Source organism: Medicago truncatula, chromosome 1 (genome assembly GCF_003473485.1).
Source record: "Medicago truncatula cultivar Jemalong A17 chromosome 1, MtrunA17r5.0-ANR, whole genome shotgun sequence".
Classification (NCBI taxonomy): Eukaryota; Viridiplantae; Streptophyta; class Magnoliopsida; order Fabales; family Fabaceae; genus Medicago; species Medicago truncatula.
This window is the reverse complement of record NC_053042.1, coordinates 2121436-2193524: the sequence shown is the minus strand read 5'-3', so window position 1 is coordinate 2193524 and position 72089 is coordinate 2121436. Positions and strand designations below refer to the sequence as shown.

At 31.7% G+C, this 72089-nt stretch overlaps 5 protein-coding genes across 7 annotated transcripts in view; 4 read left to right on the top strand and 1 right to left on the bottom strand.

Annotated features, from left to right (window-relative positions):
- LOC11429631 (pleiotropic drug resistance protein 1) overlaps positions 1-5281 on the top strand; it is an 8580-nt gene extending 3299 nt beyond the window's left edge. The window contains exons 10-24 of the mRNA XM_003588650.4: positions 43-324; positions 547-863; positions 951-1111; positions 1280-1383; positions 1499-1655; positions 1751-1855; positions 1952-2079; positions 2182-2514; positions 2664-2954; positions 3037-3120; positions 3210-3343; positions 3485-3712; positions 3815-3986; positions 4395-4649; positions 4771-5281. Of these exons, the coding sequence (XP_003588698.1) occupies positions 43-324; positions 547-863; positions 951-1111; positions 1280-1383; positions 1499-1655; positions 1751-1855; positions 1952-2079; positions 2182-2514; positions 2664-2954; positions 3037-3120; positions 3210-3343; positions 3485-3712; positions 3815-3986; positions 4395-4649; positions 4771-5028 (3009 nt within the window). The 3' untranslated portion in view covers positions 5029-5281. The remainder of the gene's footprint in view (positions 1-42; positions 325-546; positions 864-950; positions 1112-1279; positions 1384-1498; positions 1656-1750; positions 1856-1951; positions 2080-2181; positions 2515-2663; positions 2955-3036; positions 3121-3209; positions 3344-3484; positions 3713-3814; positions 3987-4394; positions 4650-4770) is intronic.
- A 9579-nt stretch (positions 5282-14860) lies between these two features.
- LOC11429630 (probable indole-3-pyruvate monooxygenase YUCCA4) lies at positions 14861-17721 on the top strand. The gene is made up of 4 exons (XM_003588649.3): positions 14861-15775; positions 16276-16524; positions 16611-16733; positions 17255-17721. Exons 1-4 carry the CDS (start codon positions 15146-15148, stop codon positions 17471-17473), a joined length of 1221 nt encoding a protein of 406 aa, XP_003588697.1. The 5' UTR covers positions 14861-15145; the 3' UTR covers positions 17474-17721.
- Positions 17722-40795: 23074 nt separating this feature from the next.
- On the top strand, positions 40796-51370 carry LOC11432839 (transcriptional corepressor LEUNIG). 3 transcript variants are annotated; one of them, XM_039831994.1, is made up of 18 exons: positions 40796-41033; positions 41463-41560; positions 41671-41780; positions 42597-42995; positions 43092-43171; positions 43781-43859; positions 43942-44017; positions 44232-44281; positions 44994-45305; positions 45445-45633; positions 45814-46056; positions 46143-46284; positions 48360-48469; positions 48651-48800; positions 49269-49424; positions 49549-49665; positions 50461-50667; positions 50958-51370. In XM_039831994.1, the coding sequence occupies exons 1-18, from the start codon at positions 41002-41004 to the stop codon at positions 51099-51101; spliced, it is 2694 nt and encodes an 897-aa protein (XP_039687928.1). In that variant the 5' UTR covers positions 40796-41001; the 3' UTR covers positions 51102-51370. The 3 variants fall into 3 exon arrangements, with proteins under 3 accessions (XP_039687928.1, XP_003588695.1, XP_013465784.1); XM_003588647.4 differs by having other exon boundaries at positions 45430-45633; positions 46170-46284; XM_013610330.3 differs by having other exon boundaries at positions 45430-45633.
- Positions 51371-54866: 3496 nt separating this feature from the next.
- Positions 54867-56203, top strand: LOC11424489 (probable 2-oxoglutarate-dependent dioxygenase AOP1). Its single transcript, XM_003588646.3, has 3 exons — positions 54867-55329; positions 55518-55848; positions 55929-56203. Exons 1-3 carry the CDS (start codon positions 54941-54943, stop codon positions 56181-56183), a joined length of 975 nt encoding a protein of 324 aa, XP_003588694.2. The 5' UTR covers positions 54867-54940; the 3' UTR covers positions 56184-56203.
- Positions 56204-64637: 8434 nt separating this feature from the next.
- On the bottom strand, positions 64638-67725 carry LOC11432838 (gibberellin 3-beta-dioxygenase 1). Its single transcript, XM_003588645.4, has 2 exons — positions 67129-67725; positions 64638-65421 (listed from the first exon to the last, which is right to left on the bottom strand). The coding sequence occupies exons 1-2, from the start codon at positions 67635-67637 to the stop codon at positions 64851-64853; spliced, it is 1080 nt and encodes a 359-aa protein (XP_003588693.1). The 5' UTR covers positions 67638-67725; the 3' UTR covers positions 64638-64850.
- Between the last annotated feature and the right edge of the window lie 4364 nt (positions 67726-72089).

The following is a 72089-nucleotide window of genomic DNA, read 5'->3' as shown; positions in this document are numbered from 1 at the left end:
AAATTTATAGTTTTTTTTTTTCTTCCTAATGTAATGCAATAGGTGACATCAAGAAAAGATCAATGGCAATATTGGGCTCGTGAAGATGAACCTTATAACTTTGTCACTGTCAAGGATTTTGCTCGAGCCTTCGAATTATTTCACATAGGCAAACAACTTGGAGAAGAGCTGGCCGATCCATTTGACAAGTCTAAATTTCATTCAAATGTCTTGATCACAAAGAAATATGGGATTAACAAGAAGGAGCTGCTAAGGGCTTGTGCTAGCAGAGAGTTATTGCTTATGAAGAGAAATTCTTTTGTCTACATATTCAAAGCCACACAAGTGAGTCTAAATTTCTGATTTTAAAACAATATTCTATGTCCAAAAATCTTATCGAGTAAAGGACTCCTCGTGCAGTTATTCATAAAAATGTTAAATAAAGTGTTTCATGTGTGGGCACCACCAAAAAAAATAAAAAAATAAGTGTTTCATGTGTCACTTTCTTCTTTTTTTTTTATCTTTACTTTTTGTGACATTAAGCAAGTTGTCTTTCATGCTTCTCAGCTTACTTATTTAGCTACCTTGACGACGACGTTATTTCTGCGAACCAAGATGTATCATTCTACCATTGAGGATGCACAAACATACATGGGAGCACTATTTTTCACTGTCACAGTAGCAATGTTCAATGGAATATCAGAGCTGAATATGACTATCATGAAACTTCCTATCTTTTACAAGCAAAGAGATCTTCTTTTCTATCCTTCATGGGCTTATTCTCTTCCACCATGGATCCTCAAAATACCAATAACTATCATAGAAGTTGCCATTTGGGAATGCATCTCTTACTACGCCATTGGCTTTGATCCAAATATTGGAAGGTACTGTGAAATTAAATCATATGAAATTTTCTTAGCTATGCTATTATTAAATAATTTTTTGAGCCTAATGATGAATCTGATTGGCAGGTTTTTTAAACAGTCCTTGGTAGTCCTATGCATTAATCAGATGGCGTCTGCACTATTTCGGTTTATGGCAGCATTAGGAAGGGATATTGTAGTGGCAAACACATTTGGAACATTTTCACTACTTGCAGTTACTGTTTTGGGAGGATTTGTTATTTCAAGAGGTAAGAAATTATAGTGTAACTCTAAACTTGGCTAATGTAATAAACTTATGATAAAGTTGTTTTTTTGTATTTGAGGATGTGTACTAGATAGGTAAAAATGGTAATGTAACTTCAAAATTTCATAATATATTGAATCTTTCTTATGATAACATTGTTATTTTGCATTAGAGGATGTGCATAAATGGTTTCTGTGGGGTTATTGGTCGTCGCCATTGATGTATGGACAAAATGCTATAGCTGTGAATGAATTTCTTGGACATGGTTGGAGAAAGGTAACCAACCCCTTTTGTTTTTAATGTTTTTATAGTTAAGAAATCTTATGATAGGAAATTCAATGATCTTTGGTATGAGATTTTTGTATAAGATAAATTTCCTTGAATGTTGCAGGTTGCTCCTAATTCCAATGAAACATTGGGAGTATCGATACTGAAATCTCGCGGATTTTTCCCTCAAGCTTATTGGTATTGGATTGGAGTTGGAGCTTTGATTGGTTATGTTTTTCTATTTAATTTTCTCTTCGCGTTGGCTTTGCACTTTCTCAGTCGTAAGTACTTCTCCGTCTCTCATTTCGAGCAATGAAATTTACTTGAACTTATTTCCCTAAGACATAATTGTGTATCATTTATGTTGTCTTTGCAGCATTCAGAAAAGATCAAGCAGGCTTATCCCAAGAGAAATTGCAAGAGAGAAATGCTTCAACAGATGAAGAGTTTATTCAATCGCAACAACAAGAGAACTCTTCTAGTGAGTCTTTTATCTCCAATATATAGTTAATGTACTTGTAGCTTAAATTTTTGTATTTAAGCGATAACATATTTAATGATTTTGATGAAAAATCAGATACAAAGATGGACGAAGAAGTTAGCGAAAACAAAGCTAGCAGTAGTGGAAGAAAAGGCATGGTTCTTCCTTTTCAACCTCTATCCCTAACTTTTGATGATATCACATATTCTGTTGACATGCCACAGGTAACTTACTTTTATTTTTAAGATCACAGTGGGGAAAAATGGAATGGAGCATCAGAATTAAAATCGTCCTAACATTTTAAGTCTGTTATGTTGATTATATAGGGAATGAAAAATCAAGGAGTTACTGAGGATCGTCTCGAACTTTTGAAGGGTGTTAGTGGTGCTTTTAGACCTGGAGTACTAACAGCTTTGATGGGTGTAAGTGGTGCTGGAAAGACTACTTTAATGGATGTTTTAGCTGGAATAAAAACTAGTGGATACATTGAAGGAAACATCAAAGTATCCGGCTATCAAAAGAATCAAAAATCATTCGCTCGCATATCGGGATATTGTGAACAATTCGATATTCACTCACCCAATGTTACGGTCTATGAATCTTTGCTATATTCTGCATGGCTTCGTTTATCGCCTGAAGTTGATCATGCAACTAGAAAGGTATAATTGTTTTCTTTTGAAATTAGAGGCATGAAACACTAAGCCTTAAAATAGGATTTAAACATCGCAAGATTGCTCAGAATACATAGAAACTAGTTAGTATCAGTAATCAATAATCATTAACTTGAACTCAATTTTATGAGATGCAGATGTTTATTGAGGAAGTTATGGAGCTTGTAGAGCTTAACTCATTAAGAGAAGCACTTGTTGGATTGCCAGGCGAAAATGGACTTTCAACCGAACAGCGCAAGAGACTTACTATTGCAGTTGAACTTGTAGCGAATCCATCGATAATATTCATGGATGAACCAACCTCTGGCCTGGATGCTCGAGCAGCTGCGATTGTAATGCGAACAGTAAGGAACACTGTGGACACAGGACGTACCGTGGTGTGCACGATCCATCAGCCGAGTATTGACATATTTGATTCCTTTGATGAGGTAATAATTCTCAATCACCATTTTATTTTAAGTACTTAATATTGAAGAATTAAGCTAAGTGCTTCAATATCAAATTTTTCAGCTGCTACTTCTGAAATTGGGAGGTGAGCAGATATATGCTGGTCCAATAGGCAACCAATGTTCCGATCTGATCCAGTACTTCGAGGTGAGAAAATGTAAATGAGATTGTGCATATTAATTACTAGCTTCTGAAGCATTACAATATAATATTCACCTAGTGAATTAATACTATAGGCTATTCAAGGAGTTCCTACGATCAAAGATGGGTATAATCCTGCAACATGGATGTTGGAAATTACATCAGCCGGAAAAGAGGCAAATCTTAAGGTCAATTTCACTGATGTGTACAAAAACTCAGAACTACACCGGTTAGACTCCTTGTAAAAATACGTTTTTGTATCTTTATTCTTTTGTACCGCAGTTTACGTTCTAATAATTCCTCACTGAAATTTATTATTTTGATGGAGTACCGCCGAAAGATCTTAATACTAATTCTTTCCCTTTTTCAGGAGAAATAAACAATTGATCCAAGAGCTTAGTGTTCCTTCTCAAAGTTCAAAAGATCTACACTTTGATGCTCAATATTCACAGACATTTTTAGCACAATGTACATATTGTTTGTGGAAACAACATTTATCATATTGGAGGAATACATCATATACAGCTGTTAGACTTTTATTTACTATAATGACGGGTATATTGTTTGGCCTGATATTCTGGGGCGTTGGCGCGAAAAGGTATATTGAAATGGAATCGTTACATTGTTCTTACAATAACTAAAACATTAAAAATAAAATTCAAAACAAATCCTTACCATGCTATATCATTAATAATCACAGTAAAAAGGAGCAAGATTTATTCAATGCAATGGGGTCAATGTATGCTGCTGTTACCTTCATAGGGGTTGTAAATGGTGCCTCGGTACAACCAATAGTAGCAATTGAGAGAACAGTCTTCTACAGAGAAAGAGCTGCAGGAATGTATTCAGCTATGCCATATGCTCTTGCACAGGTATTAATTACTCCATTATTCATTTTCATGGTTATTATCACTACCCAAGATGAATTGGATTACATTTAAAAAACGCGCACAAGAAAACAATGATTGGTCACAAAATTCGGCCAACTGTGTCTGCGTCTCAGACATCAGAGTGAATGTTGTAATTTTTCTACTATGCAATGCTTAGGGTTATAGAGACCAATCTAGTGAATGTTGTATTTAAATAATCCGGCCCGCTACGTTTGAGAGTCTAATCACTTATCAGCAAATATGAGTCATACACAACATGAGACTAGGAGTAATACACAAAAATAAGAGATATGAGACTAGTTCGATAAAAGAATCATTCAATGGAAAGAATTGTCAAGTACTAATGCAATTGAAATGTAGAACTCAACAATTGTTTATTATGAATTGCAGGTTATCATAGAACTTCCCCACATCTTGGTTCAGGCTGTTGTATATGGGATCATAGTATATGCCATGATGGGATTTGAGTGGACAGCATCAAAAGTTTTGTGGAATCTCTTCTTCACTTATTTTAGTTTCTTATACTATACATACTATGGTATGATGACAATGGCCATAACTCCAAATCCACATGTTGCTGGCATATTATCTACCTCATTCTATGCAATATGGTGCCTTTTCTCAGGCTTCATTATTCCCTTATCTGTGAGTTACAGCTAACAACCTTTCTTAACATCTATTATATGATAAGTGCTTATTTTATAAGCGCTTAATTAAACTGTTTATCTAAACATGGTCTAACTTTAAAAATTGATAACAATGGCAGAGAATACCAATATGGTGGAAATGGTACTATTGGATTTGTCCTGTTGCATGGACCTTGAATGGATTGGTGACTTCCCAATATGGACACAACATGGACACACTTGATAATGGTCAAAGTGTTGAAGAATTTGTTAGGAATTACTTTGGTTTTGAATATGACTTCCTAGGAGTGGTTGCAATTGTTGTGGTTAGTTTCTCAGTGTTGTTTGCACTTATCTTCACCTTTGGTATCAAAGCATTCAACTTCCAAAAAAGATGAAATCACTCCAATGCTTCTCTTCAAAAGCTTTGATCACAATATTCTTTAGGAAACATGGTTCTCATATTCTCAATGTAAGGATAAATCTAAAGCCATACATGAATGAAGAAGAACCTCATGTAACTATATTAGGCATAATTTTCAGTAAAGGAACAATTAAGCTATTTACTAGGTATTCTGATTTGATTCACTGAAAGTTTAGATTTGTATTAAAGTGTTCATTAGAGCTTATAAGAAAAGGTTATGATATATATCTACAATTCTTTGATATATACAGATTTTATATAAGTTTTTGTTTAGTTAATCACTTACTGAAGTCCCACTTAAATTATCAACCAAGCTTAACATCCAAACAGTTTAATCAAATGCAAAAATTATCCACTACTTGATTAATTAACAGTTTACTCAAATGCCTCCTAAGTTATAAATCAAGCTGTTTGCTCAAGTATGCAGAGTAGTTTTAAGTTTTGTTGTCGTGGTATACATGTGTTAAATGAATTTGGATCTTACTCTTAAAAACTAACTCATACACTTTGACAATGTGAGACTCAAATATAACTTCAGTATCCACTTTCACACGATGTGACTAGGTCCAATTCTTACATGCCCTGCAAAATCCAGCTCTGATACCATGAAATGGATTTAGATCCCACTCTTAAAAACTAGCTCATAAAATGAATTTGGCCACATATGCATTGCTTAATTGAAAGACCATGACAATTGGAGACTCCAATAAATTTTCAATAATATACCTTCTATGAAGCATGTTGAACGTATTGTTAGTGACACTAATAAATAGCCATTACTAAAGCCTCATCAATGATGACCCACCATTGGTCCCCAAGAAAATGAAAGCACAATTGGAGTCAGAAAAGGGAGCAATAACAATGATTGATAGAAACACATGCATAATGATACCAGGTAATGACTTTACAAAATAAAACATATATGCATAAGGGTAACAAGAATCTTTGTGAAATATTGCTAGGGCCTAGCTAAAATCTCCTAAGTGGGGGGAACATGTTATATTCTTGAGAATGAAATAAGCAAGTACTCCAATATTGAAGATTATAGTTAAGCAAGTGGTCTATGATGTATGGTAAGAGTTTGATCTCATAATTGATCATAATTAGTGATACTTTAATAAATAACGATTTCTCAATTTTTTGAAAAATATATATTGGAGTTATGCCCTACCAAAGTGAAAGCTGCCATGACATGCTTCAAATAGCACGTACAAGGAAATTAAAAATAAGTCAATTATGGAAGAAGAAGGGAAATTCAGCAATATTAATGATGACCAACGTGGAGAACTTTTGAAACAAAATCAGAATTCTTGGTATATTCCCTTCTCCATTGATCCTTTTTGCAATATGGCAACATATTGCATTAAAATATCTATAATTCATGGGTCATATATCCTCTGCCTCATATATACGGTCATTTATTACTCTCTAAAAAATAATAATTACTTGAATCTTAGGTAACTTTTTTGATTTGGAGTTGTCTCCTCAGCATTTTTAAGGTCACGTCAAGCATGTAACAATTTTTTTTTTACCGGAGTTAAATGAAAAAAAAAATACTATATAAAAAAGGTTTTGTTAACTTGTTTCCATAGGAGTTTTTTTTTTTTTTTTAAGGAAATTGTGTCCATAGGAGTTAAAAAATGAATTAAGAAATATAAATTTTGTATCAAAAAAATAAATATCTAAATTTTCAAAACATTGAATGCACAATTTTCAAAAAATACTTTTATTTTTATCTTCTAACATTTCCCTTGAATAAACTATTAGAAAGACAAGTTTTAAAGGACCAGTCCGAAAAACTGGGCAAAATTAGCTTAAAAGAACTTTACACATAAATATTTTGGCAAATTAATACTAATGGGTCGTGACTAACTTAATTGGACGGGTAATGGCCGAAATTAAGTGATTAATTCCAGTGATTAATAACTCCACCAAAGAACAAATATTTTAAGAAAATCCGAGTTCAAATTCTGGATGAAACAATTATGGTTGATTACTAGATGTCTTTTCACCTAAAAACTAGAGGGTTAACAAAAAAAAAAAAAAAAAATTAAGTTGTGTCCCGAGATTGTTAATACGAAGAGTGCAGATATATAAATTAAGCTCGTGCCCCCAAACTATGTTAGTTCAATTCATGCATGCATGCATATGTTTTATTCTCCTTAATAAGAGATCACACTCTTGCGCATGCAGTCCCAGCCTCTTTGGTCGAAACAAAAAAAGAATATTTCTATACACAACTTGTTACTGCTACTATTTATATTTTCTCTTATATGAGCAGCAGGGTTAATATTATTGTTGGGATGAGAAGAGAGTGGGGGACCTTATAAATAACGAGGACTTGTTAGCATCAGCGTGCCAGAATGTATAAATTTAAAAGTACCTGTAGCTAATAATTAACAAAGTTGGTGAGTAGTTGACTCATTTTTAAGTTTGTAGATTCAACTTTCGTTGTTTGGTGATGATTTCTTTAATAGATGATATGTAAGTATTATATGTTAGCGCTCGATAAGCCTTGAGATCGACTTTGATCCTGGTGAATCATGGACACCTAATTAAACTTTATTCTATAGAAAACATCTCTATATTAATATATGTTCACTCCAACAAGACATATTCCACGGGCATAGTAGTATAAAAACTAATATCTTGAAAGAGATTGTTATAGATGAATAATTGGACACAACTAATGAACTTAGTTTGAAATCGAATTAGTGATGGATCCAGAAATTCTGACTTGCGGGGGCAAGATTTTATGTGATAGGTTAAATAAAGTTGGTATCAATTGACTATTTGTGACCAATTATGCATCTTGCGTAAAGAAGAGAATGAAACTTATTCTCACCTTTTCTTCAAGTGTGAATATTTTGAAGCTATTTGGACAGGTATATTGCAACGGAGTACTGTTAGCATTAATACTAGCAACTGACAGTCAGTGATGCAATGTATCCTAAGACAATACAATAGGAACAGTGGTATGCATCACTTAAGCAGAATGGTTGTGACTATGACTCAGTATTTGATTTGAAAAGAGAGAAATAGCAGAAGATTTCAGAACGTGCATCAATCAGTGCAGAAGCTCCTTCGCCAGATCAAGACGATTGTCTACATTAGAGGGCTACAATTTAAGAATCTAAAGAACCTAGTGTTGAGTTTGTAAGGTTGTAGGCATTTCTTGATTTTTTTTGTTTTTGTTTTTTGACATAGCATGTTTAGAGTTTCTTTGTTTTTTGTTTCTTGATTCTATGAAGTTTGTAATATATGTTACGGTTAATGAAATATATCTCTATTTTCAAAAAAAAAATATAATTCTACATTTTAATATTAATTATTTATTTATTTTTCAATTTTGTCCTTCACTAAACTTTAATTTAAATTATATTAAACTCAACTTTGCTTTTATCAAATTTAATAGGTAAACATTGATTTATTCGCAAGGTCGTGGATTCAATTAGGACATCTATATGGGTGAGGTGTAACTATACCTCACTAAAACATATATTCCATGGAAGATCTTGTGGGGATCCCCCTACATATAATTCTCTATGATAGATTTTTTACACAAAGTGAATCTAAATACCTGTTTCTCTAGAGATCCCCGTATCCAGCAATATCAAATATGCATTGAAAGCTAGTCACATAAACGGATTTTATTCATAGCTTAGTTTTTGACCACATTGAATGTATGTAGCTTAGTTATGCATGTTCTTTGGTTGTCTCTTCTTCTCTGGAAATCTACAACTACAAGCATAGCTGAAAAATAGGCTTATTATTGTTGTGAAATCGTCAACTCTACATTTATATATCCTTTCTGATCAATAATATCTTATCGCATTTTCCTGGCATTGACTATATGTGCATACTTTAGGCCTTAGCCTGTTATTTTTTTCTTCCATCTTTTTCGTTTTTCAATTGAGAGCATGTAAACCAAATTTAAGGTTTATGGGTTTTATTTTGTTCTTATATATATATTTTAGGACATTTGTTATTATATACTAAATACTATACAGTCCTAGTTTTAATTTTTAAATATAAGATAACTCATTTTAGTAAGTTTAGTGTCATTGGTTCGTGACTTTAGAGTTTTTTTTTTTTAAGGTCTCCAGTTTCATCCCCTAATGTCAATTCTAGTAGGTTAAGTCCATACAGTCATGCATAACTCTGACTTTAAATGCTCCCCGATTGTAGATTGTGTAATTAGACCCCTTGAATTGGACAGTTCTTAGATCAGATACTTAGTTTTCAAAACAAAATTATATGAGAAATTCATAGACCAAAATACATTTGTTTTTGTTGGCTAAACTTGTAGTTTGGAAAAATCGGCATAGAGAAAATAACAAAACGTAGCCACAACACAGGAATATAACATGAAAACTTTAATGCGAGAGAAAAATCGTGAATGTTGTATAATGATATGTAAAAATTGATTCAACAGAGAGTCTACCTCAACCACCTCATGGAACCCATTACACCATACTCTCCAAAACAAATGTCTAACAACATCTTGCAGTACTCTCTAAAACAAGAGTACAAGAAAAAGAAAAAATGCATATGCTTAAGTTGTTGCCACCAACATTCATAGTTCAAAAGAACGATCATACACTATTATAAAGGGTATAATCATTTGAAGCTAATCCACTCCAAGAATTTTCACATTGTCAACATCGACAATCATAGTTCAAAAGAACTATCATACTCCACCATAAAAGTATACTTCACATGAATCTAAACTACTCTAAGAATTTCCAACATGTCAAAATTCATGTTGGAAACCTTATGGTGCAACTTCCATGTTTGGCAGGAAGCTCTTCAACCACCGACACATTTCATAGCACACACTACATCAATGGTAATCGATGTGCATGTGTTCTATATCAACATCTTATGAAATCCTTATTTGTATTAACACATTCTTGACTTAAAAATTCTACAATTCAAAATTTATATTTTCATATATTTTCTCTATCTCAAACTTCACAGCAGAAATTGTGATTGCAGCACTTTCACAGTACATTTTTTTCTGATGTGAAAGATTAGAGAATGCTGCAATCATTGAGCATACCTAGAGTTCATATCATTAGACCATACCAAAACCTCTGGTACAAGTTGCTGGCAAAATATGACAAAGAGAAAATATAGGAAAACAATCACAACACCCAAAATACTAATGATCTGTCTGGTGAGGATGAATGAAAGACAATGGTGACGGAATGTGCTCTAGTCGGTAGCGATGAATCTTCACGGTAGAACGAAAGGTGTATGCAGGCAACTTAGCACTCCAACGCTCAAGTCAGTAATTGAAAAAAGAATGTGTAGAAAGTGTTGTGGAAAGTGAACCATACCTTGAGGGTGAAGCTAAGTCACCCTTATAAAGACGCGCGTGAGAATAACCACTTTCGGGTTTTGTGGTGTGTGATTAGGAAACGGTTAGAGGACACGTGTATGGTGATTATCGCGCGGAGGCGTACTTAAGTGTAACACGGTGCACTGATATTGGCGTTAAGCCTTAGGGCGGTGGACGTTTAGTCCACGTGTCAGAATGAGTTAAAAGGACACGAAAGATATATATATATATATATATATATATATATATATATCACTTCTTATTTGTTTACTTTAACACAATTCACAATAATTAATTTTTTTTTTTATTAACAAACTATAATTGAATGTAGTAGAATCACAATCAACCGTATAAATGTTTATGGAATGGGCTTTAGAGGTCAAACATTCATAATCCAATAGTTAACATCAACCAACAAAAGATTCTTTTTTTTTACCCCGCATGATTCTTAAAAACCTCACACTGTGTGTATCTGAATTTACTTATTCAAACAAGAAAAGGGTGAAGGTTATAGTAGGTCTCAAAATCAATAGATACTACATCCCCTCTCTTTGATCTGATCTGAGTTGCCAATTGTGGTATAAATATGCATGCAGTAACATAAGGCCAATTGTATTAGCCTCTCTATTGACCCCAGGTATCTGGGCTTCATTGTTAAATTAAAATACTCGATTATTAGTCAATGGTATCCTACTATATACAGTATTGTTCTTCATATTTCACATCAAGCAACAAGTACAATGATGAACACAATGATTCATGCTAATTGAAAAATAATTGTACAAAAACAGGACTATTAATGTCACACAAATAAAGTACCTATTCTCCAAGCTGTTTACCAACATGAGTACATTAGTACTTAAGGTATCTCCAATATCATCATCATCATCATCTGCATTTTGCACAGCAACATAAAACAGCTTCCACTTAGACCCCACGCACCATTTCCTGACACACTCACTCACTCACTCTACTACACTCACATATTGTGCCTATTTCGAACTTCCAAAATCTCCCTTCCCACTTCCAACTTTTATAAACAGTCTTACAAACTCATATTACATATTTTAATCCATTTTCCACACACACACATAATAGTATTTTGTACTTTGTCACATACAATTTAAAATAAATAAAAAATATTGGGATGAGAGAAGAAAAAAAATTGGACAAGCAAAAATAAACTATATATTAACAACAAAGAAGAACTCAAGCACAAGATGTGTCCAAAGAAGACGGCTCAAGTTACAACCAAGTCCAAACAATCGAAGACAAAAATAGACTGGTCAATGCAAAAACAAACATGCGGGCACATCAACCAACTATGAACCCCAACTACATAAAATAATATAGCATTAGCTGCCTTCATCCACCAATACGAGAGAAATTATTATTAATCATTTTAATTTATCATAACTCTCATATTTTTAAATGGGTTTGATAAACTGGATTTTCATAGGAGGTAAATGAAACTTAACTGAAAATTGTTTTATGTGAGGATTTCAATTAAGAGGTTTCACGAATAATTCATCGTACTTGAATCATTTGAATTCAATTACTTGATTGATTGAAGAGAAATTATTATTAATTAAAATAGTAAAATAGTTCATCTTACAACTATTTATGAAAGATTGTTAATTAATTTTTTTTTTAAAGAAAGGAGATCCTTGATTAAATAAATAGTCAAACTCTTTAGTACTTTAATCAATATCTCCAAAATCACTACTATTATTTATAATATGTTAAAAACGGTTCCCTATAAAAATAATGTATTGAAAATTGTGAATTTATAAAAGTATCCTTAAACCAAAAAAATTATAAAAATATAATTATCAATGTCTTCAATATTAAACTATTATTTATAACTTTCTCTACTAATCCCTCCGTCCCGTAATAAATGATCCTAACTTACTTTGATCATATTTTTCTACTAATATACAAAGATAAATAATATCATATAAGATGTCGTTAGATTCGTTTCGATGAGTATTTTCAAAATATCAAATTTTCATAATTTTTTTCAATATATTATTCAAGATATTTAAACTCAAAATTACACATTGGTATGCGTAATTGGGTCAACTGTGTTACTTATTAAAGGACGGAGGGAGTATTACCTTAGTTAGTATACCCTGAAAATAATACTTATTTTTTTTTTAAGACCCTGAAAATAATACTCTTTGCTTTAAAATTACAGTAGGTTGATACTTGTAAATTGGAAAAAATGGGCCACAGAGTACAGAGAATAGTCAGAACACTGACAAAGCGTGACATAGTTAAAGAAAAACAATTTTTTTTCTATGTATGAGTGACTCCAACTGGATACGGATCCTCTGCTGCTGGGCAGCACTGCAACTCATTACTCATTCCAACAAAAATAAAATTTAAAAACACCACCACCATGCATAAATGAATTCTCATTTATTCATGTTCATAATGCCTATTGCTCCCTCCATCTAGATAAACTCTTCTATAAATACAACTATCGATGATAAATATTTTGATATACTCATATTAAATGGAAAATTTTAAAATAAAAATAATTTAATCACATGAATCAACATCATTTACTTTTATTCTTTTTGAATTTTTATATTTGATGTGAGTGTGTTTAAATATGAGTTTTTCTACTTGCACTCTAGTTAATCATGGTTGCACCTCAAAATGATAAGATTACCCTTTCATAAAATTTGATTTTCAAAAAACCTATTCCTTCTTTTTTGGTTACACCCCAAAACCCTTCTTCCAAAACTATAATTCTCCAATTGATCGATTGTGTTCTGCGAAGATTTTCAAAACCATACTTTCTCACGTTCATTCATGATTTCAAAGAAAATTCGAAGCAAATCAAGTTAGCAAGTGTTGTTCTTCAATCGATTGTGTTTTTCTTGTTATGGGTTCTCAGTTCTGATTTTGTGTTTTCCTTGTTCTGCGATTCACAGTTCTGCGATTTTGTAAACTCAGTTTAAGTAGGTTCATGTAAACTCAGTTTAAGTAGGTTCATGTAACATGAACCTACTTAAACTGAGTTTACATGAACCTACTTAAACTGAGTTTAAGTTAACCTTGCCAATGTAAATTAAAACCGTAATCGTACAGTACATCAGTGCAGTTGAAGGAAAAAAATTGAAACTAATAAATAGAAGAAGAAATTCACTTACTTATATCCAATTGAGTATGGATGAAAAATATTTTGATTCATTCTTTAATTTTCATGGAGATTGATATTGAACATCAAATTGTTTGATCGATCGCTTTGTGGGGTGAAAGAGGGTGAAACTCACTGACAATGAATAAAATTAGGGTTTTAAGAAAATTTATATAAAAGGACAATTTTGGTATTATAATTTTTTTTTAAGAAAATTTGGGTGTAACCAGAAAAACATGTGTAAATAGAAAAACTCTTTAAATATTTATCATTTATGATTGTGTTTATAGAAGAGTCTCTCCTCAAAACAATCAACTCTTTAACATTTTTTTTTTCTCTTAAAATAATTAACATATTAGAATATTTATGCAACATTTATTATTTTTTTCATTATTATATCTTTATTTATTGAATTTTATCCAACTTAAATACTCCAATAACAACAATTAATAAAAGTATTTTAATCCCTAAGAAAAGCATTTTAAAAAATTTATATTAATTTTACAATTAAAATAAACACAATTAATCATTTTTTTTAAAATCGTACATGAATTTTAAGTCACTATTATTTTGAAAAGGAGAGCGTACACCTATGAAGCTCAGATACATAGTACGGGTGTGAGTACGATACGATACTGGTACGCAGATACGCAAATTTTTTTATATTTAGGATACAATACGACTAAGATACGTTAACAAAATATTTATGCTAAATTTATATGCATGTAAAATACTTGAAAAAATAAGCATTAATTACTCTTCAATACTACTAAATAATCATAAAAGTCACAATTTACAAAAAAAAAAAAAATAATACATGTGATCAAAACAAAAAATCTAAAGTTTTCGTAGAAATCATATTCTATTTTCATTCATATGTTAGGATATCAACAAATGCATTAATAAAAGAATTCAAAACAAAGTTTATTTAATGTTGATTGATTGAATATCTCCTATTTCGTTACTTTCGTCAATCAAAAACATAATTTTTAATTGGTTAATCGTAAAACAATTGTGGTGATTCATATATTAAATTGAATTATATATACTTCCATTGAATTTTCACAACACATACTCACTTTTTTTCAGGATATGTCTCTCCGAAGTATTTTATAAGTATCTGATAAAATATATCGGTTAAATTAAAATAATTAATTCTGATAGATCGTAGGTACGTATTCGAAGTATATGTATAATATCAACATCCGATACGGGTACATCTCATTTTAGATTATTGGGGCTTCATACGAGTACGCACAATAGTACACATATACACATCATATAGACATCATCATAAATACACAATAACACATCTCTATAAATGTTCACCATTTCTTCTCACTCACCCCCTCTTCTGTTTAAGAAACAGCCTTGAGAGAAACAGAATCAAATCCTTTCCTTAACCTTCACGCCTTCATTTAAAAAGGTTCAACCTTTTAACCAATCTCTGAACTCTTTCTTTGACCCTTTTTTCACTTCACATTAAACTCCTTCCTAACTCTTTAAATTCCCACTTTATCATCATTCACACACATAACACAAAAAAGTGAAAAAACTAGTACACTACACTAAACTCTACTAGTTCTCAAGTTCTCTTACATGGATCCTTTCAAAGAAAAAGTAAAGTGTGTATGGATTCATGGACCTATCATAGTAGGTGCTGGTCCTTCAGGTATAGCAGTAGCTGCTTGTTTATCAGAGCAAGGAGTACCAAGTCTCATTCTTGAGAGAAGTGATTGCATAGCTTCACTATGGCAAAATAGAACCTATGACCGTTTAAAACTTCATTTACCTAAACATTTTTGTGAACTACCTATGATGAGTTTTCCTCAAACTTTTCCTAAGTATCCTACAAAACATCAGTTCATTTCCTACATGGAATCCTATGCTGATCACTTTCATATTCATCCTAGGTTTAATCAAACTGTTCTTAGTGCTGAGTTTGATTCAACTTCTCAAATTTGGATGGTTAGAACAAAAGAAGGTGATTTTCAGTATTTTTCACCTTGGCTTATTGTTGCTACTGGTGAAAATGCTGAACCTGTTTTTCCTACAATTCATGGTATGGAACATTTTCATGGTCCTGTTGTTCATACAAGTGATTATAAATCTGGTTCTGAATACAAAAATAAAAAGGTTTTGGTCATTGGTTGTGGGAATTCTGGAATGGAAGTTAGTTTGGATCTTTGTAGACACAATGCTATGCCTCATTTGGTTGCAAGAAACTCAGTAAGTTCTTTTTTTTTTTTTCTTTCGAATTTTAATCGCGTCACAATCTTTGATATTATTAAAAAATGCGGTTTAATGTGGTCAATGCATCTTTAATGGATATGAGACATGCACAAATTTTTTATTTAATAGATGTTTAGATTCATGGTGAGTTCGATAAAATTAGATCTATAACCGCAATTTTGTCAAACATTAGCTTTAGTTGTCGTGATTTTGCTAAACTCACCGTCGTTCCAAAGTTCTTAGTTAAGTTTGTACAATTCTAGATTGTGAACTTTTTTTATATTATATTAATACTTTTAATAAGGTCATCCATAAAGATAGTATTTTTTTTATTATTGTTTAATATGTAATCATAGATCATGATAGATATATAATTGTTTAGTACTTAAAATGATGTCATGTATATTTATTTTTTTTCCCATTTGGGTAACTAATAATCAAACTTGGGAGTTTGTTCTTTTTGGCTAACTTTGGTGCAATATTTTATATGATTGAAGGTACATATTCTCCCAAGAGACATGTTTGGTTTCTCAACATATGGAATAGCTATGGGACTATATAAATGGCTTCCATTAAAATTAGTAGACAAATTTCTCTTGTTAGTTTCAAGCTTCTTCTTGGGAAACACCAATCACTATGGTATCAAGAGGCCTAAAACTGGCCCAATAGAACTCAAACTTGCAACAGGAAAAACTCCTGTACTTGATGTTGGTCAAATAGCACAAATTAAATCCGGTAACATTAAGGTATGTTACTATTTTTTTATATTTTTATATTAATTAATTTAAGAGAAATAAATTTATTAATTTTGAATTTAAATTTGATATTGTAGGTGATGGAAGGTGTGAAAGAGATAACAAGAAATGGTGCAAAATTTTTGGATGGACAAGAAAAGGAATTTGATGCAATAATATTAGCAACAGGGTACAAGAGCAATGTGCCTAGTTGGCTCAAGGTTAAAAATTGATCTGTTATGTTACGTTTTTAGCTTTATCTTATTATTGAAGCACTTATGACCTATCACTATCTAGGCTTGGGACACATGCAGAGAGCAGAAACATACAAATGTCTTCTTTTCTTCATGCAAAACGATCAAAGAATAAAATCAGTTTCTTTGGGTTCTGTGCTTGCTTGGTTCTCTACCACTTTTTTTTAATATTTTAATTAAATTTTTTCACTCATTAAAATATTATATATAAAAAACCTGTGTTCATTCATTGTGACGTTTTATGATGTGTAATAATCTGATGAAATATCTATCTTGCAAGCAACTTGTGAAAGACCCTTTTAAAAAGTACTACTATTCTTTTTGTCATAAAACAGTACTAAACTTTTGGTCAATTCTTTTTGCATCAAACTAGTAATTTATTTAATTCAACTTTTGTTTTTCTCTTTTTTTACATGGTTGTAGAAATTCTATTTATTATATTATTATTAAATGGCTTATTTTAAATATTCTTTTTTTGCTTGATTCAGGGTAATGATTTTTTCACTAAAGATGGAATGCCAAAAACACCCTTTCCTCATGGTTGGAAAGGTGAACAAGGATTGTATACAGTGGGTTTCACAAGAAGAGGTCTACATGGAACATACTTTGATGCCATCAAAATAGCTGAAGATATTACTAATCAATGGAAAACACTTAAGAGCAAGAGTTGTTGTGATTCACATATCATACTACTCAATAATTCATAAACCTACGATACTACCTCTTAGTCTTAGTAATAAGGTGTACCAAGTTTTTTAATTTGTCAAGAAATGAGAAAAGAATATAGAGTTGGGGTCATTTGGGAATTGTATTAGCTAGTTTTTTTTTTATTTTGTTTACTTTATTTTCTTGGTTTTCTGTGTATGTACAATTTTGTATTTAGGAGCATACGCTTTTTTAACTACTCAAGTGTTAGCTTTTTGTACAAAACAGTTTCATAAATGGAATGGCACTTCAGTACTCAAACAAAAAGTATAGGATACTACTCAAAAAGTTAAATTATAAAATAAACAAACAAATAAAGTGAAAACTGAAAAAGCAAGATGTGGGAGTTTACGTAGTTACTAGTACATTATTACATAATATATGTAGTATATTTTTTTCTTTCTATAATCAACTGAGAAGTAGGAGTATAGAGTATAGTACATTAGTACTCACATCAAGCATTTAACTAACACCAATCCACCTGGAAATCTGGAATTGAAAAGAAAAAACTTTTCACGTTACTACCGTACTCATACAAGACTGTTAGAATAGATATTGGAGTAAAGTAATTGTAAGAAAGAGTCATGTCAAGGAATATTATTAATAATTGGTTAAAGAGTGCTTAATTATTGCATTCTATCAACTATTAGTATTAGTTATTAAAAATATTTAATTAACCTCTCAAGAAGAAAAATTTGCATATGTAGAGGAAGTGGGATTTAGGATAGGAAGGGATTAGATTTACCCGTCATACATGAATGATCAAATTTAAAAGAGAAATGATATTAAATAATGTGATTAAATTATTTCTTTTTAACTTCTATTTATGTATGTGTATCCAAATTTTTTTGATGTGGAGTTCTGTCCAACTAAGTATTTCTCTATAGCAGCAATGTTTCATTTAGAGATAGAAAAGCTTGTCAATCCTTGTTTACAAGCCATCACTTTCAATCCACCATCAACGTTTTGAGTTTAATTTAATCACTATAAAGTTACGATACATATACAAAGAAATGAATCTGAGCTTGGTAACGCAAGTATTTGACCTAAGTAGGAGAATGAACATGTTGCAAGGTCTTTGACGTTTAACCTGCCAAAAAAAAAAATACAAAGAGATAAGGGAGCGTAGTAACTCGCATTGGCCATGGTAATTCCCATCAAGTTTTACAAGTTCATTAAGAGTTATATAATCGGTTATTTTATGGCATCATAAAAATACTAAAAAAGTTTATGAATAAGGATTTTTGGCTTGCTTAGGAAAGCAATTTTTGAGTCTCTAATGTATTAAACATAGCAAAAAGCCTAAAATTGATAGGTTTTTTTATTTCTTTTATTTTATAAAAAGGAACTTATATCAGCTGGCTTTCATTTAACTAATAGTTTATTTTGTGTGAGAGGATTTAAATAGTAGATTAGCCTATCAAAATCTACTCTAAAAATATTTATAAAAAAAAAAAACTAATATTTTAAAAATATTATTGTCAATATAATTTTTTTTACTAAATATAAATATAAATTTTTTAAAGTGTTTATATGTTGATCCAATGTTTGGTTGTATACCTCATCCAACCATTCAATGTCATGTCAAATTTTTGTATAATTTATTTTAAAATAAATTTAAATGTTAAACAAAATTTACCTATAGAATATCACTATCCAACCAAACTTTAAAGTACCTAAAAGTTTACCATAGGTATTTTATTTTTATTATTTCCGAAACCAAACATGTCTTTATAATTGCTCCATGAAAGAAGAAGAAAACATGTCTTTATTTACATTTTTTCCTTTATGGAAAAAAGAAGATCTCTTTTTGTCAAACATTTCCAAAGAAACGATATCTTATTTGTGGAATTTTGAGATGAATGCACGTGCATAACATCTGATTTTCACATAAACATGACGATGCATGGACAGAGACCAGGAGCTTCTGTATGCAGCCATTTTCATGTTCAACTCACTGTGATTGCAGCTTTCCTTTAACATAGCATAAAAAAATTCAATGACAGGTTTATTACTCAAAATTTAAAACAGATCTATTACTTTGGGAAAACGTGTGAAAGAGTAAAAGTAACCTCTTAAGGAAATTGAAGTCATGGTCATTTATTAATTATCGTAAGTTTTTTATGACAATTTTTTCTGTTTTATAACTTTTCTTTTAAAACTAAGAGTATACAACAAGAAAATAGTGTTATTTCTCCTCCACCATAACAAATCAAGATATAAACCACAAAAGGCTTACTCGGATCGGTGCAGAAGTTAATCGTCTCTTAAGTTTTTGGAAGTTCTCCTCACTCTAGCCATCCCACACAAACAATTCTTCCTTATGGGTCGAATTGATCAAAGGCAACACTTACAAAAACCTTCAATGAATTTACGATAATAACCGTTTGGATTATATAAATGAACGGATAAAATGATTGTAGTTGGAAATTTATGTTACTTTACTAATTGTATGGCTATTTAGTTACTTGAGGACAAGCGATACTTTAAGTATGGGGTTGTGGTGACTCTTTATCATATATCATGTATTTTAGTGTTTTAAAGAGTTTTTTTTTTGTCATTTTAGCTTAGGATGTTTAGAGGAATCTAGTGAATTACTAATAGTCTAGAAAAAGAGTCTATAATATTTTGAATTGAGTCATGTATTTCCATAACCAGACAACTCTATATGGTGTCTTAGTCTTTTTGGTATAGACCAATAGTTTGATCTGATCAAAAGATGTCCTGTGAATGTTATAAAAGTATGAAGAAAATCACAACAAAGATATGAAGTCCATAAAATTTAGGAGAATCTTGTCTCAAGTCCCAATTGCAAGTCAAAAGTGAACATGTCAAGTGAAGGAGGCCTAAGATGCGCACACCTTGCATGCGAGTATAGTCTGTGATTTGTACACTGAAAGAACATAGGAGTTCCTCTTGGCCTCACACGTGGTGTGCGTGCTGATCGTTCAAGATAGGTAGGTCATCTTAAGTGAGGCATGTGTGTGTTAAAACTCTCAGCCAAAAGCAAGCGTTCCAAGTTTTGACGATCCATAGGCATATAGTGTGATGTCAACGACCTTTAAAGTGACAGTTTTCAACCCTCATAAGATTGAAGATATTTGCATATATAAATTATTAATCCTTTGATTATGTTGTTTATAGTTGTGATTTGTTAATTGATTAGATTATGATTGAATGGTGAATCTATATGGTATTGTTTGAACCATGTAATCTGATGTGTGAAATCCGCAAGTGCACGATTTTATCAAAATAGTAAAAATATCGTTTCACAGGAGGTTATTGTAATTATTGATTTTCTTTTCAATTGTGATTAGCTGAAAAATTTAGGTTTAGAAGTTTAGAAATTTTGGTGTTTATAAAATAACAAAAAGCGCCTCGGGATTATTGGTACATCATAATGACAAATCACTTACAATCCAAACATATATTTTCCTCTTAAATTAAATCTGTTTCTAAAGACAAGTTTCTCAAATGTATTTCATGGTTCCTTTCAGAATCCATGAGTGTGTTTCAATAACAATCACGCCTTTTCTCATGGTTGATTGTTATTGAAACCCTTTAAGAGCGAAACTTATTGCCTCAATACTTCACAAAACTATTCCCTTGGGGTGTTCCCATCAAGTTTTGTGTCGTCTTGTCTAATTTCATTTGTTCCAATATCAAACTTCATCTTTCGATCCTTCGTTTGATATTTGAGATGATGAACTAACAACTATTAAACTTCACATTTCGGTCCTTCGTTTAATACTTATTGCTGAGTTTGAAAACGACGAAATTAGATTAGAAAATAGATTTAAATAAGATTAGGGTTCTAGGCTTGGTTTGATAGGATTAGGTCATTAGACTCATCCAACAATCTCAAGACAAAGAAAACTACTCACACATGGTTATTGTAGACAAAGAGATAAAATAGATGGAGTAGAAAAACATGAAAGTAAAAGGCTGAAAGTCAAAGTGCAGAATTGTAAGGAACAAGAAAATAAAGAACAAGAAAATAAAAGAACTTTGATTCAATAGAAATAATTGTCACAAAGAATTCCCAAGATTCAAAGATGAATAAACAAGTCTGATGGCTCCTTAATTTATAGCAAGAGGAACAACATAAATTTTCACTAAATCATAACATAAATTTGCACTAAATCGGCACATAAATATGCACCAAATCGGAACATAAATTTGCACTAAATCAAAACATAAATATGCACCAAATCAGCACATAAATATGGCATAATTTCTCTCTTTTTAGCTTTCTTCTCAAACAAGCCTCAATCATGCATCTTAATCCATTCTTTTGCTCAAAGACTTGATCATCCATCATTTGTGATCCTGCAAATAAAATGAACAAATTTGCAGTAAAATAAAGGTTAGGGAATAGGGTTTGGAGACTTAGTATGAAAAGAAACTGATATGTGATAATTGAAAGAAAAAATAATAATAAAAAAGAATTGTTGTGTGGTATTGAAAGAAAAAATAATAATGAAAAGGAACTGCTGTAAAAAAAATTGCAATGGCGATAGTGACTTAAAAAAATGAACTTTTCATGTGCTACCTAATTTAATTTCTTGCAGACCTTTTTTTTCATAAAAATTAATTGGGTCCGCCAAAAAGGGTTGGGTTATGGTTATTAGGTTCAATTGCATGATGGTGAGAAATAATTTAGGGATTGTAAGATTGAAAGAAACATGACCCAAGATTTTTGTTTAACATTGAAGCAATCACATGTCATGAAAATCATCACTTCCCTGGTGGTAAGAGTTGTGAATTGGAAGTATGTAGTACCTGGTTTGATCCCTAGTAGGATTTTTTCCTCATAAAAAAGGAGGGGAAAAAAGTAGGACTTAGGGATAAAATTGGAATTAGGTTGTAAAAATAAAGGTAAAATAGACAAATTAAGTATTAGGGTTAGGGAATAGGGTTTGAAGACTTAGTGGAATTTAACGTAACAGGAAATAAGTATAGTGTTCTCTATTTAATTTATCTATATATAGAAACATGCAATAACTCTTTTGATAACATGAGTTTCACCTAAGACATTAGACCAAGAAATTAATCATTACTTAGGATATCGAATTATCAAACATAGAGGGATTCAAACAATCTTAATTGTTTGTCATCATTATGAATTAAGTTTATTTAATCTAATTTACAAACCAACTTTTATTTAAAAGTCCCTCCAATTATACTTTTAAATTAAGTTTATTATTACTTGATGACACACCTTTCGAAAAAGTATATCATCGCATCTTCATCCAAAATCTTAAAGTATTGAAAATATGAGACACTTCTTTTATATATTCGACATTTAACCAATTTATAATCGATATGAGATTAACCATGCACACTAAACTCAACAATCTCTCTTTAAAGCGTGTGTGGGTTTCTCACATCTGACTCTAACACCACTTGATCAGTGGAGCGTCTCAAACAACAATACGTCAATGTTTCATGACTACAAGAAAGTTTCACACCGTATTTCCATTTATATAATCGTTGACATGTACCCTAAAGGCACAAGTGAGCATGATCTAATTTTAAAACTTTGAGAATGTAGGTCAGTCTTTTATACTATACTTTAAATTATTTATAGTCAATGAAAGGAACACTCGCATTTAAACCACACAAGTTATAAGTTATAAGCATGAGGAACTCGCTAGGCTCATTGACTAAACCTAATTAGTTCATGCATTAGTATAACTCTAACCATAATGTATTAAATCTATAAACATGTCATTGCATTGCATGTGGTACAAATTAAAACATGATTTGTGTGTTAGGGAGTACATTTTATATGTATGTTTATGATGTACGAGGCATGTACTCTTTCTGCATCTTCTCTCTCACCCACGCTGATAATTGAGACAATGATGGCCCTCTGACCACTCTTTTTATACATCAACGTTTGTACGAACATCTCAGGGTCCCGATTGACGTATCTGCTTCTCCTTCAATTCAATCTATCACCTCTCTCATTTTCTTTCTATACGTTATTTTTATGGCAATAAAATTCCTATGACTAATACCTAGGTTTCCTCACCTACATCATTCATAAACGAAGATGATTTCTTAATGATGAAATTTTATCCATTCTTTTTCTACAAAAATAAAGCAGTTGGACTTTTGTGTCATAAAGACCATTGTTAAGGGAATTTTTTTTTTGAAAGAATGTTAAAAACTTTAAAGTAAAAATTTTACATTGAAAATAATAATTTTTATACTAAATTTAAATACAAGACTTATTCCTTAATGGGAGACATTAGTTTTAAGCGTACATACATACTTTCTTCGTGAAATAAAAAACATTGTTTGATTATGTGTGCTATTCATTTAACATACTTTAAATCTTCGATAATATTTTTTTAATATTATATAAAGATAAATAGTAGTGTATAAATTTTTTTGAATTTGTCTCGATGGACATTTTTAAAATATCAAATTTTGGTGTGTCACAAATCTTCTTTTCTCTAATCAATTACTACATTTGTAGATTATATGCAGCCACGCAATCATAAACCTCAATTGTTAAATGAATGAAGATTGGAGAATTTGTCTTTCAATTCAAAACTCCATTGAAGAACTTTCGTTCCTCCCTCTTCGTACCCCATATTCATGAATATGAAATCTTATTTTGCTTTATTTACAAAATCTTGTTATTTGTATTGATGAATTATAAAATGTTTTTTTGTATCATCTGCCGCCATATATTGGATATAAAAGATTCTACTATTACTACAAGCCTAGGGGTCCCCTTCGTGGACTCTGACCGTGAAGTTTTCGTATGCAAGAAGGTGGAGAAAAATCCAAAGATAGAGTTAAATAAAAAATATTGTATATTGTATAATGAGCCAATTTAATTTCTCAGAACCTCATTACACGCTTCCAAGGAAGCACGGTTTCCAGTAATATACTTGTTACGTCATGCACACACTCCCTCCTCCTGATTACTATCACTACTGACTCTCCACTGACCAATTCTTTGCATTTCACAGTGAAAAGATAGAGAGAGGTCCTTGGGGTTGGGGGCAGATTGCAAGTAGTATTTTCTTGCACCATTATATGGATCTCCAGATACAATACAGTTGAACCCATCGTGCATGTAAATGCATAATTTTAAACTTAAATATTTTAAATTATATATTAGAAAAAATTATAAAAATTTGATATTTTAAAAATATTTATCGAGTTCAATCTAACGACATCTTATATGGTAGTATTATTTATTTTTGTATATTAATAAAAAAATATGGTCAAAGTAAATTAGGTCAAAATTACACATTTTTAAATAAGTCATCTATTGCGGAATGGAGGGAGTATCATTTATCAAATCATTTTAAAATATTAATGTATTTGTTTTAAGAATTGTTTGATTTCTTTTTACAATATTAATGTATTCATTTTTAATATTTTCAAATTTATAAGGACTACAAATTAAATAATTAAATAAATAATTTTTAAAAAATTATTGACACTTCATTGAAAATAAATAATTTTTTAGAAAAATATCATTATATATATAACGATATTTTCTTAAAAAAATTATTTATTTTAAACTCTTGCAAGAAAAATATATTTAATTTGTTACAAAATTCAAATCAACATTTCATATTTTTTAATTTTTCATAATTATAAATTATAGACTTTGATTAATATACACACAGTAATTTGTTAACAAAAGTTTCACACATACAATTAATAATGTGTTGTTTAGTTGTTATACTCAATCCGTCCCAAATTATAAGCAAAAAAATAAATAAAAAATCACATTTATTAAGAAAACTAAAACATAAGAATTTGGAATATAGTTTTTTGTGTTTTCTTTGGAAAAAGTTTTATAGGAAGATGTAAAAACAATTTTCATTGGCTATTGGTTATGGAAAAAATGAAAGAAAGAGAAAATTGAATGTAATTTGCATTTAATTTAATGAGAATGAACAAAAAAAAAATTTAAAAAAGATAAAAGTTTGTCTTTTTTACTTATATTTTAGGACAAAGAAAATGTGTTTTTTTTTTTCTTATATTATGGGACGGATGGAGTATGAATTAGTGAGACATTGATTACATGCATAAAACTTTATACACTGATTGTGTATATAAATTAAGGGTCTTGGTAATCATTGTCTTCATGACAATGGTTAAAGAAGTCAAAAGTAACATGGTTGTATTTGTTTCATCAACATTTTGACTTTTAAAAAGTTAAATTTATCACTTTTCACAATTTTTCAATGCTATATTTCTATTTTTATCCCCTTATCCAATGCCCCAAGAACAATGGTTAGCATTCTCCATAAATTAAACATAATTAAATAAACTTTTCTTCTATAAAAATATACTACTGTACTAATCAATTTTAATTTCAATATCTACAAATAAAATTAAGGTCAAATTACATTTTTGGTCCCTTAATTATTTAGGTAGTATCGCTTTGGTCCCTAAATTTGATTTATTTTGGTCCCTTAACTTCTCTTCGTTAACATTTTGGTCCTTTCTGTTAGTTTTAATTAAAAAACGTTAGGTTTTATTCATATGTTTCTCTTCTTTTTCATCTTCATATCATCTCCATCAACCTTCAACAATAAGAATCTCAGAAAAATTTCAGAAGAAAACCTAACATTTTTGAATTAAAATTAATATAAAGATCAAAATGTGTAACGGAGAGAAGTTAAGGAACCAAACTGAATCCAAATTGATAATATCTACTATCTAGATAATCAATAGACCAAAAAGGAGAAAATTTAGGTACAATTTCTTAGGTGCTTTTCGTATAGTTCTTAACTAAAAATACATATTTTTTTGATATAACAAACTTTGAGAAAATTATAAATTTAAAAAAATCATGGTGAATTTAGTTAAGAACCATACGAAAAGCACATAAGAAATTGTAACTAAATTTTCTCCAACCAACAATGCAATTTAACCTAAAATTAAGCATCAAGTTCGTAAACCTTGTTTTCTCTCTCTTTTGCCAACGCTTACGCCGCTACGCGTTATCCTATTCTTCTTCTCTCTGTACTGTACAAACTCATTTCTTAACCCTTTGCATGCTTAGATGACGTCATACTCTTCAAAACTCTTCACGCGATTTAGGTCGCGTTACTATACTTCAACCGTTCAAACGTAATAATTTTAACGCAGTGGATAGCACGCGCTAGGTTAAGAGTATGATAGTGTGGTATAAACAGAGAGCGTATCTATGCAAAGTATATATTGTCATGGTATGGCATGCATAGGGACTGATCATATCAGATGGAAGACTGATGGTGAGGACAGAAATGGAATGCATGCCACATACCATTAACCATTTTTATTATTGTCATCATCGTCATCATTTCATTTCATACTATATAGTATATGCATATGCATCTGCTTCGTCTTCATTAAGACACGTACGTACCATTGTTCGTATATATACGTACTTAGGGGTAGATAAAATTAGATTGAGATAAAACAAAACAAGGGTGTGTTTATATAGATTGGTATAAATATTAGTACGCTACAGATCAATAGTACGATGTACTTCTATACCTTTTTCATATAAGAAAGTTTTCTTTAACAAGTCCAAATACAACATGAATGTTACAACTAAGAAACGGTATCCAAATATATAAAATGATTAAGCCACTAAAGAAACAGTATCCAAACTTATAAAATGATTAAGCCACTAAGGATGAAAAGATGATCAAATCAATTTTAATAAGGACGGTTTTTATTGGAGAAGCCTCTTAGACTAGTAATGTGGGAAAATATTATTAGTCAAATGCAAAGGTTTCATTGAATGAAAACATATATCCATTGCCTAACCAACACCAAAATGTATCTAAAAAGTCGCAGCCCATGAACAAATACGCAAGTATTAGAACTTTAATGAATGACTCCATGTCGAAGTAGATTATCTTTTGCAAGAATTTGACTGTATAATATATGTCAAGCAAAAACAGACACTTTTTAGTGGAATTGTTTTATTCCAAATAGTATCATTGGTAAAACCTTGGACAATCGTGTCATTTATTGTCAACATAGGTTAGACGTCACTGAGAGTATAACCTTTGCATGCGCTAGCAGGGGCGGATCCACACTGAAACATGGTGTGGCAGTTGCCACACCAGATTATTCCCCTTTTTTTTTCATATACTTGACTTAAATTATTATATATATAATATAAGTCGCAAACATATTAGAATTTCTTTCTTGGCTCAATGGTATGTGCTGATGGACGAATTGAATGTGCTGAGTTCGATTCCCGGCGTGTTGCTATTTTGATGTTGTAAAACGCAGTCACTCAAACCACTTATCTATAGCATTTAAGGTATCAATGTTTTACTTTGTTAATATATATAGTTGCTTTGAAAGTTTTGTCACACCAATATCAAATGTCTAGATCCGCCCATGTGCGCTAGTCACCACTCAATCTATCTTCCGCATCAACCTACAAACAAATATTACTATTTAAAACCTCACTGCACTCCCCCATCCGCTCTTCCCAAGCTATTAAATGACGTCGTCAATTCCAATCCACTCCCCTCAACCCCCTAGTCTAACGAACACATCTCAGCAACCGTAAACAACCAAGTTTCTATTAGATCAAACAAACGTCGAAACCTATCACACAGTCGCTCCCGCTCCATCCACGCATCCAACCAAAAGAATATTTTAGACCTATCACCAACAACTCACACTAACTTGTCGTCAAACCAACTATACACAACCTACCCCTCTCCTTGGCGAATATCCATTATTTGCTCCCACGCGACACATATCCTAATCGACGGCCTTTCTTTATCTCGCCCACCTTCTTGTCCATATCTAACTACTAGCACCTTGTATTGTGAACTTCTATGATCCACATACATCCTTCAATACCATTTACCTAAAAAACCCTAGTTAAATTCCCAGATCCTACGAACTCCCAGTCCTCCATTTTCCATATCCAAACAAGCAATATCTCAGTTCACCCACTCTATTTCCTTATCCTAGTTTTTGTGGGATCAATTTTTTATCACACGATATAACACTGCACTTGCGGCCAATCAATAGTCCAAATGATTTACTTGATGGACTTGGCCATAGCACACTTTGACAAACTTCTTCAAAGTTTCAACCTTATTCACCATAACTAAGTGATCATATGATTAACATCAAACTTATTTGTTCACATTTGTTAAGTCATGTATGAGTGTCCAAATATTGTTTTACTTGATAAATGTTTCAAAGAGTTTTGCTTCAATCATATTTTCACACTAGTATATATTTGAGACATGCACCCTGTCACTATTATAAGCAAAAATCCATTTTTTAGATTCATTCATTAAATGTTGTATGTGGTCTATATTTAGGTTACATACAACATTTAATGAATGAAACTAAAATATGGTTTTTTGCTTATAATAGTGACCGGAGGATGTACTCTATTAGTATACTTGATTTATTAGTTTGTTAGTTTTTTTTTTTGTTACTATTAGTTTGTTAGTTAATAATAATTGTCTGTCATTATAATACTTCAATTATTATTCCTATCTATATATAACACTTTGACAAAAAAAAAATGTCTAAAATTTCACTCGTTAATTCAGTTTTTAGTAATATCATGATCAAAATATACAAAAGAAAAACTATATATTCAACGAACTAAAAGATTGGTTAAGTGAATAAAAAATATATCAAGTGAGTATCTCTTTAAAAAAAGAAAGAGAAATTGTCACACGATAATTAAAGGAAGCAAATGAAAAAAATTAGTGAGATTTAATGTTTCTTACGATAAAGTATATATTCGTTTAACTTAATTAGTTGGTTATTTTGGTCAGAAAAGATAAAAACTATATCTGGTTCTTAGAAGAAAGATGTCCAACCAATTCAGAGTTTTGAACGAGAAGTAAATAAAGTATGATCACGGATTGTTGAGTTAGAGTTACAACTCAGATATATTATATTCATTCACCCATTCTAAAGCTTGTTAATCATTTGATTCCTTCTCTAAAAAAAGAAAATCATTTGATTCCAACAACTTGATGATATATTTTCTTTATTTGAAAGTATGCTTGTTTTTTAGTTTTTCTCATTATAAATGCTAACATTTTGGATGTAGGGATTAAACTTCTTCCCTCCTTACCACTTAACTTCTGAACTCTTTTACCCAATCACCCATCTATCATATATATTCCTTTTGTAGGATCCAGTTGTTGAAAAACTTTAAATTCTCACATCGAACAAACTATAACATGTAAAAGTGTTTACAAACATAGAAGGAGTCGAGTCTAATAGGTTAAACTTTTTGGATATAAAACGTAAGTCCTTATGTTTGAAGATAAATAATTTTTTAGCATCAAAATTTTGATTTCAAATACGATGTCACGGTTAATTTTTGTATAATTTTTTTTAAATAGAGATAAATGTATATGGTGTTTTGTAACAAAAAAAATGTATGTGGTGTTTGTATTAGATGTTCCTGCAATATTAGACATATTTTTCACTAATACTATATACACAAACTTTCAACACAGCTCAATCCAACTAACTAATTTGAATTTTAGACAAATGAACTCAAAGAATAACATATTAGGATTTGAGGTTTTATTGGATTATAAACGGTGCTAACAAGAAGACCAAACATATCATATTTTCTTTGAGAAGGAGTGTTGGAAAACTATAATGTCCCATATATATATATATATATTTTTACCATTCAATTTCAATCTAATGATCCCCAACATGCATGTTGACTGTCTTAATTAGTGATCCCAGAAAATCCAATGTTCCACATAGAACAAACTAAAATAAGTAGTAAAAGTGTATATATAAGAATTAAAGAGTTGAATCTAATTGGTCAGAACTTTTTAGATAAATTAAATCCTATATACTTGATCGCTAACAAACAAAATTTCAAACTCCTCACATGCATACAAAGATTTCAACACTATCTAGTCTCTCATATAAAACAATTGTATAATTGTGATTAATTTGTATCATGTGTATTTTGTTTTATTCTCTATATTTGTCCAATAAACTAACTGAGCAAAATGGAATTATGTTATATCGTTTATTTAGTTTAGGGCAGTGATGAGGTGAGGATGACATAAGAATAAATGAAGGGTCCCTCTCAATATACAAATAAGGACATTGCTACATAGACATATATGTATGATCATAGTAGCAGAAGAGAATTCACACAATTTAGGTTTATTGGGCCCCACTTGATCTCAGTGGTATGTTGCTTTTACAGCAGCTTGTGTTAAGCTGACAAAAACAACACATGGAGGAGAAATATATTGTTACAGCAAAAAAGAGAGAGACTTTTCAATGCTACCTTTCGTGACCTCCTTTCTGTAGCCACCCAAATGCCAATTAAGTACTTCCTTTCACTGCTCAGCTGAGAGAGAATTCTGTATACATGCGGTCAAAAAAATATGCATGCACATTTTAAGATTTTTAAATGACAATTTTTTATGAAATTTTATGTAATTAATATATTAAAAATTGAAATATTTTCACTTTTTACCCTTTTTATACCCATACCTTTTATTATTATTAGTGCATAAGTATTTATGGACAAAATTGTCAAAAAAAAAAAGTATTTATCAACAAATATTTTACGTTGGCATAAATTATATAAGTCTTCTCTCATCTCAACGTATTGCTGAAATAAGATATGTTGCTATTAGAAAAAACTTAAGTCTCACATTGAATAAATAAGACTCTTGTGTCTAATCCATCCTTACAAAATCGATTTGTAAGATGAAGATTGCCTCCTCTATTATAAACTCTTATCAAAAGTAGTTGGTAACCCTTGAATTCGACAAATTCTGATATCATCTTAGAAATCGTGATTGGACCTAACACAACCCCACAAAATGAGCTTGTAAAAATGAAGATTGTCTCCTCTATTATAAACATTTATCAAGAGTCTTATTTATCCAATGTGGGACTTAAATTTTTTGCAATAGTCGTGCATGAATTATTGTCACACACTAAATATGAGCGTCTCTCGATCAAGATTCAAACCAACATGCATGTCTCATAAATTTTACTCACACTAAGATGCAAAATAATAATAATAATAATAATAATAATAATAATAATAATAATATAATGTCCTTTAAAAGAAATATAACATGTCGAAAAAATTACAACTAGTATAGTTAGGTTTTTTCTTCTTAAAAGTAGTTTAAGGGCTAGAAGTTCACTCTTACGATGAATAAACGGCAAATCAAAATTCGGACACTAATTCATCTATATATAATACAATATCCTTACAAATTGAGACCTAAGCTCACATGCACGTGTGTAAATATTTCTTTTGCTTAAGTTTTCGAATGTATTGTTTTGGTTTAGATGTGGACAACATATAAGATGAATGGGCCTACCTAGTGATGGTTTTGCTTAAATTTTCTAATAATTTTTAGGGTTAAATATATTTTTGGTCCCTATAAATATATCAACTTTTCGTTTTAGTCCCTCTAAAGTTTTCCTTCAACTTTTAGTCCCTATAAAATTTTCAATCTTTACTTTTGGTCCTTCGTTTAAAGTAAACTCATATGTAGAATTCATATTTTTAAATAAAATTTTTCAGAAAAATGTATAATATTATAAGGATCTCTCCCAAAAAAAAATAGAATTTTTTACCAAAACATGAATTAAATATGAATTTTTATATTTTTGGCTGGAAAATATTCATATTTAATTCATGTTTTGTTAAAAAATTCTAATTTTTTTTTGGAGTGATTTTTACAAAATTTCATAAATTTATGCACAATTTCATTAAAAAATTCAATAATTTACTTAAAAATAGGGACCAAAAGTAGTGATTGAGAATTTTATAAGGACTAAAAGTTGAAGGAAAACTTTAGAGGGACTAAAACGAAAAATTGGTATATTTATAGGAAGCAAAAACATATTTAACCCTAATTTTTATATTCCTGACACGCTTATGTTGTAAATACTTTACAGCAAATATATGTTGGTTGGCTTTTAAATACAAATGTGTCAAAACTAGTAATAAAAATATATTTCTTCTTAAAAGTTTTTGAACTTTCCATTACATATCAATCAATTTAAAGAAAAAATATTAAAGCAACAATTATAAGAATTGTACTTTCCTTCCTTTTTTATTTTTTTTTATCATAGAATGGATTGTGACTTAGAGAAAATGTAAAATATCAAGGAGAGGGGATGATTCCTGGGCCAGAAGAGCCTGAATAAGCCCAATAACCTAACCTTTGAGTTCTGCTTTTCTCACCCCCCCTCCCCCACCCTCAATATCTCTTTACGCTAAAAAAGTATCATTCACAAATCACAAGTTATCTATCAAATGTGTTAAAAAAAGGTTAATTAAGTAAATGGTCCATATAAATATTTAGAATTTTGTTTTTAGTCCCTACAAAATAAAATTATATTTTTTAGTTCCTATAAAATTTTCCATCAGCATTTTTAATCCTTATAAAAAATTCCATCAACATTTTTGGTCCCTAAAATGCTTAAGGAACATGTCACAGAAAACTAACCCAAAATAAAAAAACTTTGGAAGTTATCCACCGAACTGTTTTCGCCTTTTCGGAGACCTAAGAAACAATGGGGGCCACAAAAGCAATTTGTCTAAACTTTGTTGTATGATTGTAGTATTAAGCCTATGGGCCATTTACTAGTAGAGTGTCTCTCAGCTTTGATTAAACGACCCAAGCAAATGCACATTTGAATAAGAGAATTGATAGATATACCCCTACAAATGCTTTTCCGATCAGCATATACCCCTACAAATGGTATTGTATTACTATCCCTCATTCCCCAACCTTTTAATTTTTCATACCATAAACTTCAAGTTCAATGCAAAAAAAAAAATTATAATTTAGAGGGTAGTTGTCAGATAATATCCCACTATAGTCTGTATTAAAATTATAATTAAGATAATAAGTAAAAGTAAAACATTTTGATGTAATTCTAAATACTAAATTTCTAATTATTTTTATTTAGGTAAAACATTTTGCTTTGCAGTGTAAGGGTTCATATGATAGAATTGAAGTAGATAAAATAGTCACAAGGAAGGGAGGGTTTGAATTGTGACCCTTTAAAATTTATCCTGAAACTTAAAAGTGATTCTCAAGTAGTTTACTTGGAATAGTTAAGTTAACTTTCTGACTTCAGAACGTTCTGAAGTTCATACAAAAACAGTTTAATAAAGTAAAAGTGCAAGTGTGTGTTGTGTATACTATAATTAAAGAGTATAGAGAAGAAGGAAAGAACACACAGAGAATTATAGTGGTTCACCCAATGTGGGGCTAGTCCACTTCTCACAATCTTGTGAGAGTTTCCACTATGGTGCTTGAGATAACCTCTCAAGTCCTGCACCTTTCAATCCTTGTTCACCTGAAAAATTACAACTCTGTATTCTCTAAGCCTCAGCAGGCTTGCACCTTGTTGCTAAGTTAACCACTTAGACTTTTACAACCTTTACTCAAACTAACACTTTAGTACCCCTAAAGCTAGATGAGACTTTGTTACAATTTGTATGGAGGTTGAATGTTTGTGAATCAAACAAAAGAGAAGAGAAGAAAGAAGTTATCTTTAAGATAACAAAGAGTATTGATTTGCACTAAGTAAACGAAAGCCTTAGAGATTGATCAATTTCAGTTTTGCAAGAGCTTCAAACAATCTTTGTTGTTTTCTTGTATGTTTTGCAATGGTGCAAGTTTTGCTAAGGCCTTGATCTCTATTTATAGAGTCTTTGGGCTCATATAGCCGTTGTAGGGTGTCCAATGGTGTTATGCCATGTGTCATGGGTCCCACAAGCTTTAACTTAAAATTTTGGGCAAACATTCTGATCTCTGATGAACATCAGAATGTTGTTGTGTTCATGATGATCTTTGTAACAGCCCGATTTTTAGCTAGATTTATTTTAATTACTTTTATTATGTGTTTGTGTGTGATTATTTGTGCTTGTGTGTATTTAATTGTCATCGGGTGCATTTACGTGGATTACCGTATTAGAAGAGTATTTTGGTAATTTTGTGAGGATGGGTAAAATTATAATTTTTAGTGGGAATTGCTTTTAGTAATTAGTGAGAATGGTTATTTCATTAAGTACAAGAGAAAGTCGAGATTTTACCGTTAGTGACATTTTACCGTTATTAATTAAAATATCGTTTGGAGTGTAGTAATATTTTTGGTTTGAATAGAAATGGGTTAAGCCCACTAGAAACTAAATTAAGCCCATTAGTAGAGATAACACTAGGGTAGTGTTAGAAGAACCAAATCATTTTTCATTTCACAAAACATTTCTAGAGAGAGAAAGTGGGAAGAGAAGATAAGGGTTTGGAGAGAAGAACTTGAAGAATCCAATTGGGAAAGCTTATGAGCTAAATTGAAGCCTAGGTTTGGTCTAATCTTCATTTAAGGTAAAGGGGTTAGTGATTATCATAATCATGTAATTTTGCATTTTCTCATGTTGTATAAAAATGGGTTGATGAACAATTCATGCTAGATTCGTGCTTTTACTGTGATGTTATGTTTGTATGCATGAATTGATGATAATTGTATGATTGTTGGTGAAATTACATGTTCAAATATGTAAAAATGATAAGTTGTGAAAATGGTGCTCAATTGGTGAATTTTGCTAAGTTATTGTTAATTTGATATTTTGATTCTTGCTCAATTGATGTTATGGTTGTTAATTGATGTTGTAGTTGATGAATCATTGCTTGGGTATGCATATTCATGAATTGATTATGAGAATTTGAATTGTTGTTGGTGTTTTATGTAAATGGGTTGATTTGGTGAATTGGCTAAAAGTGAGATTGATTTTCATGTTCAATGTGTTTTTGAGTATCCTTGTGAGTTATATGACCTATAAACATTCTTTGGAAACATATTTGCCTTGGGACCGGTGCAGGAATGATCTAGTGGGATTCTGCATCTTCATGCCCATGCTTTGAGGGATTGTGTGGTCCATGTACTGTACCAACTCCCATACGTGTCTATCTCTTGCTGATCAAGACAGATTTGCTTTGCTTTTGCTTTTTGCTTTTCACCTACTGTACTGTTCATAAAGTAAGCATGTGCAGAGCTTGAACATTCTGATCATCAGAATGTTCCATCTGTTTCACTTAGGATGATTTGTAAGACTACCATTTGATGTAATCAAATCCTAATAGTGAAACAATAATGAAGAGCAGTGATTTTAACATCTAGGATGATATTCCCTTGTGGAATATTCCTAGTACATCAATGTTGATAGTCTTAAATGAACATTGAATACCTTCTTTAACATAATCCTTTTATATGCCTTTATTGCTTGATTGATCCATGCAAATGTACTTTCCTGGACATATTCCCATGTCACATGTGCCTTGCATGATCTTGATCAAAGTTCTTGAGACTCTTGGCTTGTATAAGAACAACCTTCTGATCTCTGCTTGAACATTCTGATCTTCGAGCAACATTCTGATCTAACTTTCTGACTTCAGTGTTAGATCATGAATTCAAATGTCCTTTGATTTCTTGATTCTTGGTATGATTTAAACCTTGTTCCTGTCTTAGTAAAACACTCAAGAGCACAAGTTAAATACCAAGGAATTAATCAAAGTCCATTAATTCTTTAATCATATTTGTTTATTATCTTTAAAATTAATTAAGGGATTTTGCCTCAACAAGAACAAACGTTCTTTAATTGAACCAACAATCAAAAACCATTTGCCACAAACATCCTCAATTGGAACATAGAGATACAAGTATTAAAAAAAACATTTAATTATCTATGAAAGTGTAAGATTAGTTGGAAATATGTGTTATATAATTGAATAGAATGACTAACATATTTGAGGTTATCATATCGGGGTATCCAATAGTCAACATAGTCACATAGTTCACTCTTTCCTTCACTCAGAAACATTTCCTTAATAAGATATATACACTTATTTAACTGTTGTGTTATTGTTTCTTTGAGCATCCAACAATAGTTCATGTGCCATTGTTAGTTCATGTGCAGCGTTAGTGAGAAGTGGTTGATGTATCTTTGAGAATACTAGCTTTGAGGTCAACTGCATCAGGCGATTGACATATGTCGGCGAAATGCTCTTAAGCCCAATGTGTTTGCACGTCTTAGCCAGCGACCGATAAGTTTTTCCCTTCTTCGTTATTTTACTAAGAATTATATGTATAATCAAGAGCCCAATGTGTTTGCTCTTGATTATTATTGCTATTTATTAATGAATTCAATGTCAATTTTTCCAACAATTGTCTCTTAATTCAAGTTGATTATAAGGTTATTATGTGAAAATTTTGGTATAATGAGTAAAAAATATCAATTGATTTTAAAATGAAAAATCTAATTTTAAGATCTAATGTTTGTAGATTTATAGTACCTCAGTTGTGACAATACTTCCTAGAAAAAGAGTTTGACAAATATTTTGTGACTACATGATCATCATTCTTAAACAGATTCTACTTCACAAAAGTTTTTTTAAGGAAGAAATTCATTGCATTTCATTAGTTAAAATGTGCCAAATACATAAAGGTAGATCATCTATAACACGGGGGCTAGGATTGGATAGGGCTGCCTAAGCTAATTCGTGAGCGACCCCATTCGCTTCCTTCCTGTTGAACTCGACATGAGAGTTCTGAAATCTATTAACTAATAAGTGTTTACAAGCATATATGATACACCCAAGCTCGTTATTATCATCTACATGTAAATTCACAAAATCAATAACTTTTTTAGAATCAAGAGCAAAGTCAACATTATCAAACTCGAGATCTGATACCAATTCCAAAGTTGTATGTAACTCGACAGCCTCCCCCACATCAGTGTCACACAAGTGAACAAACCCGTCAGTTTTGGCAAGAACAAAATTACTTGCATCATCTTTAAGACACATTCCCAAACCTACCATATTAAGAGAGGTAGAAAAGGATGTGTCAATATTACATTATACCTGAAGATGTTGGTTTCTTCCATCTTTCGTCATCTTGCCTTTTGAGATGCGCCTGGACTGTGTTGGATTGAGCATGACTACGAGACCTGATTACTTGGGCTGCTCTCCACTCATCCAGTAAATGTGTGGCACGTTAAACTACCTACGAGATGGATTCTTTTTGTTGTTGCCAAAGTTTCATACTGCGACTATTTCAAAGGCTCCACGTTATCGTAACCATAAGCTCACACTGATCTAAAGAAAATTGCTGCAAAAGAGTGAAAATAAGTGCATGTATATTATAATCTTGACGAAGCACCCCATCGATTGTGTCTCATAAATACACATCACGTCACACTCGAACAACGTTAGGGAACTCAATGAGGATATGGATGTTATCTTCATAATTGCTATTACAATGAACACAATGAAGTGGGCAAGGTACACCTCTTCTACTAAGACGAGCACGTGTTGGGAAGCAACCACGACACACGCACCATAAAAAATTATTGACTTTAGGAGGCACCTTTAACTTCCATAGTAAATTCCATTGGCCAGGGACATGCAAATGAGAATTATCTGCAATTTCATACACACATATACGGTATGCACTTCAAACAAAATATTTAATCAATAGTTAAACCATATCAAACTTAATTAAAAATTTATAATGTATTACCTCGTAAATTGAATATAAAACCAACATTGAACGTAAGAATTAAATAATTAAAAATTTATAATGTATTAGCTCGTAAACATTGAATGTTGGACACCATTTTGTATAATAATAAATAATTAAAAATTCATAAAAAAATATGACTCGGTTGACAATTTCAATTTTCAACCCACACAATTTGCTCTCTCTCTCTCTCTCGAAAACTTCCTCATCATCTTTTTCATTCCTACAACAATACACATTTGCCACTTTCCATTCCAGAGAACAACACTCACACCATTTTTTCTCTGAAACTATCCCACACCCATTATCCATCACTCAAATCCAAACCCACACACAAATAACCTCAATCAATTTCTCTAAAACTTTCACCACTTCTCGCTTCAAGAGTCTATCTAGCTTCAACACTTCAAATTAATTAATTTAGGCCTCACACTTTCGCCACTTTCCACTTCTTGCATCACACATCAATACCCAAAAATGATTAATTAGCTCTTTTTTTTTTTTTTTTTTTTTTTTTTGTAGATAGACGAAATGACAAAGCCATTATAAACTCACACACACAAGTGGAGGTACATGGGTTCGAACCCCGGTCATGACGTCCGACCTAACGATTTCATCATTTTGCTAGTTGAGCTAGGACTTGTGGACTTAATTAGCTCTTTCTAAAGGCACAATCGAATGCATATTGGTTACGCAATAATCCAATCTTCTTACAATAAAGAATCTATCATTCCGCCTTACTCAAACAATTGATTTCATTTTGATAAGGAAAAAGATGTTCCGTCTGATTGTGAAAAATCTTGCTAGTACGATCTTTCCAAATAATAAAAAGCACCGAAACTCAAATATATTAAAAGCTAGCTGAGAATTCTTAGAACAACCACCAAAACCCCCGAACTGAATAGAATGAACTAGAAGATTCCCATGGAGAACCGTTGAGACTCCTAAAAAACCTGAGATCGAAAGTCAGCGATTACCATAAAAATCACACTTGAAAAATAAATGGTTTTTGTCTTCTATCTCACTACAAGATGTCGAGCAAAAAGATTGGGTTTCTTCCAAGATATGTCACCTACATAAAAAGTCTTTTGTTGCTAGTCAATTTAGAAACAAACGCCACACAATAATATTCCCTTTTAACGAAACCGCCTTGAGCCACAACACATGATCAAAGTCTTCACTGGAAACAATATCAGTTGTAGTTAAGTATAGGCTGATTGGATCGTATAGTTGTGTGATGAGTGAAGTTTCCACTCCCACCTTTCACCCACTCTAACCTACAAAACAATAGCAGACAATCGCCTCACACAATCTCTCACCATTCCTTCCACCCACACAAACAGCCGCTTACGCTACTTCCACGCCTCACCATTAACCTCCCACCCCAACAAAAACATATATGCGACTGTAACTAACTTATTCTCCAATAACTCAAACAACCTACTATACGTATTTTCTAATGGTAAGCCATTAAGCCACATATCCTTCCAAATATATTATTATAAACATAATGCCGACTTGTACGCATCTCAAAAATAAGTTGAATTCATGATCGTAAAAATAACAAACTAAATAGAGCGGTGGAAATGAGATTGTACATAAAACTCACTCATTTGGTAGAAAAAAATGTAAGAAAGTGAAATGTTAAAAATAAGTGTATCCCATGAAAAAAGTATAGCCTCATAGTGTTACAAAAAAAACTATAGTAAATTCATACGGTCTATTTTCAATATTTCCGTTATTGAAAGAGACTCTTATTTTTTCGTTATCGAAAGGAAATTCATACCATATGATTATTTTTTACTTTAACATCATTATTGCTTTTTAATAGTAATTATTTTTTCCTCTTCTAATATTCTATCCAACCAAACTAGAAAAGAAAAATAATAAACTCATATCTTCTACTCTCTCTTCCTCTCACTCTCACTAAATTATACATCAAATATCATACCTAATATTTTATAATTTTATTTCTTCTACTAAAAAAACCTTTATTTTTTCTTCTTCTCACAATCAATAATATTTGTTAAGTTTGAATTTAACGTATCTTAGTACAATGATTTGCAGGGATATGAGAAAGTTAAGGAAATATTAAAATTAATTTGGAATCCTAAACTTTTCTTCAATTAATTTTAAACAATTTTTAGTAACATATTGATTGATATTTTCCAATTAAAAACCCAAAAAGTACATTTTTAAATAAAATTTGATTAATCAAATTATTTTCTCAACTTTAAAAATAATGATAACCGTGAACTTCTACATAGTCCGTCGTCAAAATTTAAACAACTTTTAAACATTATCGTACGTCACAAGAAACATTTCTCAAACCCTATCAACTACATATAATAATACAAACATATTGATTAATAATTTTACAATTAAAAACCCTAAAATACATTTTAAAATAAATACTTTAGTTTAATACAACAAGAAATAAGAAAGTTTTTTTTTTTATTTGTTGATGATATAAGATACATAAGAAATATACTTAAATGTAGTTTAAAAATCTCTCAATTTTTATCCACACAAAATGTTCAATCTATCTTAAAATCACCTAATTTTAATCCCTTTATCATAAATTTGTACTTCAAAAAACGGTGAAACTAAAGTTAATTAGAGATAAAAAAACGGAGTAAAAAAACATTTACTACTACAAAAATCTAGGACAAACAACTAATTGAAGTGTTGTAAACAAAATATCAGTCTCACGTGTCATGATTGACCATATAAAAACCACATTTGCCAATGTTTTTCTTACCGTGTCTTAAGTCTTATAACAATCGTTTCTGTTTCATTCCCTTTCGATTTTTTTTCTTCCTCAAATTCCTGTCTCTTCCCTTTGTGTTCATGTTTCTGTGCTTCTCTTTTGTAACTGTTACTTCTCACTTTCATTAGAAAAACTCATCAACCTCTTTCATTTCTTCAATACCCTTCAATTTCCTTTCTTTCTTTCAGCATGTCTCAGACTAACTGGGAAGCTGATAAGATGTAAGTTTCCTGTGTTCTTCAGTTTTATATTTTTTTTTTCAGTTTTTAAAAATGGGTTTTTTATTCATGCTAAATTTTGTTTTTTGATGATTTAGGTTATGGGTTTTTATGTTTTAATGATTTGGGGTTGGTTTATTTCATTGTTTATGGTTCTATATGTGTTGTTTCTTTATGAATGTGTGAAAATATTTTGATGGGTATGTTAGGGTTTTTTAGATTATGCAAGTAAAAGGGTTTTTTTTATTTTATTTTATATTTTATTTAGATTGAATGAAATTGTTACATTTGGTTGTTGAAATGTTTGTTTCTTGCATTAGGGTTGTTGATATTGATGTTTATGTGATATACTTGATGTAAAGATCTAAGCTTTGGTTCTCAAAGTTGAAGTTGATTTTGTAACTTTTGTTTGCTTGTGTTGTGATATTTCAGGTTGGATGTTTACATCCATGATTACCTTGTGAAGAGGGATTTGAAAGCTTCTGCTCAGGCTTTTCAAGCTGAAGGGAAAGTGTCTTCTGATCCTGTTGGTGAGTTATAACCTAGAAGCAAAGAATGTTTGTTTTGTGTTTCTGTTTTGTTCATTTTATTAATTTGGATTTTTTTTGTTTGTTTTTGTAATGGTGATGTTGGATTGCAGCTATTGACGCTCCGGGAGGATTTTTGTTCGAGTGGTGGTCGGTTTTCTGGGACATATTCATTGCCAGGACGAACGAGAAGCATTCGGAAGTTGCCGCGTCTTATATCGAGGTTGGTTGTAAAAACCATGTTGCTTTTTCCGTATTTAGATTACTTCTAGTCTGTTGAATCTGAGTTGCGTGATTGCACTAGAAATTTAGCGAATAAAACACGGAATCGAATAAGGAAGTTGGTTACCTTTTTCACTGTATCTATTTGTGTATTATTAAATAAGGAATAAGGAATCTTGTATATTTGACGTGTCGTAACTTCCAAATTGTGCATCTTAACTTTCAAATTATTCAATTTGTCGTTTCTATGCGTTGTTTAGCTGTTAGGGGAAGTTGGAATCATTTTCTAATAATATTGGGCAGGATTGTAGAATGAATCATATTTGCAAAAGTGATTATTTGTCTACTTGTGATTATGACTATTTAGTGGTTTATGATGTCCTCACTTTTCCTGATTAATCATAAATTGCAGAGAAAATTGTTTTTGCGTTGTCATGTAAAACTACAATGGCATGGTAACTTTGAATGCAAAGCTAGGAAAAAAAAAGGAGAAGTTGGTTACTTTGTTACTTAACGTGTCTCGAATTTATGATGACAGTTTATATTACTTTTGATCTCGTCTTTATTTTAGTGTACCGATTTGTTTTTATATTTTTGCAACGCCACTCCATGCCAGCCTTCGTGTCAAACACGCAATGTAGTATAAAAGCCTACTTTCCATGCTTTGTTAAATTGCATAAATTATGCACTTTTTTTTTTGCCTAGGAATAAGAAATTTCAATTTGGGTAACTATTTTAGTCAGATATAGATATTTTTATATTTACTCAGTATATTTGCCGCGCTTGAAGTTTTTGGTTTGTAAAACTCCTTCTGCAGACACAGTTAATTAAGGCCAGGGAGCAGCAGCAGCAACAGCAGCAGCAGCCACAACCTCAGCAATCACCACATCAACAGCAGCAACAGCAACAACAACATCAGATGCAGATGCAACAGATGCTGTTACAGAGGCAACACCAGCAGCAACAGCAGCAACAGCAACAGCAACAACAGCAACAACAGCAGCAGCAGCAGCAGCCGCAACATCAGCAGCAACAACAGCAGCAGCAACAGCAACAGCAACAACAGGGTAGGGATAGGGCTCATCTCTTGAATGGCGGTGGTGCAAATGGATTAGTTGGAAACCCTAGCACTGCAAATGCTATAGCAACAAAGATGTATGAGGAAAGGTTAAAACTTCCTCTTCAAAGGGATTCTTTGGAAGATGCTGCAATGAAGGTACAGAGATGTTCCGGTTGTGTAAATATAAGATGAGTTATTAATCTTATGATATATATATATATATTCACAGCTATCTTATGTTATTTCGTACAGCAAAGATTTGGAGACCAACTCTTGGATCCAAATCATGCTTCAATACTAAAGTCTTCTGCAGCTACTGGCCAGCCGTCAGGGTAATTTTCTTTAGAACTTGGCCTTTATTGATTTTTCTTTTTTCGGTTTTAAATTAGCATGATTTATGCCCCAAAACAGAAGGTAGTATAGCGTTGCGGAATTTGAGCAAATTGCAACTGTGTTGCGATATGTTTATTTAATACGAAATGTTGTCAAATAGCGGCTATAACTACGCTATAGCACTATTGCTTAGCAGAATTTAAATCAACGGCTATTTTTTCGCGATCATTGAAATAGTAAAAATTTGATGCTTACTTCATCAACACGAACTAAAAGAAGATTTTGTATATTAACTGCTAAAACAGTCAGATAGTTTTCTCTTTGGAGGGGAGGGCGAGTGCTGAATGTTCGGCAATTATTTAAAATTGGTCTGCTCCTTCCATGACCTTAAAGAATAAAGTTTTATTTAATTTTTTTAAAATTGTTTTATAATTTTGATAGCTTTTTAACTAAAATTGATACCCCGAAGCAACACTATGGTAATTGACATTCCAACTATGTTGACACCACAACTACAATGCCTGTTCAATTTTCTATTTCTCTTAGCATGTGTTATTCTTTATAGCAATGGATGTTGACTGTTAATACACCAAATTTCTTGATTTCAGGCAAGTTTTGCATGGTGCTGCTGGTGCGATGTCTCCACAAGTTCAAGCTCGTAGTCAGCAACTACCAGGGTCTACTCTGGTACGCTATCATAAAAAGTGTTCACTTTACTCTTAGTATATTTCTTATTAGCTGGTTTTCCTGACTTGCCACTTGGAATCAGGATATAAAAACTGAGATCAATCCTGTATTGAATCCCAGAGCTGCGGGTCCTGAAGGATCATTGATGGCAGTTCCTGGTAATCTTTCATTGAGTTATTATTCTAATGTAACTGGTTTGTGTTATTACTGCAAAAACTGGTTCGCAAGCATGCTATAGTATTTTATTGTATGTAATTTATTCATTACCTTATTGCGTGGGGATATTTTGGGATATAATGCGAAGGCGTTATGAAGTTTTGTGATTATCTGTGCTCACAGATTAAGTTAACAGGATACTTTTGTTTGTTCCAGGATCAAATCAAGGTGGCAACAATTTGACTCTGAAAGGGTGGCCACTCACAGTGAGTAAACCTTTTACTTTAATATTAATTTAACTATTGTTGTTGGTTAACATTATGTTTTCCTAAACTTGATCATTATTGCCAAATATAAATACCATTCTTCAAAGTGATTGTGTGCTGGAGTCTTTTGGAGTGAGATAGGATGCAGCTTTTATCTCTTGATTTTATGTTGTACATAGGAAGGGAATCTATGGTGTTTACCCTAACTGTATCCTTCCCTTGGGCTATTTCCAAGTGGATGAAGTAACCCTCCTATGCTTGTATCTGTTAACGTTACCAAACCTCCCTTGTCTGATTGAAATGGTGGCCTATTATCTGAAGAGTCTAGCAATTATCATATTAAGTTCTCTGTTATTAGGTTTTTATATTGGGCCTAACTCATCGTTACTACACATGTAAGTGAGGGGTTCTGCTCCTTATAAATGTGGAACTTAGATTTTTCTCGATACATGCCATCACGCCTAGTGCGTTGATAATTTGGTGGGTGATCCAAATGAATAAGTTCCGATACCATTTTATATTGGATCTAAATCATCCTTACAAAACCGGCTTGTAAGGTGAGGGGTGGCACCCCACTTTTTATACTCTTTTTAGGCCTTATTTACTCTCAATGCGGGACTTGGGTCTTCCCAATATTTGTATCTAATAAATGATGACACTAAACAACTGAGTTATGAAGTTTCACTATTTAACATTTTCCTTTCTGCAATAGGGTTTGGAGCATCTACGTTCTGGTTTACTCCAGCAACAAAAACCTTTCATACAGAGTCCACAGCCTTTTCATCAACTTCCAATGTTGACACAACAACATCAGCAACAACTTATGTTAGCTCAGCAAAACCTGGCATCACCATCTGCCAGTGATGATAGTAGAAGACTCAGAATGCTACTGAATCCTCGAAATATGGGCGTAAGTAAGGATGGCCTTTCAAATCCTGTTGGTGATGTAGTATCAAATGTTGGATCGCCCCTTCAAGCCGGTGGTCCTCCATTTCCTCGTGGGGATCCAGATATGTTAATGAAGGTAACTGTTCTCACAATTTATCTTTTCATAATAATTCAGATCTTGCATTTTTTCATTAAATTGCCCTTTTCAAAAATTCTTAGTCAAAAATGTTTCGTGAGTTGAAAAGTTTGTATTTATGTAGTTGAAACTTGCTCAGTTACAACATCAACAACAGCAGAATGCCAATCCACAGCAGCAGCAACTTCAACAACAGCATTCTCTTTCAAATCAGCAATCACAGTCTGCAAATCATAACATGCATCAGCAAGATAATAAAGTAGGGGGAGGTGGTGGCAGTGTAACTGGAGACGGTAGCATGTCAAACTCCTTTAGAGGAAATGATCAGGTCAGTCCTTTTATTGTGTCTTCTATTCCGTGCGTGCAATTAAGCCATGCATGATATCTTGGTTTCGTTTATCTTAAGGAATCATTGGGCAGTGTGTACCATTATATATTTTATGACTTGTAAAATAATGTAGAGTCTGAAATGGGTTTCTAACATTTTTTTTTTCTGAATGAACTCAAGGTTTCCAAAAGCCAGCCTGGAAGAAAGAGAAAGCAGCCTGTATCTTCTTCTGGTCCTGCCAATAGCTCAGGAACGGCTAATACAGCAGGACCATCGCCGAGTTCAGCACCCTCAACTCCCTCAGGCTCAACTCACACGCCTGGTGATGTGATATCAATGCCTTCTTTACCTCATAATGGTAGTTCTTCTAAGCCATTAATGATGTTTAGCACTGATGGCAATACCTCACCTTCAAACCAATTGGTAAGTGGCTCTTCCATCTGATTTCAATTAATGGAAGGAATAATAAGTTCCTTGCATGTAGACTCATTGCCATTCCGTTTTGGCAGTGGGATGATAAGGATATTGAATTGCAGGCAGATGTGGACCGCTTTGTAGCAGATGGATCTCTCGATGACAATGTTGAGTCTTTTTTATCACATGATGATACCGACCCTAGAGATCCAGTTGGACGTATGGATGTAAGCAAAGGTGCAGTAAACACCAAATTTTATCTACCATAATTTTTTTTTGCCATTACATTTGCATATAAATTTTTCCGGTATATATACATGTTAAATTTAACTCATTAGAATTTTCCTTATCTTCATAACCTTTGTTACACATTAAGACCATTCATGTTCCTCATCTTGAGGCTGACGGTGGCATGCTTTTCTTCGGATTGTCACCAGATGAATAGACAATGAGTAACTCTCTCAACAGCTGAAACCCTATTAAAGACGAGTGAAACAAAAGATGAAAAAGAGGAACAGACCAGAGAGCTCTGATACGAACTGATAAGTATTTAAGCACTTTTGGAACCCTCACTTAAAAGCTAGTTATTGGGGGGGGACAAAACCACTTAAATGCTCCACCTAGTATCCCATAGTACTCGATGTAGGACTCGAGAGCTGACGTCTGCTCTCTACGATGCTTTACTCATCTTTTTGGGTTAGCCCTCTCTGTTGGCAGCCCTTTCCGAGCCACCGACAACCAGATCTGATACCATTGATAAGTATCTAACTCTGAAGCATGGGTACGACAGAAATGGAGGAGTACCCATACTGGATACATATCAGATATGGGTTTGCGTAAAGCAAGAACTGAGTACATACCTTTTTTTTTTTTTTTTCCTGCACTTGATGCTCATCTCTGGTATGACTCGGTGCGGCTAGGTACTTGTTGGAAATCCCGCCCCGAACGTGAGGGGGTGGGTTGGTAATTCCATCTTAATTGCGATCTGCCCCGAGTTGCCTTATGTTGGCTTGTCTTTGAGGGGGTGGATTTAGTCCCACATCGGTTAGATAGGAAGCTTGATCAGAGTTTGTAAAGAGGAGGCACTCCTCACCTTACAAGCCGGTTTTGTAAGGATGAGTTAGGCCCAAATTTCAACAGTACTCTACAAAAAAACTTTCGCGACAAAGAAGATGCAGAAACGACGTGATAAAAGATGCAGCGACGGAGATTGCAGAAACAAAGGCGGCGGTGACTTGTAAACAGTAGACAAGTAACACTCAAGGGTTATTTAATATCGGGCTTGGCCCGCAAAGAACTTATGAATTTTTTTACACAAAAAAAGCTACTTGAAGACTTAGAGTAGGTTTGACCAAAAAAACTTTTAGTTAAGTTATGGGCTTGGCTCAAAATAAATTTAAATGTCATAAACAATAATTTGAATTCAACTATCAATCAAAATTATATAAAATGCCATAAACAATAATTATTGAAGATTCGATGTGGGACTTGAGACTCCCCATAATACCCAAGTCCCTATCACCAGCTAGAGAACTATGATAACCTAATAATTGAAATAAGTAGCTGCATAATAAATATTAAATATACAATAATACAATATATCTACAATCAATAGCATCTTCTCCTGTTTGGTTGCGCTTTTGCCTTGTTTTGGTGATGTTTTCCTGGTTTGGATCTGCTTTGTCTCATTTCTTCGATGATGCTGAGTTCTTGAGCTGCGTCTGTTTGACTAGTTTTGGCTGGGTTTATATAACAAGCCAAAAGTTTAGTAAGCTCAAGCTTGAAGGAGACTGGTAGAATTTTAGCTAATTAAACTAAAATTTATATTCAACTTCGATTATGATGATTACTGATCGTTCGCTACCAATCAGGGTGCTGATTCGCTTCTTTATTCATCTAATACCTTGATAAGGAAAGGAATCAGTGTTAGCGTAAAAGGAAAATACAACAGCGACAACAAATTAAGCCTTTTTCCACTAGGGGGATTGGCAACATAAAAGGACTACACAAACAATAACAAAACGAAAACATCTAAGGAGCAAAGCAAAGCTAAGCTGGCCAATGAACCCCTCAACTTTTGTTGAGGGAACCGCTTCCGACCCCACCCCCCCCCCCACCCCCCGAATAATATCACCATATAGCATAAACACAATTTTCTCTACATGAAAAAAATTCTTAGTGATGTCAGTTAGAAAGGGCTATTATCTTTTGTTTTTGAAGATGTAATGTTGCTTTTGAATTTGTTGACTTTCATAAAAAGGAGATTCATAATTGATTTTGAAACTGATAGCATGAGTTTGCTTTATTTCTAGGTTTCACATTTTCTGAATTAAATTCAGTTCGTGCAAGCACAAATAAAGTTGTTTGTAGCCATTTCTCATCCGACGGAAAATTGCTTGCAAGTGGTGGTCATGACAAAAAGGTTTGTTCATTGCTCCGGAAAAGGATGTTTTAATGCTTTCTCTGTTTAATTGATTTCTAAAAATTTGCACTGAACATGTGTAATTGACCTGCTTGAAAATTGCAAAACAAAATCCAGAACTTTTGTATCATTTATTCTGTTTATACATAGATTGTGACATTTCCTTTGTTTCACAATGCAGGTTGTTTTATGGTACACAGATTCTCTAAAGCAGAAAGCTACCCTCGAAGAACATTCACTTTTAATCACTGATGTCCGTTTCAGTCCAAGCATGCCTCGTCTTGCAACATCTTCATACGACAAAACTGTCCGGGTTTGGGATGTTGACAATGTTAGTTGATTTTGTCTGTTTTCATCGAATCTTGTACAGATAAATGGTTTCCGTATATTCTAAATCTATATTTGAAGTTACTTGACTGTGCAGTCCACAATTACAGTCTTTTCCCACCTTTAAAATGTGGCTCATCTGCAGTTTTAAAAATATGTCTTGTTGAAAGTAGCTGTAGAAATAGAAGTTTATGGATATTTTATTGTGATCAACATGTATGTTCAACTGCATCATGAATTAGAATGTACTAGATCGTTTGATCTATGCACAAACTTTTGATTGCTAGGTTCATTCATTTAGGTTTATTTAAGGTTTATATTATCACAGGCATAGTTTATGTTAGGTCGTATGTTGCTAATGATTATGATAGTTTGTTTTCCTATATATAAATTTTGATGAATTGTTTTTCTTTTTCTTTTCTTCTTTGTTATTCTACATATGCTTAATGCTTATTTGTAATTACCAATGCAGCCTGGGTATTCGCTTCGTACCTTCACTGGGCATTCTGCAGCTGTTATGTCACTAGACTTTCATCCTAATAAAGATGACCTTATCTGCTCTTGTGATTGTGATGGCGAGATAAGATATTGGAGTATTAACAATGGCAGTTGTGCTAGAGTGTCAAAGGTAGAATTTTAGTATTATCTCACTTCATTTGCAGTTGTATGGTTTAGTAGTTGCGTATTGAGGTGAAAGAGTATTCATTTTCGTTTTGCTGAAACTGACAATTTATATTTTTTTCACCAATTAGGGTGGCATGGCACAGATGAGATTTCAACCTCGTCTAGGGAGATTCCTTGCTGCAGCTGCAGAGAACGTTGTCTCTATACTTGATGTTGAGACACAAGCATGCCGATATTCTCTAAAGGTTGGTTCAAATAGAAATCTTAATTGTCTTTTTGTTGGATTTAGGATAAAATCTTTCAATGAAATATGCATTTCGTCTCAAGTCTGGAACATTTTCCATCCTATCTGGTTAACATCAGAAACCAATTTAAGTAAATTGATTGTTGAGTTTCATTTAAGGTAAAGATCCCACTCGTGTCTAGGTAATTCTTAATTTAGTAAGATAATAGCTTATTACAAGATGTTTAAAGGTGGGTACCGGTGGAAGGATAACTAATTGCACTCATACAGTTCACTATATAATTATATCATGTCTGTTAAAGCTAATTTTTCCCTTCATTATTTGCATACATTGATTTTGACGCACCTCAATGACATTTCAAATGATTTTAGATTTACTTAGAATTTACATTGATTATCTATATGATATAAACTATCAATCAAATAGTGAGTTTTGTAAAATATGCAGAGTGGTGCAACACTATTCAGATGTTACACCGGTGTAATTTGATCTCTTCTATTTGTTCTGTCCTTGTTTTATAAATATCTATAGCAATGTATAGTTCCATGAAGGATAAGGTTACTCATTTGGCCATAATTTATAGTATTTTGACTCAGGTCTGAGAAAAGAAAAACTACTCATACTTTTAATAAGAATGGAACACTTCTGGCAGTGTTATATATGTATTACCGCACAACTCTGTTGCCTGGATATTTTGTATTGGTCACTTCAACTGTGATGTTATGTAGTCTTTTTCATACTCGTTTTGGGAACATGCTGATTTTACTATTCGGAATATGTTCCTATGAATTGCAGGGTCACACAAAGTCAATACATTCTGTTTGTTGGGATCCTTCTGGAGAGTTCCTGGCATCTGTCAGTGAGGACTCTGTCAGGGTTTGGACTCTTGGATCCGGGAGTGAAGGGGAATGTGTTCATGAGCTTAGCTGTAATGGAAATAAGTTTCACTCGTGCGTTTTCCATCCAACGTATTCTTCACTGTTGGTCATTGGCTGTTACCAGGCAAGTCTACATTTCCTTTGTTTTTTTTCTTCTTTTCCTTTTGAGTATGTTTGGATTCACAATTTTTTTGGTATTGATTTATAGGTAAAACTTATAATATAGGAACCACTTTGATCTTGAAATCCTTTTCTGTATAAATTGTGTTCAGAAATCTACTCTATTTGGTTGGATTTTGAGTGAACTTGATTTGATTTTAGCTATAATTATTAGAATGGATTTTTTCACCAAATAACATGTATTTACTTTTGAAACATTAACACAAATAACACCATTTCTACTATGATCTGCAGTCATTGGAGCTGTGGAACATGACCGAGAACAAGACGATGACTCTATCTGCTCACGACGGTCTTATTGCTGCACTGGCCGTTTCAACTGTAAACGGTTTGGTTGCTTCTGCCAGTCATGACAGGTTTGTCAAGCTCTGGAAGTGACCCTGACCTGGCCGGTGCACCGTTGTTGTACAATACAATGTTGTTTTTTTTTTTTTACAAGTGTTGATTATAACATGTATGTACTTCATTCCCCTTTTATGTTTTTGGTTTTTGCTTCATCCACCAACCTCCCTCTTTTTCTATGTAACAATAGAGTCTAACCTTTGTAACATTATTACCATTCTTGTTTACTTCGGAGATTCATGTTTTTGTATCCTCAAATTGGACATTATAATATTATTATGTACCTTTTTCCCGCTTATCTCAAATTAAAGCATGTTTTGAGGAATTTATTTATGACTTCTATTGATTTTTATTTTATGATTCAAATCTATTTGTATAAATTCTTGAGAAAATTTAGAAGGATGCATGATTTAATATACATCATGTTATTTCTTACCTTGTACTTTAAAGAAGTGAAAATGGACTAGTGAAGAAGCAAACAATAAAGATTAAGTGAATGTTTGGTTCCTTCTAGAGGAGTTAGAATTGATTCTGGAGGTGTAGAATTGATTATGACTTGTTTGATTGATGTCGAGTAGAATTGATTGTCTCCAGAATTGATTGTAATTGAAGCTGAGATTTGTAGATTTTGGTTATAGAATTGATTTTCACACATAAATTTATAGCTCAACTCATTTTTTATATGAATGTATCCAAACACAAATCACTTTTACTCAAAATTACTTTTAACCAAAATCAATTCTCCTATCACAAAGCCAAACACACAATAAATTGGCAGGTAGAAATTTCAACATTATCTGACCTCACATATATATCATTATTTCCTTAAACTATTCATTGATAGAGAAATCAAAATTCTTATGGAGTCAATTATTTTCTATTTGAAGTTAATATTCTTTGTGGTAACATTACAACTGCAATTGCAGCCAAATTTGGCTTAACTTCACCCAAACACTATATTAATATTTTCATCACTTATATATATTTCTCTCAATTTTTATCTTGATTTCCACCATCCATTCTATGATTGTATATCTCTTTGTAATAACCTTGTTCTTTTGTGTTTAAGAGGATGGAAAGACATGTATTAGGAGATGATCCAACTTCATTGTGGTCCTATTTGTCAATAATTGACTCAAATGGTTAAAATATTTTTTGAACTCCATAAAATAGTTTGATATTTATTTTAGTCATTATAACTTTTTAAAAATGTTTTTTAGCTGAAAGTCATAGGAGGAAGGGTCACGTGATAGATTAACAAAACAAAATATTTTGGTTAAGTATACAATAAATAGAAACTCATTAAACCATTTTAGGAATCAAAATCTTCATTTGCCCATTTTTATTGGCATAGTGAAACATGTTAGTAGCGCAAATAAAGAACTCGGTACTAGAATATTCCTTAGTGAAGGTATATCTCCAATTTCATGAAAATTAAATCTAATTAATGCTCATGATCCTTTGGTCAAAAGATAAGATAAATTTGACAAAATGTTATTTTTTTGTCAGATAATCTAGTGGCTAGATTCACACACATTATATGTGGAGAAGTGGAGAATCCGGGGTTCGGATTCCGCCCCTACACATAATATCCATTGTAGCTACCAACTGAGCTACACTTATGGGACTAACAAAATGTTATTTTAGTCATTGATCGAACTTGAATGTACATGATCAATTCAAACGTATTCTCAACCTTATAGTTCTATACAAATTTTTATTTTTATCCCAATTATCAAATACTACTCTTTTAAAACTAGTAACAAAACATTAGATATAAAAATTGTTTGGACGAAGAGTTAAGGAGCAAGGGATAAGAAGTTGAGGGTTCGAAACCCACTCTTAACATAATAACAAAAGTTTGATCATTCGGTGTATTATTTTTTTTTCTCCCTTAAATTAATTATTTTGTTGATCATACAAAAGAAATAATTAAAAGAAAATACATATTTGAAAGATGAATGATCGAAAGATTAACATTCTTGTTTGCTCATTCAAAAGTACTAATTCTAATTATCCTATAGATCCATCAAAAGGACGATCAATTATAACATGTAATTAAAACAATATAACATAAATAATGAATTATAACCAGTAAATCATGCAAAAGGACGATCAATTATAACCAGTATAAAATTTTGAAGTCTTTCCAATCAATTAGATTGCAAATCATGCATGTTGAATTTTGTTCTCTTTTGTCCTTTACAAAATTAAATGGACATATCCATAATTGACCAGCTCTCACCGTACAAGGAATTTATATTATATATGTCTAAGAAGAAAAAAGATGAAAAATAAATATTGATTATAACTTTGGAAGAAGAAGAGTACTACACATATATACTTCTGGTCCCCATAATCTTGATTACGACCCTTCAACTCTCTAGATCCTTTTTTGTACACTTACATAAACACATAAATCAAAGATAACAATAGCGACTAGTGAAAGGAAATAAAGAAAATGACCATATGATTCTCTTAATTTGGACCACTTGATCAGAAAATAAATATGCATGCGTTTATTACTGTGACTGCGTGTATAAGACAAGGCAAAGAATAAAAACTATATGCTAAAAATGTGTTACAACTTACACTAGTTAGTAATGTTGTGGTTGAGACAATCAAACTAGATAGGAATCATAGCCCTTAATGCAATTTGGAAAGAGAATAATATTGGTAACAACACAATTCCAATCGATATAAAATTTTCTGTTTTTGTAAAATGTTCTTTTGGACCACGAAAAGAATATTACCTTTTTCTGCATATTCGGATAGGTATGAACGTGAATCGTGATTATCATAGTCAAATATCTAGCACATCATGTTTTTTGTTTTGTTTTGAAAGATCTAATCTAGCATAATGTTTATAATTACTATATATATTTTTTCAAGATCAGGGCAGGGTTAAACAACTATAGTCGTAACATGTAGGAAATCCTACCCCGTATTTTTTTTTATAGTGAGTTGATGAGCTACCCTATCAAATTTCTTTTATAAAATTAATAAATTCATTTATACACACTAAATAAAAAGTTAAGGCAAAATCAAGTATGCAGTCCTTTAATTGGTTATTTATGTTACATTTGTTTGCAGTGTTAGCCTCTAGTGTCCAACTAAACAATATCATATCATCGATTAATTACATACTTTGCTTGTAAGGAAAATATATATATGGTTACAGATAGTACTAGTAGCAATCGCCAACCAAGCATTCACTGTCAAGTACTCCATAAATGAAAACTAATAGTAGTATGAAGCATTTATTATGCTTAACAGACAGCGTTTAACTAATAACGTATCTATATACAAATGGCTTGCATGCATGCATGAACATAATCCGACTTTACAGGGTGGAATCCTTCTGGCTTGCTCTATACCTCACTCCTCATGAATAATTATCTAACTATATTTCTGCTAACTTCTAAATATTTCAATTCCTGAATTCCCTCGTCCTATAGTTCTTTGCACATTTAAAGCACTACTACGTAACCACATCAAACACACATAGTATGACTAAGCAAACACTAAATGTTTAGTACATATATATTGGCTGGATGCATGTTAAAATGAATTCTGCTTGTGTGTCGGTCCGTTACAGATATATTTTTTTATTTTTTATTTTAAATTTAACGAAATAAATTACAGATATATATGTCCCATTAAATAAATGTGTGAACACAATATTTTTTTCTTCCATTAAATATAGATAGATATATGATGGGACCCTATCTGTTTCCCTATATAGTAGTTTTAGTCCTACTTCTCCGCAGCTTGGCTTTATTGTAACTAAATCAATCTCAAGTACGTCACTATAAATATATAGAGAAGAATCATATGAAAGAATAACCAAGAAAAAAAAACAAGATAAAGAAAAAATGGGTAGTGAGAATGAAATGATTCCATGTCTAGATTTTTCCAAGTATGATTTAGGAGTAGTTGATCAAGAAGGGAGTGAGGAGTGGAAAAAAATGAGCAAAAAAGTGAGAGAAGCATGTGAGAGTCATGGTTGCTTCATCATAATGTATGATGAGAATAAGATCCCAAAGAATTTATGTGAAAACATGTTCATAGGGATGAAAGACTTGTTTGATTTACCTGAAGAAATTAAGAGGAAACACATAAGCTCTACACCTTTTAGTAGCTACACTAGTGATGATCCCAAAATTCCTCTATCTCAAACCTTTGGGATTGATGATGCTTCTCTTGGAGATAATGCTTTGGCTTTTACTAATCTCATGTGGTCTCAAGGAAACCCAACTTTCTGGTACTAATTTTTTTTCTTTTCTTATTTATCATTTATTATACTATTTATATTTATTTATTTAGCATTTTATTCTTTTTAATAAGAACTAATTAACATCATGATTCCTCAAAAGAAAGAGTCTTTTTCTTTTCACAATTTGTTTTTGACACTAATTTTGTTGTGGTTTTTTTTTTTGTAATGATATATAGTGAGACAATGAAGACCATGAGTTACAAGATGCTTGAATTACATTCCCTCGTTCTGAAGATGATCATAGATGGTTATGGTCTTCCAAAACAATACACTTCAACCATTGAAGAATTGAAGAGCCGTAGTAGTTTTCGATTGATGAAATACAAAGTTCCTGAAATCAACAAAGATTATGAAACTGCCTTAGTATCTCACACTGACAAAAATACCTTAACCACTTTATGCCAAAATGAAGTCCAAGGTCTTGAGGTTCTTACTAAAACAAACCAATGGATTAGATTGAACATACCGCAGGGAGGCTTTGTTGTCATTGTTGGTGACACACTCAAGGTACTTTCATGCATGTATTGTTCTTGTTTTATTTCTTGTACTACTAGATTTATATATGTATAATAAATGATTATTTATAGGCATGGAGCAATTGTAGACTTCATGCAGCTGCACACAAAGTGACGATGTGTGGAGATAAAGAAAGGTATTCATTTGCACTATTTTCCGTCCCAAAGAAAGATGTGAAAATTGAGGTGCCACATGAATTGGTGGAGGATAAAATGCATCCTCTTCATTACCGGTCATTCAATTATGATGATTACTTAGACTACGTCGTGTTAGGTCTCAAAGAAAATAAAGAAATTATTACACTAGAGGCATTTTTAGGTGTTTGATTGATGTATATGAATATATATATATATATATATATATATATATATATATATATATATATATATATATATATATATATATATATATGATGCTACAAGAACAATCATACGTATATGCATTAGAATTATTGTGTCTTTAGCATATAAATAATCACATATGATAATTATAAGGAATGATGAGAAGAATTTCACTATATTATAGTCTTAAGGAGCTTCCCTTTCTAAAATTGATTTTTGCATCATCAACGTTATTGTATTTTTCCGGTATGCTATTCAATAAAGTATGTTAAATCTTTCTCTCAACGTTAACCCGTTTAACCAAGGCTCCTTTCAAAAAAAAGTGTCCCTACCATCCCCACCTTCATCCTTAAACTAATGAAAACCAATTTAAGGAATGATCCACTAACCCTTTATTTAAACTCCAAATATCTCCCAAGTATCCCCATATTTGTCTTGAAGGACTCTCACCCATAACCCACTATTGATCTATTTTCATCCTCCACAACCATATTTGCATAGTAAAGCAAAATTAAAAGCTTTGATGTTCCTAATGTCTAACCCTCCATCCTTCCTCCTTCTACAAATTTTATCGCATTTTACCTAATGAATTTTCCCTGTCTCTCCACTCGCATCTACTTTTTATTTTATCTTCAAAAAAAGACATTCAATATCTGAAATGATACTCGACGACACTTTGAAAAATAACAGAAAAAACACATGAAGATTTTACAAAACAAATTTGATTAGGAATGATATGATCACCTATTTAACAAGTTCTTAACTTTTTCACTCTCATAACGTACAATTTTTTGAATTCTGCTCATTACCCAAATTGTTCTGCTCATTTCCAAAGTAAATGTCTAAAATATCCCTACGCATATTAACTCATGCGGTGTAAGTTAACTCAGGCCAATGTTAAATTTGCGTGAGTTAACTCACGCTGGTTTTGTTTCTCATAAAAGCCAGCAGCCTGGTCCAATCCAAGTGGGGTGTGATCAAATATACATTACTATACAAGCAACAACAACCAAGAATAATATAATCCACATGATTAATTAATAATAATTAGATGAATTAATGGAATAGAAAGGCACCTGACATTCACGTGTTTATGTTATATATATAACCAAATATGCTAAGTGCTAACATAAACTCCAACTCATGAATTTTAACTTCAAAAAAGAAGATTGAGACACAAAGCCAAAACTTTGGCAAATTAGCATTATGGAGGAAGTGGTGGAAATAGTGAAAAAGAGAGAAACAAAACCAGCGTGAGTTAACTAACTCACGCTGCGTTTCAATGTGTTTTTTTCGGTAACTCACGCAACGTGTGTTAATTTACGTTTCCATTTACACGAGCGTGAGTTAACATGCGTAGGGGTATTTTGGACATTTATTTTGGGTAATGAGCAGAATTTCAATTTTTTTTTCTTTCACAATCCACCGTCAGTTTTCAAAAGCTTTTCAACCTTAGATTGCCTCCAACCGAGAGCCCTAAGTATTTAAAAGGTAAGGCCCAATCTTACAATGAAGTACCAAAGTAGCTTCGTCCAACCAAGAGAATTCTGCTCTTTACCCAACACAATTTAATCATTCCCAACTGAAGTTCCAAAATATCCTTGCGTGAGTTAACTCACGCTAATCTGTGTGACTTAACTCCCGTGACTTAATTCACACAACGTGAGTTAACTCAGGTTGGTTTTTCAAAACCATTTTCATTCTCTTCTTCTTTCTTTACACTGAATCGCATGCATATGATAGCCTAATATGCTTTTGCTTTTGATGATAAATCACACTGTTCTTGATCACGTGTTATTAATTCAAGTATGAAAATAAATGGTATGTACACCAATTGGATCAATCCTGTTAATCCTTTAAAAAAAAAAGAGACCAATCCTGTTAATGTGATTTACGCATAGCATACTTGAATGGTTATCATTCTATGGCCGTGATTTGTACTGCTTCGTCATGTTGCCATATTTTGGGTGTTTTATTTTTCACGATTGCGATCAAACCTCATAAATCAATTTGATCTCAAATTTCTCATGATTGTGTTTAACAATCCTTAAATTACTTTGCGTTTTTCTTACATAATGCATCGCGATAACATACCCTCTTAAATCTTTGCGATGCGTGGTCGAATCCATGAGAAACAATGTAAAGAAAGAAAGAAGAAGAGAAGGAAAATGGAACAACGTGAGTTAATTCACGCAGAAGTATTTTGGGTAGTTCAATTAGGAGTTAGCATTTTTGGCCGGGTAAAGAGCAGAATTCCAAGGAAGATTGATTAACATTTGAGCTGAAATAGGTTTGATGTACAAGATTGGCACTCACCCTAAAAAATAGAACATTTTACCTCACACCCCGACAATTATACCCTTACCCCTACAAACCATCAAAAATACCTATTTTAACCTTTTCAAAATCACACCCTTCCACCCCATCATGTGTTTCCAGACTTGAAAATGGACACATCACATTATCAATATCATTTAAAAAAATGTAAAAATGTGTTACATATATAGTATTCTTTTTTATGATTTGGCATTATTTTTTGAAAAAAAAACAACATTGATTTAAAATAAAATAACACATCACAATATTACCGACATTCCTATTATTCTCCATAAAAAAAATCATTCCAAATTGATTAAATTCATCATAAAAATAATATATCATTTATTAGAAAAAATATGTTGATGGATCTCTTTCCTTCAAAAAAGAAAATGTTGATGGATCTCTTCGGAGATAGGACGGGAAAATATATGTTCATGTGACGGGACAAAGATATATTAAGGTGGGGGAGCGAGCAACTCTGCCATGTCTGGTTGACAATTTTAGTTAAAATAAAGAGTGAGGATATGGTTTATTTTTTTTTGTCACCCAGAATGAACACAAACTTGTTTAAACAAGAATAAAAAAATCACAAGACAAATTTAATTTTGAAGAGAGAAGACAAATTTGCTTGAGTAGCTTTCCTTTTATTACTTCCATGAGTTGAAAGATTATTTACATTTGAGGTGTTAGCATAGCGTTAAGAGCTTAGTATTGTAGCTTCAATGTACTAAGTTTAAATTTCCTTGGGTGAGTTGTAAAATGGTTACTAGTTTCATTTAAATAAAAATAAAATAACGGTAATTATCTTGCTAACTTGCACATAAGAGTGATAAATTATCTGCTAGAAAGAGCCCTTTTATCCATCATGAGAAGAGTGTAATTAGTGAAGTCTGTTGTTCAAGGAAATGTTTGTGTGTAATTTCCATATTTATGTGTGGTCTAGTTCTTTGTTGAAAAGCAACTATAATAGCCTTGTTATTGTTGTTTGGTCTAAAGTTTACAAACCTATGTCTAAAGGAGGGCATCCCTCTGTTTCTAAATATAAGCAAATTTTACTTTTTAGGTTCATTCAATTAATCATGTATGTGATTCATATTATTGACCATATACATCATTAATTGAATGAACCTAAAAAGTCAAATTTACTTATATTTTAAAACGGAGGAAGTATATGTTTATCAATGAATCTTCCATGCTAATGTTAAATTTTGACTTGTTATCCTTTAACCTACCATCTTAAAGGCTCTATTTGGCCTACCATTAGAAACAACAAAAACATCAACCTTCCCAATTCTACCAGGAATATAGAGGATGGATCATCTATTCTTTTTTGGACTAACAAATGGCTTTCAATGTTTTTTGTTTTGTTTTTTTACTTCGCAGGTTCAAAAATTGATGATTTCTAGAACAAGTGACTACATTGTTAATCACTCTTGGTGAATTCTCAACTATTTTGTGAAGGTAAAATAATTGACGGACAAAGGGTTTACAATTGTGTTCTCAAATTTAATTTGTTGTTTTCATATCTACAGGGTTTTGCTTATGTCAGTCAAGATCTTAATTAAGAGTAAAAAAAAAAAAAACTTAAATCTGTTAAATATATTTTTTTTAACAAGCCAAAATGCAATATAATATATCACCAAGAGTGTTTTATCTCGCACAAGGTGTGAAAAAGATAAACACCCCAAAAATTGTACAATACAGTCACGAATATCTCATACTGGAGCTACTCGAAATTCCAAGGAAAACAAACATAAATTACAACATTAGACCCGTACAAGATAAAGAAGACCTCCACCAGTCATGATAGCTGAACACGAAAGTAATGAGATTCGCCTTCAACCATTGGTAAGATGTCATTTTTACCTTGTCTGTTAATATAGTTGGAGCCAATGCCTTGTTATTAAAAACTCTGTTATTCCTGTCCTTCCAAATGATCCAGACACACACAAGCCATATCACCTTGAGAAACTGATAAGTAGGTTGCAGTAACCCGAAAAAGTAACTAAATCGATGAAAGTGTTCGACAAGCCCTTCAGGAGCCACGAAATTGATGCCTAACCAATGGAGAAGATGATACCAGACGCTACCAAAGGTTGTGCAACCACGAAACAAGTGACCTGCATTCTCCTCACTACTGCACCCTCCAACAAAACTGATAGCGTCATTCTGAAGGACATGACGGCGCAAGAGATTATCTTTTGTCAGAAGACGGTTATGGAGAAGACGCCAAGCAAAAATTGAAACCTTTAATGGGACTTTCTTATGCCAAACGTCATTGAACAATCCACTTGCAATAGATTCATCACCTGCTGTTAGAAATTTATATGTTTCCTTAACAGAGTAACCATTAACGGGATCAAGAAGCCACCTCCACCCAGTGGCGTAGCCAGGACCTTGGGTCAGGAGGTGCAATTTTTTTTAAAATTTTTATCATCATTATTGTTATTTTTTGTACATATTATTAAAATTATATATCTAAATTTTAATAAAAATATTATTTACCTCACATTTTTATCCTCTTTACATTTTTATCCTCAAATTAATATTTCTTTTTATAAATTCTTCTTGCTGAGGATAATCTTATTTGAGTTTCGAGATACATCAGGTACAAAACACAAGTATCTCTTTAAGTCAGATTTAAACATTAGTCTGTCACATTGTAAGAGTTTAGTCTCTTAAATTTGATCCAAATTGGTGTCAAGTTACATTTTAAGTGTACCGGTATACTTGTTTTTAAAATAACCAATTATTTTTATGAAATAAAGAGCTATTTTTCAAATTTTTATTTTATAAAATGTCATTTCATAAGAAAAAAATATCATCTCATTGTTTATAAGAATCATATCAAAATTTTTATATTTTATCGTAAAAAAACAATCAATAAAATTTATTTCGTCACTTTGGATAATGAATTTAGTTGTTGTAATTTTTTTAAAATATAATGCATTTAACTATTAATTTAAAGACCGAATATATTGATACAAATTAAATTTATTTTTGAGTGTCCCATAGTTTTTTTTTTCAAGTATTAAGTGTAACATATATATTGGCCTATTATTATTAGCTGCATATATCACTACATTTAGTAGGGTCCAACCCAATGGCTATGTTGTTTTGGCCTATTATTATTAGCTGCATATACGTCACTATTATTATTACCATTGTGCAGTGGCAAGATTTAAGCTGGTGCAAAGTTATAATTTGAGCAGGTTCAAAATGAATAAAATAAGAAATATTGGTCTAAATTTAAAACTTTGAGGGGATGCAGCTGCACCAGCTGACCAATACGTGGCTCCGCCACTGCCTCCACCTATCTGACAAATGATCCTGCAAAACAATATGATGTAACAAGACAGAACATTCCTTAACACAATCCTCCTCCCAAGCAAATAGGCGCCTCCTCCACACCCAGGCACCCTCGCCATCCTCCCAACCCCGCCTCACCATATCCTCTACAGTTGCCCATTTGTCAATGGTTAAATCAAAAAGGCGAGGAAATCTTACCCGTAAAGGCACACCTCCCACCCAGTTATTTGTCCAAAAGAAAGTGATACCTCCCCCGCCAACCACGCGACATTCATTATCTTCAAACCAACTCCCACCCCCCACCCTACACCACCACGAATGCGTGACTGCATCCGCCACCATAAAGAACGGTCACGCCCCCCCTCCTTCAGGCGCCCACCTTCCTCCCCGTACCTAGCCTTCAAGACTCGGTACTACAATCATATTTAAATCTGTTAAATATGATTGTACCGTATTTTAAAATTAATTTTCTTATTTGATTGATTTTGATCGGAAAGAGTAATATTGTTTCTATTTTTATATGGTTGTAGTGTAGTTGATTCTCATTAGATTATGTTACTATTGGTCCGTCTAGAAGTCCTAGCTCAACTGGCAAATATCGAAATTGTAAGGTCAGACATCGTGACTCGGGTTCGAACTCAGAACCTCACAATTGTATGTGAGTTCAATTTCAGTGGATTACCACTTCATCTAAAGAAAATAAAGGTTACTATTGGTCCTATTATCTGCTAACTAAATTTTTGTGACTTGTTGATTATTTGTGTTTAATAGCCTAATGTAATAATTATTCAAAAAAAAAATAAAATAGCCTAGTGTAATAATATTATCTATAAGCCACTTGTTGAATATTATTATTATTTTTCAATTTTTTCTTATGTGTTATTACTATTTGGTGATTAGTTTTAAGACTAGTTTGTTCTTGTTTTTGTATAGTCCGTTCAAAAAAATAGATTCGTTTAATGTTGTGATCATATCATATGAGAGACACAAAGTTCAATCTAACATGTTCCTTATATATTTTTATTTTGTAACTAAACAAAATGACGGAGTCATAATAAATTCACAGGCACGAAGTCATAATAAATTTACACTTATAAGTAACGGTGTCGTAGTTTAATCCTCATAGAGATTTATGAACCCCTTTATACGTATCTATATCACTCATGTTTTGTTTTTCTTTATTAATAAAATATTTTTGCTTTTCTTCATAGGATAGTTCAATTTTTGTTGCCAGCATAGTAGGATGAAAAAATCGCACTTTATACTTTGCAAATAATTTTACTTTATTAATAAAATAATTTATTCACTTTGTCTTTTTTCTTTTTTTTACTTCAAAAAATGGTATATATAGAAGAGTAAAAAAACACAAATAAAATAAACAAATGTTGTCTTCTTTCTTTCCTTTATGGTTTTCAATGTTTATTAAAATAAATTTTAGCTTGAGCATATGAGAATAAAGACAAATAGAAAAGACAAAGGGATTTTCATCTCAGAATCAAAAGAGATATATTCTTGATTCTGCCTAGCTAGCTACTAGCCATCCCTAATTCCAAAGGCACTGCAGTAACTTAATGCCATATATCGTCCTATATAGCAGAAATCTGTAGTGCTTGCTTCTTTCTTCATTTGGAATCATAACATCGATTATTAAAAACTTAGTATGGGACAAATATGGCCGATACATATAGATCAAAGTGTCGGCAAAGGTATACACTGGATCACTTTAAATAGTCATTTGAAATCCTAAGGACCATTAAGGTAGGCTTTAATTGGGTTAAGAGGATTTTTGGAGATTATCAAGTTGATAGAAACTTCATAAATTTTCTCATTTATATTATGTTCAACATACTTTTTTTTTTCTTTCTTCCATTTAATGTGAGACTATGTTCTATTTAACACTCTTGTTATGAAAACTTGTCTGATACAAAGAGCCAATAGAAACTTGGCTATGAAATACTAGTATTAGGTCACGAGGGAGTTCTTAAATCTTCACGTTCGACTTTCAACAATAATATAAGAGAAATCAAACACCACATCTTATATATACCAAAATCTTAAAACACTATATATATGAATTTTCTCACTTATATAGTATTCAACGTTCATATTTCAATTCAACGTGAAACTCCATTCATACTTTACTTGATTATAAACTCTTTAGAACATAAGTTTATTGTCACTTGATATAATAATTTTCTAAAAAAATTGATATAGTATAGAACTAACATCAACATGGAATTTTATTAATATTTTTTTTTTTATAAATTATTACTAAGAAGTTTATCTGAATTTTCAATATCTTTAGATTATTGAATCTGTTTATGTGTTTCAACTCAGTTTGATTGTTTTTGTTTTTTGAACCCTTTTACTCCGATTAATTCAATTTTGATTATAAAAATAATGTTTAGATGAATTAGAAGCCTAGTTTAAGGTTTTCCAACTAACAACCAAACTGATTATTTCAAAAAGAAGAATATCATAAATTGTCAAATAACTTAGTGGTAGAAATTCACTTGTAAGATGAATAAGAAGGGTATCTGAGGCATGAACCCCAATCATTCACGTATTATATATGCAATATTCTTACTAACTGAGTTAAACTCACGGCGATTTATAAATGCTTGTTAACACATGCTTCTTAACCAATTTATTAGTATACAAGTATAGATTGTCTTTACAAAGGATTAATCTTTCTGATTGGCCATCTTAAGTGAGATCTACTCTCTCAACTATTTTTTATATACACAAAACTCGAATCTTAAGACATTTTTAAAGGGTTCAAATTCAGTTTCAACAAATCGACCAATAAGAAAAGAAATACCACCATTTTTTGTTGGATAGGAAAGATATACCGCCACTAATTACAAGTATCTTTTTAGACCGTATGTTACAAGTAGAAGAAACAAAAATGAAATCATAAAAGGAGAAATGAAAAATATAAAAGTTACAACTATAATGTATACAAAAGATGTACAATATTTATTTTCTACAAAAATATAAAAGAAAGATTAATAACATTCAACATTAATCATCATGATCAAGTAATGTACTAATCAAAGACAAAGCACCCCCTAAATTCTTGGCTTTAATCCCAATATAATCTTTGACGGTCAAAGCACGAAAACGTGGCAAAGAATTATCACCAACACAAGGAGATACCAAATAATCAACTGGAGGTCCATAAAAATAAGCCACAGAATATCTATCACTAATATCATTCACAACAACACGATGAAGAGAACATCGAAACCTAGAATTTGACAATATATGAAGAATGTCACCAGTGTTAACAACAAGTGTATTTGGATGAGGGTCCACAGGAACATACCCTACACCTTCTTTGAATAATTGAAGTCCATTTGTTTGACTTTGATGGAGGATTGTGAAAAGGGATGTGTCTGTGTGTGGGGCCAGACCCATTGCTTTTTTTGGGTCGGGACAACATGGGTAGAAGTTTAGTTGCATTGCTCCAACATGGTTGTTAGAACCAATCCATTTGTTTTGTTCTTGTGAAATTCCTAATATGTTCAATATCATGTTTGTTAGTTTCTCTGCTAGTGTCTTCATTTGCTTTTGGTAGTTCTCCATTGTGTCACTACACACAGAAAAACACAATTTTGTTGTTTAGTGTGGAAAGTAATTAAGTATAAAAAGCACCATTTTTTCATAAAATAATAATTTTTCAGCTACTTAAGCATAATTCAATTGACAGGAACACACATTATTATATGTAGGGGTTGAGATTCGAACCTCGGATATCCCACTCATTCGCCTTAAAAAAAATGAGTTAAAGCCACTGGGCTATCTTGCCTTTAGGTTTGAAATTGATTCTCAAGCAAAAAAATTAGTATAAAGATTGTCAAATACATGGAAATTTTATCACTTCTATTCAAATGAAGATTCAGAGACTAACAAAATTTGATTTAAAACAACTATACATAAACTAGAGATAAAAAGTTGAAATTATTTCATTTTTTTTGACATTGTAGACATTTTTTTTCTTGTTATATAACCCAAAGACTAGATTTACAAACTATAAGTGTGGAAAAAAGAAAAATTCAGAGTTCGAATCACATCTCTTATGCTAATGTTCAGTAAACTATCAATTGAGATGCACTTAATCGTAAGACGACATTGTAAACTTTTTATCATATTAAAAATAAAATAAATACATATGTTACGATGAAAGAGATTATATGCTATTATTAAAGAAATAAATGCTACTATTAACAAATGCAAGTATGCAATATATTCTTTAAGATAAAAGTATGTAATGATTTAGTTTGAATCTCAGATGATTGATTTTAAATAATATCAAATCGATATCCAAACTAATAAGGGTCGGATATGATTCATTTGGTTTACACCAAAATAAGGTAAACCGAATAAATTGATTTAGTTTGAATCTTCGGATTGATTAGTCAATTTTTTCTCTTTTTGAAAAGAAAAAAATTGCTTGTCTCATTCCTAGTACTTACTTTTTGTGGGAGCAAATATGAATACTTGAAGACAAGTTTGTGGGGTGGGCATGCTCGGTCGGCAACACAAGATGGCGGCAAACGGTTACCTACCAAATACATTTTTTTTGACATAATGTTATTTTGTTTTAATTACACTTTTGATCTCTTTTTCATACTTTTAGATTAATTTTTTTTGATATGACATATTTGAAGAGATATGTCATATGGGATGATGATGTTAAATATGATATATCATCATTTAAGTTTAAAAATCTGAAAAATGAACTAAAATTGTGTGATTTTAATATAGAGGATTAATTTTATATTTGAGTAAAAATAGGAGAACCAAAATTGTAATTAAAATTTTTATTTTAGTTTAATAAAAAAAACTAAAAAGTTTACAGTCACCTAAAAGAAATTATAGAGACTAAATATATAGAAAATGCTTTATGGAACGACAACAAACTATATATCATAGGATTTTGATCCTCTATAATAATATTCGTGAGTATTTGTATTCGCGATATATAGTAGTTCTAGTACATAAGTTAACCAATTGTTGTAGGATTTGAATCCTCCAAAGCGTAAACTGTGAAAAAAGAAAGTCAATGGTTGTTATTTTAATAAACTCATGACTTTATGATGTGTCTATAATATCTACTTTGATTTGTTAATTAATGATTGATGTTATAAATTTGTAATGGCTTCCATTAATTCCGAGAAATTGAAAACTTGAATGTTATATGAAACCATGTTTGATTTATATGCTTGATATTCTATGTTAACCTAAGATTGTCCACGTTGCATGAAAGTGCATGATATATTGTAACATTTGTACTTACCAAAACCGTTTGTAGTCATTAGGCCAGATCTTTTTAGCATCATTGGATGGGGACCCCATAATTGTGAATCCTTCATGCCACATGAATTTGGGGAAGAATGGTGATATTCGAGCTCTACCGTATCCGGTGCCGCCACCGGCCGATCTAAGGGCCTTAAGTTTCTCCTTGGAAGGAAGAGAAAAGAGTCTCTTTGCCTCTTCTTCAACCTCTTCAATAAAATTTAAGGGTATGCCATGATTCTTCAATTGGAAGGCACCCCACTTCTCACATGCAAGGCCTATTTGTTCCATAGCATTAGGATCATTGAGATCAATGATTGGTATGCATGATCCATCTTCATCATCATTGTCATAGCATCCATTGGATGTGAAATTATCACTACCATCATCATTAGATTGAGGCCATGCATGGGAGTCAGGCAAAGTTCTAAATGAAGAAAAGTCTAAGGGGATAATATGATGAAGGTGCAGAGGGTGATCTCGATAGGCTTCAGAAAGAGTAGTAGCCATTTTTCTAAGGTAAAATATTTAGCTATAGATAAAAGAAGTAGGTAGAGGTTTTTTTCCCGAGAATTAGAAATTTTAAGCTAGCTAGAGAGTTAGCTATATACGGTTGATTGATTGTGTGAGTATATATATATACACTTAATTGATATGCACTAACAGTTTAAAGATTTTTTACATCGCCGTTCAACTATAATCATTGGATAGTAAAAATGATTGACTATCCATATCTCTCTTGAAAACCATACAAAAGGGTGATTTTTGATTGGTTGGCATTTTAAAAGATTACATTGATAGTGAATCAAAGTTAATCTATATAGTATTTAAGAACAGAGAATCAAAGTTTATCTATATATTTAAGAAAAATGCTAATAAATGTCTTGAGAGCATTGTTTAAAGAATCAAAAGAAGTAACCTTTGTATAAATAATGATGTAATTATTACTTTAAAAATTATTTTACTTGTATTTTCGAAACAAAATTTACATTCATGCATTCTTTAACAATGCTCTTATGACATTCGTTAGCAAGACTTCATATTTAAGATAATAAATATGAGATTAAGTTAAAATGATACACATGGGTGAAGGTTGGCTATTGGATTTAGTAGTGTCGGGTTTTGTGTTTAGGACAAAGATGCATGGTTGGGTACGACAAAAGAAGGAACAAACAACAATGCTGAAAGATTGTGGTATCCCAAAGACTCAAAAATAAAAAATAAAATAAAAATACATATGGAACTTTTTCTTTATTCCATGATAATGCATGTTTCACTCATTGATCAACAAACGCCAAAGGAGGAAAACGATAAGAAATTTGCTAGGATCCCTTTGTGTAGCCCTTTAGCTTTTTGTGGATAAAATAATAGGGCATGTTTTGTCTTGTAGTAGCTAGGAAAATTACCCAATGGATGATGATTTGTGTAAGTAATTACCCAATGGATGATGATTTGTGTAAGTTATAGTATTATTAATTTGGATGATGATTACTGTATTCATGTTTTTTATTATGAATATAGCACATAGAGAATATACCCCTTGAAAAGAACATAGAATGGGAGGAAGTATATGATATTGGGTTTGTGGAAGCATAAGCTTGAAGCCTTGAACTCTATAAAAAATCAAGAGATATTTAGTTTTCATGTATTGCAATCAAAGAAATTATATTAACAAATCCGAGATCAGTTACAATGCAATGACTCTGCCATTTATACTGGCTATAAAACTACTTATCTCTAACTAGAATCAGTTACTCAAACCATCTCTCTCTCTCTCTCTATATATATATATATATATATATATAGTATTTGTTCATAAAGCCTAACCGAAATAGAAATGTGTTAGGTTGAACACCTTCATTCAAGTTTGAACTCGTAATTGTGTGTGTAAATTTTAGGTGATACTTACCATTTCGTCTATAGAAAAAAAATACAAAAAAGGGCTTGTAAAACAAACAATTATAGAGGGGGGTGATATATAAGATTGTTGTACTAATAGTCAAGTTTTTGCATATATGATTTTTTGTCTCACTATATGTTTGGTCTTTGCCGAGGAAAAAAGTCATTGAATTTGAGATCTCATTGATTGAGAAAATCTAGCAATTTATATTAGTGCCCCATGTAAATATTTTTATATAGTTTATTAATGAAGGCTGCCACTATCAAAGCATACGGAGAACTTTTGTGATACTAAGCCTTTGCCACAAAAAAGGATGCTTCCCACTTCCATGACATAGATGGGGTTAAAAGTTGGAAAGTGGAGGTGGAAAATGCTTTTGAGGTTATATATTCTATATAATAACATTTTCATTTGTTGTGTGTGCAATAGTTCCATTATTTAAAATAATTTTTAAGTAATTACGGTGTGAAATATTCACCAATTTTGTTAATGATTAATCTCCGTTGAAAAATTTAATTGATCGCTTTTTATAGGTCTTTCCTCCCAATTACAATTATTTTTCGCAAAAACTCATTCGACTTAAAAATTTTATTTAAAGGATCAAAGTCAAGTTCTTTATGAACTAAGGTAATGTTATGTTGAAAAAATTTGATTACAAAAGTTTCTGGAGGTTTCAAAGGTGAAAAAGAAGACATTATTTGAATGATGAGTGATTTGACGGAAATACAAGAAAGAAGTCAATTAGAACATGATGAGGACAAATTAATTCAAAATGATATTCAAAGATAATCGCATTAATTGAATGAGTTTGTGAGCTAGTAGTTTTTAAATTTGACCTTTTTAAGTGTTTCCTAATATTCATAGAAATATAAAGGAGATATTATAATTATTGTTCCATTTCGTGGTAGATATTGACACAAACTTGAAGAATTTTCAGTTTACAATTGTGACATCTTAAAAACGGGTATACACAAACACAACATAACATTCATAAAAACAAGCAAGGACAACCCTTGAATCTATAAGAATGATTTTACAAGACAATATGTGCTCCACCAATACTGGAGAAACAACAGTTGTTTCTTTAGGTCTCAAATATCCCAAACACTAAATGTCAAATCCATATAGTCCCCAAGGAGAGAAACACTAAAAAAGATGTTACCGATTACCTAACATGACAACCACAACTCATAACCACCCACACTCTTTATATCTAAAAGCAAACGAAAAGTCACACATGATGAAATACAAATGAAGCTTAGAGTCCACCTAGTTCGAATACAAAACAAGGAATAGGACAATAAATTTTTAATAACAACAAAAAGGTCATATCATACTATTGCAGTAATTGAAGTTTAAATGGTTAAAGAGCTTCATAAACAACAAATTGTTTGCAATTCGATTATTTAATATAAGAATTTTGATATGTTTTATTTATCTTTTGGCCAAAAATCTGATTATCCAACCTTCATTATCCTAAAAATCGGAGAGTTTAATAATAAAAAAAATATAAAATGTTAACCGGAATCCTCAGGGTACTGGTTAAGGGTACTAAAAAAGGAAATTATATAAAATTATTGTTAATTCATAAAAAGTCAAAAATATTTCCTTTTATAGTAATAATTTCCTTTTTTGGCAGATCCTTAATCGATGTCTCAGGAACACCGGTTAGCGTGAAATTATGAATCCATCTCAAGAATCCATCTTCCCCCACCCACCACATTGTTAATTAATTAAGTTTGTACTTTTTATCAAAATATTTCATAGGCATGAATCATGAAATCGTCAAGTTATGAATATCGTCGGTAGTTCCATTGAATTTTTTTTTTTTGGTTACACATCTGAATATTTTTTTTGGATACAAGTTCCATTGAATTATTAATAAAATACAAGTAATGTTAAGTAATTTAAAGTGACTGCACAATTTGTAGACACAGAATATTGTGTCAAATTTGTCTACCAAAAAGAATATATTGTGTCAAAAATAACTGCGTAGTGAAAATATTGGAAGAAAGGTGACATGGTTAAAACATAGGGAAGCAGTGAAAATGGACCATTATATATGTGCAGACAAAAAATGAAGTTCATTCAGAGCAGTGATATTATTGCTACAAAATCAAAAGACAGAGAAATATATTAACAATGGCAGCAATCTACTCGGTACCGACTTCTGTATCTTTCAAGATTGCATCTTAGAAATGGATTCCTTATTGTCATGAATTGGTTCAATCAAACATCTTCACCATCTAAAAAATCATAATAAAATCATATGCTTTGTGCTTTGAAAAAAAGGAAATTTATCACGAGGAGGCTTCGGAAATCATTCACATTATATCAAAAGTAAGTACGTAAGTGAGTTGATTATCATTTTTTAACCTAAAATCTTAAGATATTAGGTAATATAAATCTCTTATCTTGTATATTCAATATTTTCATTAATTCTAGTCAATGCAAGACTTAACTATTCACATTAGATTTCCAACAATCACTCTCTCAGGTGTAGGTGTGTAGGTCACCTACGTATGACTAGATTTTCAACAATCACTCTCTCAGGTGTAGGTCACCTACATATGACTAGCTTCATACACATTAGGATTATGTTCTCATTAAGCAAAACCACATCTCTGATACCAGTTTTTGGACGATTGTCTAATCTATATTAGGTCAAGAACAATGAGTAGGACACCAGAACATAATCCAAAACCTTAAAATTTTAGATATACGGATGTCTTCTATTATATACCTAACATTTTCTCTATTTCTAATCAATATGAGCCTTAACTACTAGTACTTGATTTCCAACACTTTTAAAATTGATTAAGATTTTTAAATCGGTATGCTCGGTTAACAATGTTTGTTTGGTTAATAAGATCGTTAGAGTATCTTCAATAATTATTTTTTAAGGAATTCATTGAGTATATACTGTAGGAATTTTAATTTATTAACTATTTATTTTAAAGTGTTACTATTAATTTTATTAATTATTATAACTGATTGTTTCTTTTGACCAAGTATACTACACGTTTTGTTTGCCCACTTAATAGTATACGTTATCTTTTACT

Excerpts from the sequence above, each read along its gene's own strand:
- LOC11429630 (XM_003588649.3), top strand. The coding sequence starts at position 15,146 with ATGGATCCTTTCAAAGAAAAAGTAAAGTGTGTATGGATTCATGGACCT. Across the intron at positions 15,776-16,275 it reads ATTTGGTTGCAAGAAACTCA|GTACATATTCTCCCAAGAGA; the intron begins GTAAGTTCTTTT and ends ATATGATTGAAG. Across the intron at positions 16,734-17,254 it reads ATGTGCCTAGTTGGCTCAAG|GGTAATGATTTTTTCACTAA; the intron begins GTTAAAAATTGA and ends TGCTTGATTCAG.
- LOC11432839 (XM_013610330.3), top strand. The coding sequence starts at position 41,002 with ATGTCTCAGACTAACTGGGAAGCTGATAAGAT. Across the intron at positions 41,781-42,596 it reads TTGCCGCGTCTTATATCGAG|ACACAGTTAATTAAGGCCAG; the intron begins GTTGGTTGTAAA and ends CTCCTTCTGCAG. Across the intron at positions 43,172-43,780 it reads GCTACTGGCCAGCCGTCAGG|GCAAGTTTTGCATGGTGCTG; the intron begins GTAATTTTCTTT and ends TCTTGATTTCAG.
- LOC11424489 (XM_003588646.3), top strand. The coding sequence starts at position 54,941 with ATGGGTAGTGAGAATGAAATGATTCCATGTCTAGATTTTTCCAAGTAT. Across the intron at positions 55,330-55,517 it reads CAAGGAAACCCAACTTTCTG|TGAGACAATGAAGACCATGA; the intron begins GTACTAATTTTT and ends AATGATATATAG. Across the intron at positions 55,849-55,928 it reads TTGTTGGTGACACACTCAAG|GCATGGAGCAATTGTAGACT; the intron begins GTACTTTCATGC and ends GATTATTTATAG.
- LOC11432838 (XM_003588645.4), bottom strand. The coding sequence starts at position 67,637 with ATGGCTACTACTCTTTCTGAAGCCTATCGAGATCACCCTCTGCACCTT. Across the intron at positions 65,422-67,128 it reads AATGACTACAAACGGTTTTG|TGACACAATGGAGAACTACC; the intron begins GTAAGTACAAAT and ends TTCTGTGTGTAG.